Source organism: Tenrec ecaudatus, chromosome 4, assembly GCF_050624435.1.
Source record: "Tenrec ecaudatus isolate mTenEca1 chromosome 4, mTenEca1.hap1, whole genome shotgun sequence".
NCBI lineage: Eukaryota > Metazoa > Chordata > Mammalia > Afrosoricida > Tenrecidae > Tenrec > Tenrec ecaudatus.
The window spans coordinates 134,724,874-134,796,962 of record NC_134533.1 but is presented as its reverse complement, the minus strand read 5'-3'; the positions used below and the strand labels follow the sequence as shown (position 1 = coordinate 134,796,962).

General features: G+C 38.6%; 1 pseudogene; it reads right to left on the bottom strand.

Annotated features, from left to right (window-relative positions):
• Positions 1–46,814: 46,814 nt before the first annotated feature.
• LOC142447116 (small ribosomal subunit protein eS24 pseudogene) lies at positions 46,815–47,336 on the bottom strand (annotated as a pseudogene).
• Between the last annotated feature and the right edge of the window lie 24,753 nt (positions 47,337–72,089).

Genomic DNA, 72,089 nt, shown 5'->3' with positions numbered 1-72,089 from the left:
TCCTTCTCCAGCCTTTGATTCTCAGCCTCTTTTTGTCTGTAGCCTTGAGATGTGTCTCCTGTAGGCAGCAAATTGATGGGTTGTGTTTTCTAAGCCATTCTGCTAGTCTCAGTCTTTTAATGCCTGAGTTCAGGCCATTGATATTCAGGGTTATTATCTCCATGTGCTGACTCTGTGATGCCATTTTATACTTTTCGTGTTGGGAGTTTTCCTACTTTCCTTTCTCATTAGTGTGTGTGTATCATTCTTGACTTCTTTCAATCCTTAAGCCATTGCTATCTTGGGGTCTGTTTTCTCTTTGTTGTGCTCTGGGTGAGGTTGTTCTATGTGCTGGTCTCTTATTTGTGCTTGGTGAGTGTTGTTCTTCTGCCCATACTGAGTGGGCGAGGATCTTTTGTAAGGCTGGGTTTGTTGTAACGAATTTTTTGTTTTTCCTTGTCTGGGAAGACTTTTACTTCCCCATCGATCTTGATCGATAATTTGGCTGGGTAGAGCATTCTTGGATTTGCGTTGTTTTCTTTCAATTTTTGGAATATGTTACTCCACTCTCTCCTTTTTTTCATAGTTTCTGCTGATAGGTCTGAGCATATCCTTATGTGGGAACCTTTATGTGTGATTGCTTGCTTTTCCCTAGCTGCTCTCATGATTTTCTCCTTTTCCTCAAAATTTGAAAGTTTAACTATTATGTGCCGTGGTGACTTCTTCTTGGGGTCCCGTCGTGCTGGTGTTCTTTCAGCCTCCTGGATGGTTGCTTGGTTTTCATTCATTAAGCTAGGGAAGTTTTCCTCCAAGAATTCTCTCGCTATTGTTGCAGATGACTTCTTTGTTGTGTCTTCCTCCGGTAGGCCAATAATTCTAATGTTGTTCCGCTTCATAGCATCAGACATAGCTCTTAGGTTTTCTTCGGCTTCTCTGATGCTCTTATTAGATTTTTGTTCACGTTTATTAAAGTCTGCTTGGCTGTCCTCCACGACACTGATGCGGTTCTCTGATTCCTCCAATCGATTCTCAAGGAACATGATTCTGCTATTGTTTTTCGTTACCTGCTCCTCAAGCTCCTGTATTTTCCTTTGGTATGTGTCTTTTGTCTCCTCTATCATTTCATCCTTTTTCTGTAGTGTTTCCCTCATATTCTGCATCGCTCCAAGCAGCATTCTGAGAGCTTCTTTGTATGGCATCTCAATGTCTGCTTCTTCTATGTATGTTGTTATGTTCAGGACATCTTCTTCCTTTGCCTTTTGTTTCTCCTGTTTTTTCGTTGAGGTCGTTGGGGGTGATGGCTGTTTGCGTTGAGTTGTTTTTGAGGGACCAGGTGCCATTTTCTAGTCTCTCTCTGGAAGACTTATAGGAATTCTTCTTCGATCTGCCTACAGTTGATTTTGCTATGGGATTAACCTACCACTTTATCTTCCTGTGGCTTCCCTATCAGGGGAGTGCCCCAGATGGCAGATCGACTGCCTGCACCAGTGTTGCAGAGGCTGGGCTGAAGTTCCCGCTATTGATTTGAACATTGATAAGTGTTGGCTGAGCTGCCTTATGTCTCCAGGTACACAGGCAGGAACTCCCTGGTGAGAAGTCTGAGGAGTATCCCCTGGAGAGCAAGCAGGCCTTACCCTAGCCTTGGGCTATCTATGCATGGTGGAGCTCACCTAGCTGGGTGTGACCCAGGTGCAAATGCCCTAGGGCAATGGGAGTGCCCGTAAGTCCGCAATGGAGTGTGAGAGAGCAAGGCACTAACAAGGGGTGTGAGAAAAATCAAAAAGTGAGACTAGACTGTGCAGGGGTACAGGGAAGCAAGGGAAGCAAAATAAACTATGTAGCTGAGTCCCACTCCCTGCCTGTGGATCTACAAGGGCTTACTCCCTGCCCCGAGCCCCAGCGGTAGTTCACAGCTGAGCCCCAAGAAGGGTCGCAAGAAAACTGCTGAGCCTCCCCCAGAGAAATGGGGGGGACAGAGAGCAGAGATGTTAATGGACGCCGCCGTGTAGCTGAAGCTTGATCCCTGCCTATAGAGCTGTGGGGGTTTGGGTTTATTCCCTGCTCAGTCCACGCGGCGCGGCTGCGGCTGCGGCTGTGCCTTGAAAAAGCCCCTGCGCAGCCCTCCAAGGCTGCTTGGGAATATAAAGCAGAGACGCAAACAGAAGCAACAATGTAGATAAGCAACAATGTAGATGAACCCCGATCCCTGCCGGTGGAGCCGCAAGAGTCCTGTTCCCGCCCTGAGGCAGATAGGGAAAAAACTGTGGCTGTGCTGAGACCAAGCCCTGCTACAGGCTCCAAATGGTCCGGGCTTGGGCAGATCCGGCAACTGGACTAGGGTCGAGCCCCAGCCGGCTTCCACTGAGGTAAGCCAAAAGCCCCCAGCCCCTCAAAACTCCGTGGATCTGTGCCTACTTATCTTTATGATGCACCTCCTGCGATCCAGTGGCGTTGAATTTCACACTGAGCAACTCTCCTGGGCTGCATTCTGCGGAGTCCCTCTGGTGTGTGTCACTCTGTCGCCATCTTCCCGGAAGTCCTCTTTTGTGTTTTTAATCCGCCTTTCCACCTCACAGATTTTATGTGTGGATGTGAGAAAATGCTAATGCTGACAAAGAATTATGTTGTGTGAAACTATCACTGATAAAATAGGTAAATAAATGACATTCTGGATTCTATACTTGAAGCCAAAATTATTAGCAATATAAAGAAGAAACTGCTTATATTTATAAATGTCATCAATTACTCATTGACATCGTGTCAATTCTGACTCATAGCAACCCTATAGGACAGGGCAGAAGAACCATCCCTGTGAGTTCCCTTAGGAGTTTCTCCTGGGGAGTGACTGGTGGATTTAAACTGCTGAACTTGTGGTTAGCCACCCAACATGTAACCCACTACACCACCATTACTGCTTGTCATTACTATGGAAGATTTGATATGAGGTAATTCTTATTTGTTATGAGGAGCTTTGGTGGCATAGTGGTTCCATGTTGGTCTGCTAATCACTTCGAAGGTCAGCACTTTGAAACTACCAGGCATTCCATGGGAGAAAAATAAGGCTTTCCACTTTGGAAAAGAATTATAGCCTCAAAACCCAGTTCTATCTGTTCTATAGGGTTGCTATGAGTCAGAATTGACTTGATGGCAATGAAAGTTAATGAGGGAGTTAGATGATGTGGGATCTCAAAATTCTTAAATACAGAAAATGGATTATTCATTAAGTAGAACCAGATTAGTGTAGCGTGACCCAGAAGGACCAGGTCAGGAGTAGGAGTGCTACCCACACAAGGCTAAGGGGTGCATGTATGCCAGCAGATCCTCCCCAGCAACCATGGCAGGCACTATGGGTTGACAATAGCTTTCTTTTCCTGCCGATGCCCTGCTTGCTTTAATAATCCACCTCAGCTCCATACTCAATACAGCAGTTTTCAATCTATGCATATATATGATAATCGGGCCCATGAGAAGTAATATTTTCCTTTTTGAGACTAATTGTTTCACCAGTTATTTAGAGGGAAGAATTGAAAATGTGTGATGTATATGGTGTTTGAATGTGTACTGCTTTTAAGCAAACTATGTATTATTCTCATCCACTGGACACATTCAGTTACTGGAAATCAATCTCTATTTTATTAAAGCCTGTGTTAAAGACCCTCTTCATGAATTATTAGATGTGATGTCTGAATCAAGAGGAGCCCTAGAGTTGGGTAAAAACCTTTTTCACCAAGTGATAGACACTATTTGCTAAACTCTTTTAGTATTCTGTCTTATTGAAACTTATTTCTTGTCCACTGTACAGAATGGTGGAATTGTGCTTTCATTATTTTGCATTTATATATATTTTTTGTTTCAGAATGATTTATTTTGTAACTTCTTATGCTGTAACTATGTTTTAGATCATCCCTTAAATTCCCCATATATGTGTTTGGCATGTATGTGTGTATCTAAAATTAGCCTCTAGTACTACAAGGGCAGTCAGTCATGATATGGGTGATTCTAGAGAAAAGGGATTCAGGCAGGAAGTAATTTGAGACTGGCTATGGGCATCCTACCTCTTTAGTAGTTGAGTTAGCATGATTAAATGGGATGGGATCTGGAGATGTGAGTGGAACCAGGAATGAGGGCCAGGTGGTCTCACATCTTAGGAAAACTATTCTCAATCATGATGGGACACAGGGATGGGTTACACAAGCCCTGATGCTGTTGTAACCTCCATCCTGAGATTTTTACTAAATTTGTCTTGGGTAAATCTCTAACAAAGATATACTTTACAATATTACTGGACACTTAATATGCATCTATATAAGAAAACCATTTTCTTAAAGGTAAAAAATTTAGATGAAGGGGTAGGTAGGTAATTGATGCCAATCAGATATTGTTTCCAAAATAGGCTCATGGTTTGTCAACAAGGAACATATGAATCTTCTTTGAACTAAAGTGAGCAAAAGCTTCAGAGTCAACTTACTTCAAACAGCCCTGATCAGATGACCTTGATTTTTCTACTGTGGCCAGGTCCCCAGAGCCACTCCAATTGCTTATAATGGCCCAGATTTATTTTCTAGCCAGCGGTCATTCTTGGGCTATCTTTCGGTATGGTATTTTGAAGTGCATTGAAATTCCCAGAGTTTGCATTGTTGGTGATATAGTCTCACCTTCAATGATTGTCAGGTGTTTTTCATAATTCTATTTATCTCTTTTAAACTTACAAGAAATTCTGAAATGAAACAACTTATGTATGGCAATTGTATTCAAAGAAACATACAGAGATATAATGAGAATGTATGTCTAAGCAACTGAATATAGTAGGGAAAAATCATGAATATAAAACAAAAAAATAAAATGAACATGTTAAAATGTGAATTGATTCATTGAATGCTTTCCTTATATGAGAAATATATATAGCAAAATATCTATATAGTTTGTTTATGTAGATTGATTACTAAATATTTTATTAAATCTTGTTATCTGTGGCTTACCAGAGTAATTCAATTTATTCCTACCCTTGAAAAATTATAAAACAAAACTTTTTCAATGTAATAATTTTGTTAAGGTTTCAAAGTTAAGGTATAGGACTCAAAATAAACATCAATACTACACCTTGTTTGCACATCATATGAAATGTCTGCTATATACAAAAACTGAAGTTCCATACATCATAATGACTGAAAGGAAAAAAGGAATTTGTCAAGAAATGTCAGATTGTTCAATCATGTTTCAATTGATTATTGAATTTGGAGGATTTCTGGATATTGTTGATCTGAGGAAGATGAGTTAAAACTACTCTATAATTTATCATTTCTCCTGAAAAACTAGTAAAAACTAATAAAACATTTGCACCAGCAAAATATACATTTTTATGTGTATGCATAAGAAAATAGATTAATAATTAGATATTCTGATCAAGGACCACTCCTGATAATAAAAGAGTTTACCTTTGATTTCTTGCTGATAAAACTAGATAATTAATTTAATTTTCAGAACATCTTATAATTTCAAAGTGCACAATACATCTTAATTTTTGAAAATCAAAAACATATTTTTGAGACTAATACCAGTAGTAATAAAGGGATTTTTGGTAAGTAGATGGTTTTTAAGTTCAACATTGGTGTTTCCTTTATAGTTTATCACCAAGAGTTAAATTTCATAGCAGTATTCTATTACATAGCAGTATTCTATTTTAACCAGGAAGCTTTTAATACTGTATGATTTGCACATAATTGCCTGTTCATAATATTAGGGGCAGCCTCTGCATAGACAAATATCAAAGTGTATATGAAAATGAAAACAAATTAGTAAGGAACTGATTTTAATTGTTTCTTATAAACAATTTCTTAGACTGGATTGTGTGCCTTTGAGAAATAAATGATTTTAATGTATTTTTTAAAATTTGTTACAGACAACTAAACCTCATGACAAGGCAATTATATCCTATAAAAAGCACACTTCCCATGTCTTAATCAGCAGGGATATTAATGCTACCATTCCTGTCTCAGATAATTGAATTCCAAATGGTGACATCTTTGACTCGTGTTTATATTTGCTCAATTCCTTTCTCTCTCATACCACAAAATTTCTGCAGAGTATGGGTGTCAAGATGGGTTCTCTAGAGAAGCAACACCAGTGATGCTTTATGTGCACGTATATAGAAAGAGATTTACATAAAAAAATTGAACAGTCGTTCAATTAGTATCTGTCGTTCAGATGTAAACTTTTCTTGGTGCTTCTCTTGACTCCTGTAGCTATGGAAGCTGATGACCAGGAAGGAGAGTGACAAAGCGACAGCACTTCAGGCTGGTGGGTGCAACATTCAATGAATCAGAGGCCAGCAGTCTACTAAAAACTCCTGGTTTGAGCAGGCAAACAGAAAATCGACAAACCAAATGCAAGTCCAGGCAAATCTAGTAGAAGGCAAAAGGGTAAGAGTACCCTTACGATGTGCTTTGTACAATTGATGTATGTATATGTGTGGATTGTGAAAAGAGTTGTGTGAGCCCTTAATAAAATGTAAAAAAAGAAAAGAAAAAAAAAGAAAGAAAATGATTAGGGCAAAGAATGTACAGATGTGCTTTATACAATTGATGTATGTATACGCATGGATTGTGAAAAGGGTTGTATGAGCCCCTAATAAAATGTTTTTTAAAAAAATCATAGCTCCAAGGAGGTGTCATCACACTTCAAAATGACGATATGTTACGCTTCATCCTCACCTTCACCCATGAGTGTCCAGTTGACATAAACTGTAAACATCACAGTATATTTTATTTTCGAATGCATGGTTTCTTGCATAAAACTTGCCTGCTGAGAAACCATTAAATTTTAAGTTAAACTCTTATGCTATTAGATAAGAGTAATATTGCTAAGGAAAAATCACATTAAAAAAAAGTTTCAAACCTATGTTTTCAATTTGGAGGTTGGGGGTGTTGAAGTGCTAGAAATGGTGAGCATGGGAGGGAGGGCGTAAATAATTCTAGACCATCAAAACACAATTATATTTCCAACAGTAATTTCCATAACAAAGGTCTTTTAAAAATGGATGTTTGAGTATTTTGTCAAAGTGAAAAATATTAGACAAAATTTAACATAGCTGAAAATAATATATAAAGCATTTCTTGGAAAATTGTCAAGAACATTTTAAATCAGACAAGGACTAATAGCTTTGTACAATCAAAACTGAGTTCCAGTGTTGTCGACAACAACCAGCAGCAAAAGAAGAAAGTACAAAAGCTGGACCTCTACTTAATGCACACCAAGCAAGTGTGGGCCCTACACTGTTCATTCATCAACATTTTTTCTCTGAAGTGTTTTATCCCACTCATGGTAACATTATATTCAAGAGCTGCTAAAGTAGGGCCAATCTTGTTGCTAAAAATTCAGTCTGGTTTTCTCCCATTTGAATTACAGACTCAAGCAAAAGGAAAAGTGCCTGTAGACACTCTACAGTCTAGGAAGATGGCAAGATCTTCCACAATATTGTCTTCATCTTCCGAGCCAGCTCACACAATTTTGCGCGCTCAATATATATAGTAGCATTGTAGTTACAAATAAGAGTAGAAAATTCTTCTACCTGGGACCAGATTTATTAGTAGTATGTCTTATGGAAAGTTATAAGTATATTTATGCGTAATTTTTTCATTTGTTAAATTATGATAATTTGCTATGAATCAGAAACTACTAGTCTGCAACTTGTAAATGGGACTGGGACTGATATTAGTAATAACACTACCACCTCATAATTTTATTGGACAAATTAAAAGTGCTACTAGACCTGAAAATGTAAATTACTGGCAGGGTCTACCATGAAGTTGCCAAAGACTACTCAGCTAGATGACTGATTATTATGTTAATTATAACTATTATTAAACTCATTTAAATTACCATTTCCTACATGTTCCCACTGTGATGGAGTTGATTCCACTCATAACTTTTAAGGAAAATTAGAATAATTTATTATGGTTTTCTAATACTATAAATCTCTATAGGAGTAGATAAACTCTTCTTTCTAGCTTTGTAGTTAATCCCAATGCTTAACCCACTATACTACCAAGGATCTTCAATGTGCCTCAAATATTTGAGATATAGTTTCCTTTTTGTATTTCAACCAGGGCCATTTCCTATGAGACAAATTAAATAATTCATTATATTAGATTTATGGTTTTTTCCCTTTAATTAATTATTTTTTAAAGCAATGAATAATGACACTCTATTTTAGGGTTGTCTGGAGTATGAGGAGAAGAAAACTGGATAAAGAAATTGTAGATATTCCCTATTTTACATGTGGTCATGGGGTTTAGTCAATTAAGTGGTAACCAAGTGAGTCTAGGTTTGCTGCTGTGTAACTGAGATAATATTTGGAAGTACATGTTTTTCTGTCTAAGTCACAGGTATGCAACTGAGGCTCCCAACAAATGACTCTTTCAGGATTTCAATTTTCAATGGTGTGGCCACTGGCACTAACAGACTGGAATAGCTTTAAAAAACATCTTTTTATTGGGAGCACTTATGAATATTATAATAACCCACCATTCAATTAGATCAAACATAATTGTATAATTGCTGGCACCATCATTTTCAAAACATTATCTTTCTCTGGAACTTTTTGGTATCAGTTCCCCTTTATCCCCTCTCTCCTTCACCCTATCCCAGAAACCCTTATTATATTCTTCTTCTTCTTCTTATTATTATTATTATTTTGCCATATCTTACACCATCCAATGTATCTGTTCACCTACAATTCTATTGTTCATTCCACTCAAGTGGGGTTATACAGTCATCATTGCTATCAGTTCTCCTTTCCTCCCTTACCCCCATTACCCCCATTCTCTTTCCATACCCTCAGGGAATCATTACTCCCATTACTATTTCTGAAGTATTTACCTACCTTGAATTCCATGCATCGAATGATCTTAATTGTATAAAAGAACATACACAGGTCTCACAAGATTGATGAGGTAAAATTAAGACCATAACAGTAGGGGGAGGAAATTTTTTAAAAAATAGAAGATAGTTATATGTTTCAACAGTGGTATACTGCACCCTAGATATAGAAACTCTTTTGTGTGGCCCCTCCGTGAAGGACTGTCCAATTGTCTTCCAGGTGGGTTTTTGGTCTCCACATCAATTTCATTGCCTGTTTTTAAAATTCTGTTACCGATTCCAATCGATACCTCATGATCACACAGACTGGTGTGCTTCTTCCATGTGGGCTTTGTTGCTTTCCTGCTAGATGGCTGCTTGTTTAATTTCAAGCCTTTAAAATCCCAGAAGTTATATCTTTTAATAGCCAGGTACCATCAGCTTTCTTCACCACATTTGCTTATGCACCCATTTTGTCTTCAGTGATCATGTCGGGACAGTGAGTATCATACATTGCCACATTATTAGAAAAAAAACATTCTTGTATTGGGGTAAGATTTAACTAAAGGCCTAAAGTCCACTTTCTTTCTTATTGTGTGTGTAGTAAAAGTGTGTGCATATTTTGCTTGAAATTTGTTTCCTTTTATGCATGATCCTATCCAATTATTTTCCATTGGATATTTATTTTTGTTATTTTATAGCTTAGAGCCCAGAATTCAAGGGGAAATGTTTGAAATCTTTTGGAGTTGATTATTACTTATGCTAGAAATGTCAAAATAGAGCGGATGTTTTCTTAGCAAAAAGGAACATACTTTGTTCTAAGAATTTGAAATCCAAGCAATTTGAAAAAAATGTTTAACTTTCCATAGGATTTGCTTTGAAATGTCACTAATAATATTTTACTATGTTTACAATTTTTACAATGTTATAGTATAGTTATTTTACTTATGTTCATTTAAGGGTATTATCTAGATAAATAACTTTAGTTATGTTAATACATTTACTTTTTCGAATTTAAATTTAATGAAATATAACTGACTTCAAAGATAAGATTTTATATATTTTTGTGGAGTTTATAAATTGGGTTAATTTTTAAATATATGAGTTAATTAAATAGATAGATTTTCCATAGTGTGAAAGCTTTTATGTCTTTAAAATTTTAGGAAAATAGTCTTTATATGTAAGTTTTATTCTGGAAACTCTAAAGAAAATATATGAAAATTCATTAACTTATTTTAGTTCTTGGGACTTTCCTATACTATTTAATTTTTGCCTTTAATACCGCAGCCTTGTCCTATTTTTTGTTGGAAACACTTGTCTCTTATTAGCTATGGTCTTCTGTAGGTGTGGGTGTCCCTAGAAGTATTCATCTTAAAGTAGCATAGAGCAATGCTAGTAGAGGACTGTGATGAGATAGAGGACACTAAGCATTTGCCCGGCATCAAGGTCTTCATCTAGCACTGCTGACGACTATGCAGCTACTGAACAAACAAATAAAAATTTAAACTAAACTATAGCTGCAAGAATTGAAAAAGTTAAGAGAGTGGAAGTAAATACAGACTAAAGGCAAAAGGAAAATGTTAAGTGTTAAAAAAATCATGCAGCCAGAAACTGAGATAATAAGGGAAGGGAGTAAGTTAAAATTGAAAGATTAAAGGTAGATTAGAACTGGTAGCAGATAATAATCTAATAACCAGTTTATTAGGAATTCACTCCAGTGTTGTCCAAGTAGACTGATATATAACTTATGTGTGTATTTCACATCAAATTTTATGGTCAAATATTAAAAATCTTGCATTTTAATATCAGGTGAACTTTAAAATGTTAAGCCATTTTGATAATTATTTAATAGCAATTAATTATTTATATTTTAAATTACACACTTTACGAGTTGTCATTTGCCTTGGAGTTGTATCTGACCAATGGTGACTCCATGTGTTTCACAATAGAACAGTGCACCTTAGGATTGACAATGACTAAATTTTTATCATTGAATAAATTTGGAAGACAGCTGCTTGGCCAACCAAGTATAGGAATTCCATATATGTGTACATTCCAAAGAAAGACGACTCGGCAGAATGTGGAAATTCCTAAATCATTGTTACATTTGAGCCCATTTTTGTAGCCACTGTGTCAGTCCATCTCCTTGATGGCTACACAGAGCAAGGTCAAGTGAGTAAGGTGTATGGAGCAAGAGAGTCATGCTGTTTTGGGGGGGGCGGGGGGGTGCCTAAAACTGGCACACTGAGATGACAAACTGACCAGGTGTATTGTCATTGTGGTAGTTACACAAATTCATGTCTACTTGATAAAAGAATGAAGGGGTGGAATGTAGTCTGTCAATCAGGTCACTGCCTAATAATCCCTCCTTATTGTCGTGGCCATCTCATGAAGATTCTGGGAACTCTCTCCCTTGATTCTGCCATCAGAAGAGTCGGGTCTCTCTCTCTTTTTCACTTTCTTGTTGACAAGCCACTTGGAGCCACACTGATGGAGCCAGAGCCCTGAAGAGGCTTCCACTCTTATTGGATCAAGACTTTTCACCTACCAGCCTGTGAATTTCATGCATTCAGCATCATTGCATGTGCTGTGTGAGTCTAAAGAGTATTGAACATATAGTCTAATATTGGAATTATGGACTTGATCTGGACTGGGCTGCGATGTTTTCTCAGCACACAATTGCTCTTTGATATAAAGTTATTTCTAACCCACATACCAGTGTCAACAACACTGGGTTGTTTCCTTAGTCAACCCAGTTTAACACAGTCCTGGTGGCAAAAACAATCTTCCATCTGCCACAAATCAGGCCTTTTTTGTTTTGTCCAGTTACACTATCTTTTCAGAACCTTTAAATAGAAAGCTTGATTAACTGTCTGATATAGTGGAACAAATTTCAAATGCATTATGGGTTGATATTTTCATCCATTTAGGAAGTTGACAGACGTCCAGAGTGAAGTTTGTCATCAATCTACACTTCACCATTTTTGCAATTAGAACACAATGCGAATACTTGAGTTTTTCCCATAGCACTGTCCTTGTAAGCTCTGTTGAACATTATAACTGTTTTTGCGACATTTTTTCCTGAGCAGCAAACAGAATTTCAGTCACATGCTGTCCTTTTAAATTGGTCATCGCAGAAAATGAAGTTCAAGCAAACCTGCCCTTATGAAAACATTCACTTGTGACTAAAGAGGACTTTCCCAGGTGATACCACTGGATGCGCTAACTCAGAGCAAGTTGCTAGATGTTATCCTAGTTGACCAAATGCATACTATGACAGTGCTGCTCCATCCAGCACAATTCCGTTTTTTTTTTTTTTTTGGCCGGAGGGGTAGGGGCACTCTATACAAGGGTAGCTTTATAGTGAAGAGGGATACAACAGCAAATTAGTCCACACAGCCCTACAGAGAGCTCAGGCTACCTAATTGTCATGGGACAGTTGTAATACTGAAGGTCTTTCTAACTCATGCAGACACTGGCTCAAGGCCAAAGAAGCAGACATTGGGAAGCTGAAATGGTGAGGTGTAGCAGAGGTTAATAGCACAGCACGGCTAAGTGGGTCTCGTCAGAGCCACATGATATAGCGATGCAAAATGGTGGGGTGGAGATGTGGTGTGGGCCCATAGGCAGCAGACACAGGTAGACGGTGTCTTGGCATGGAGCAGTAAAGCACAGTGACATAATCACCACAGTTCATGGATTATCTTGGCCAGGTAGAGCAGAGTACTGAAGGGCCCAATAGTAGCGCAGCACACTGTTGAGACAGAGCAGCTAATTTAGGCAGCATGCTAGTCTGATCACCAGGGAGATAGAGAAAGAAGTTGGCCTTTGAGAGCCATTTATCTAAGTTGTCCTCTAATCAAGCTGCAACCTGATTGACAGGCTAATATCTGCCCACATGTTCCATGTTGGCACAAAAAAAACCCAAACCTCCTGTCATAGATATTCATGATGTCACCTCAAAATAACAAATCTATAATTGATCTTACTATCTTCTCCCAGTGTTGGATTTCCCTTTTAATTTCTTTAATCTTTAATTGGCATCCCTATGCTCTAAGTACCTATTTTTAGTGTGTGTTTTCACTTTTATCTGTCTTACTTACTAATAAAGCAGTTTTGATTGAGTTTCTTCTCTGCCCTCAGTGTCCCTGGGTGAGTGCTATAGGCTACCTGTATTTTAGATTTGCCTTTTCAAGGTGTGCAGGATTCTTCATAGACTATATCAGAATTATGTGACTTGGTAACCTCCACTAAGGAAATGGAACACTTTGGATATAAATGAAGCTGAGACACCCTAGTGTGAGAGGACACTGAGGACCCCGCATCATGAAATCTGAAGGGAATGAGCGTTGGTTCCAATTGCTTGCTTTTTGACATTGCCCAATAAGTGACAAGTTAAGGCTACCATGCGCTTGCTATTCTCTTATTGGCTTTGATTTTTGTGAGATATCTTAGTCCTGCAGACATAGTTTTACCTTAGTGAATGAGAGTCATTGAAAATTTTGCCATGTGTCTAAACCTTTTTGATGTTATTCAATTAAGTTTCCCCCCCTATTTTATGTATTTCCTTATTCTCAATATTACAAGTTCTATATAACTGTATAGAACTATTCTCCACACTTGATCTTAGCCAAAAGGCCAGGAAGCGATGTAGAACTATTCTCAATTCTCAAGTTCTACACAACTGACTAGGTTAATGATAATATAATTAGTATTTCCAAATGTCTCCTGAAGGTTACTTAAATTATTTCTCAATAGTTGATAATGCTGCCTATAAGGTGTGCCTGTGATGTATATATGTGTGTGTGTATATACATACATACATATTTTAGGTATACAAATGAAATTTGAGCTTTCACTTAATCATAAACCCTAATCTAAAAATAATTGGTTCTTATGGTGTGCTTCTTTTCAATACTTGCCCTCATAAAGTGATCACTGAAGATATATATGCTATCAAAAATGTGGTGAAGAAAGCAGATGGTACCTGGCTATCAGAAAGAATAAGAGAAGCAGTCATCTAAGTGAGGTGTTAGCTATTTCCACAAAAAAGGAGCACACCAGCCCAGATTATCCAAGAATTGCAAATAATAATATCCAAGATCAGAGAAGGAAATTTCATTGGAGTTTAAATTCTAAGCACCCATATTTAGAAGGCTATAGATGACAATGAAAGTCCCAAATACACTTGCAAAATATCTATACAGATTAAGCTTCCATTGAACTCCCTGAAACCATTGACTAGGGATGTGAATAGTCTTTCCCTCAGAGTGCATTTAAATGTGGTTTTCTGTAGACAGTCAGGTTAAAATATAACATATTATCATTTATCTTCTTCTATGACCCATTTTAAATTTGTTTTCATTTATATTGTCTTCTGCTTTCATTTGGAATGAGGTTTTTCTGTGATTTAATTTGTTGTTTTCTTGCTTTCTGTGTCTTATTGTTTTTGTATTATTTTCTTTATATAAAATCTATTATATGTAATTTATGCAGACATTAACATTAATTAGTTTAATAATTCCTTAGGGCTATGGCAGGGGAAGTTGGGAGAAAATAGGAATTAAATAATGATGGATATAAGAATGAAGAAAAGGTTCTAAAATTGATCATGATAATGATTGCAAAGCTTTAAAATATATTTTAAGTCATTGAATTTTATAGTATGTGAAATATGTGCCAATGAAACTATTAAAATGTTTTTAAAATGTCTTATATATTAAATATATAATATATTGAATATAACTTTATTAAATTATCACAATATATGGACCACATAATCATAATTCATTGCATTTTAATTATAAAAATTCAACTTATTTTTTAATTTTATCGTTTCTGAAATTATAAAACAATTAACAAGCTTATCTGCCAATAAGCAAGACAGTACATTTTAAAATCATTTAAAATTTTTAAATTTAGTTTAGCATGGACAAGAATTGAAGATATTTGGCTTTAATGACATTTCATTACCAGCAACATGAGAAGAGTTATTTATATCTGTATCAGAGATGGTTATATTTAACATCTGGATCTTCATTTTTCTCCTAAAATATTCTCAAAAAGATTGTATCTTTAGGGAGCACTTAAACCAATGATCCAATGATTGCTTATTTTTGGCTACCTAGTATAACTGAAGACAGCAGTATTGCTAAAGCACTTTGAATTGATCACAGACTTTTTAAAACTAGATGAGGATCCTGGTCCAATTTTTCCTCCTGAGGACTAGCACCTATTTCATTAACAACCTTGCAAAAACAAATTAGTTTAACCAAACAGTGTATGAAGAAAATGCTCTAGGGTTATCAGATACACTTCAAAATTATACTATTTTTACTAAAAATGCTAAAGAAATCAGGTTCATAAGGACAGCTGCTGCTATGGTGCTGTGCTTAACCATTTGCAATCAAAATTGATCAGAAAACTCTTAGAGATATGTCACTGCATACATTCTGATATTGATGAGATGATTATAGCATTTAATTGTGTGGATGAGAGTATGCTATTGCTGAGTAGTATTTTAAACATGTGCATTGCATATAATGTCCTTTGTTCAAATGCTAGTCTTAAATTGATATAATTTTAAAAACAATATTTTTTAAATTTAAGACAATGTAATGAATTGTGTCTTTAAAAATGATAGAGATTGTCATATCATACCACTTCATTTGTATTACCCTTATGCATAATATTTCAGCTTTACTTTATTCATATTATTAAAGTTGTATTTTCTATACAAGTTTATCTAGGGATTAAATCAAGAATTTGAAGACTAACACTCAATTACTTTATATGAAATAGGTGTTCTTTAACTTCTTATTTGCCTCAAGAAATTAAGAAGTGAAGAGGCATCTAAACAAGAAAAGTAAAATGGTTTATAAAAGCTGACGTTCTGACATTGACTAGAAAGACTCCATTCATTCACTTACTTAGAAGCCACAGATTATGATGCTCTGTATCCAAACATTAATAAGTAATTTTTTGTGCTAGCACAGTGAATATTCAAAGATAAACTATATAAAATCTCTAAGGGAGAGCACTTGTGCAATAGACACATATACAATTGTAATATACTTGCTACAATATAGCAATAGTGAAATTTATAGGTGTAAAGAGAAGTTCTAGTTGTCTAGATGCAAAAGAAAAGTAAACTATGTAATGTTCTCAATACAATTAAAAGTAATTATTTTTGTTCTATTAAGCAATGTTATTTTGTATAGAGCATTTTATTTGTAAAACTTTTGTGTATGTTATAGATATCCTGAAAGAGAAAATGCTATGATTGTAAACCCTTTATTTTGATTTATTAGCTCTTAGTTTATTTTAATGTCATATCACAGAGTACAGCTAATAAAAGCATGGACATTTGTCTTTAGGCATGTTTGATTTGAGGTGAATACTGCTAAATAATAGCCTATTGAAAAATAATTAGCAAACTGCTTCTTTTCCTAGCACCGTTTTAAATTATGGTTGTCCTAACTAATGGAAACACCCTTATGTTTGAGAATTCCAGTTTAAGATGAGAAGAACCTTTTAATTAGATTTTCAATAGCATCAGCCAAGATCCACTGCTTATCATCCTGCTTGCTTATCTCTATCAACTTAGGTCCAAAGAAAAGAAAGATAAGTAGCAAAATTCATTACCAATCCATTTACTTAAAATGTTACTTTAAATTGAATGTATATTTTTCATGCCTACTACCATTTCCTCAGGGAGTAGAGTACATCAAAGCTTTATCTAGACTGAGAACTTTTTTCTTACCTTTAAATTTATATTAATTTATTGTGCTTTCCTGTGTCATGGAGGAACCTGACCAAGGCAAAGGGAATTAAGGTGGTTTTCAATTTCTAGCACACTTGATATGTAAAGAATATTTAAATGCTCTTATTTAAAAAATAAGACTTAAAAACAAAAATATGCCAGAATAAAATTGTGTGCTTCTTCCAACATCTCAAAAGAAAGGCATATCCCAAACGCGGACTTAACAAAGTCAGAAGAAATTTGTGCATTAGCCAAGACAATATACTATCACGGTAGACACAGAAGAATATATCAGTGTTCTGCTAGAGAACATAGGTCATGAAAATTAAGAAATTATTTAATCACATACATTTGATTACCCAAAAGTAGTTAAAAAAACAAAAGCTTCATACTATGTTCCATAGGGTTGTTGGACTTTTCTTCTTCATACTATGTTCTGTAGGGTTGTTGGACTTTTCTTCTTCATACTATGTTCTGTAGGGTTGTTGGACTTTTCTTCTTCATACTATGTTCCATAGGGTTGTTGGACTTTTCTTCTTCATAATATGTTCTGTAGGGTTGTTGGAAGTAGTTGTAGTCAATTCAGTTCTGATTCATAGCAAGCCTATGTACAATAGAACAAAACATCAACTGGTTCTGTATCATCCTCATAAATGTTGCTTTGATGGGTACCATTCTTGTAGCTACTATTTGAATGAATGGACCTCATTGAGGGTCTTACTCATTTTCACTGATGTTCTACCAAGAAAAATGTCCTTATTCTTTACGTGTCCAAAGTACTTGAGATGAAGTCTCCCTGTCCTTGTTCATAAAGGATCATGTGGACAGTACTTCTTTCAAAATAGATTTGTGTACTCTTTGGATAGTAGATGGTATATTCAATGTTCATCCCTACTACATAATTAAAATGCACCTTTCTTCTTCCAACTTCCTTATTCACAGTTTAGATTTCACATGTATATAGTGACATGAAGACACCCTAATCCTCAAAGTACATTTTTACTTTTGAACACTTTATTTATTTTACATTTCATTGACCTTTTTTTTTAAAAACATTTTATCAGGGACTCATACAACTCTTATCACAATCCATACTTATATCAATTGTGTAAAGCACATTTGTACATTCATTGCCCTCATCATTCTCAAAACATTTGCTCTCCATGTAAGCCCCTGGCATCAGCTCCTCATTTTCCCCCTTCCTCCCTGTTTCCCCCTCCCTCATGAACTCTTGAAAATTTATAAATTATTATTTTGTCATATCTTGCCCTGTCCAGACGTCTCCCTTCACCCACTCTTCTGTTGTCTTCCCCCTGGGAGGAGGTCGCATGTAGATCTTTGTAATGGGTTCCCCCTTTCCAACCCACCCTTCTTTCACCCTCCTGGTATCGCCACTCACACCACTGGTCCTGAAGAGATCATCTGCCCTGGACTCCCTGTGTTTCCAGTTCCTATTTGTACCAGTGTACATCCTCTGGTCTAGCCAGATTTGTAAGGTAGAATTGGGATCATAATAGTGGTGGAGGAGGAAGAGGAAGCATTTAGGAACTAGAGGAAAGTTGTTGCTACATCACACCCAGACTAGCTCATTTCCTCCCTGAGACCCTTCTGTAAGGGGATGTCCAGTGACCTACAAATGGGCTTTAAGTCTCCACTCCACACTCTCCACCTCATTCACTATGATAAGATTTTTTGTTTTGATGATGCCTGATACCTGATCCCTTCGGCACCTCATAATCGCCAGGCTGGTGTGCTTCTTCTATGTGGGCTTTGTTGCTTCTGAACTAGATGGCTGCTTGTTTATCTTCAAGACTTTAAGACCCCAGATGCTATATCTTTTGATAGCCGGACACCATCAGCTTTCTTCACCACATTATTCACCCACTTTGTCTTCAGCTGTTGTGTCGGGAATTGCTCCCAATCTTATCCCGCCACACAGAGGCAAAATACTCAAGGGGTGTAACAGAACAGCAAGGGAATGGAGTGGCGAGGTCCCCAGGGAATACTGAAGGTGGACTTTGGGGCCAGGGCGTGGTACCCCAACAGACTGGACTGGAAAACACTCCTAAAAGCCAACAAACAATCCTTGAACTAATTACAAGCTTTTTTTTCTTGTTACATTTTGTTTTGTCATTGTTTTGTTGTTTATTGTTGCTTGGTTTTGCTCTGTCTTGTTTTTGTGCATGTTATTATCTCTGCAGGTCTGTCTAAATAAAATAGGCTGGATGAACAATCTGGAGGACCGATGGTTCCGCTGGGGGTTGGGTGCATGGGAGAGCGGGAGGTGGGGGGATAGGTAGTGGTGTTAACAAACCCAGTGACAAGGGAACAACAAGTGATCCAAATCCATGGTGAGGAGGGTGTAGGAGGCCTGGTAGGGCATGATCAAGGGTAATGTAACCAAGAGGAATTATTGAAACCCAAATGAAAACTGAGCATGATAGTGAGACAAGAGGAAAGTCCAAGGAAATAGAGGAAAGAGCTAGGAGGCAAAGGGTATTTATAGAGGTCTAAATAAAGGCATGTACATATGAAAATATATTTATATATGAGGATGGGGCAATAACTCTATGGACATATATTTATAGGTTTAGTATTAAGGTAGCAGAAGAACATTGGGCCTCCATTCAAGTACGCCCTCAATGCCAGAATACTTTCTTCTATTAAATTGGCATTCTGTGGTGCTCACCTTCCTGACGTAACCATTGAACACTTTAAAGAGATGTTCCTTTCAGTAAATTTACCAAATGCAATAAGTTGTTTGACACGTTGATAGCTTCCTATGGGTATTGTGAATCCTAGTAAAATGAAATTCTTGAATTCTTGAAAAAATAAATATTTTCTTAATTTTTTTATGATGGTCCAATTGTTAAGTTTCTTGCTTTTTGTTTTAGTTTTGATGATGAGGTGTAATGAAAGTCTGAAGGCTATAGTTTTCCACAATAAGTGCTTCCAGTTCACTCTGCTTTCTGCAAGTATGGTATTATTTGCCTATCACAGGTTGTTAATGAATCTTCCTCCAATCATGTGGCCATTTTCTTCTACATATAGTCTAACATCTTGGATTATTTTCAATACACACATTTTAAAATATATGGTGTAACGAATGACTGCCTCTTGGTCTATATACTGGTTTCTAATTGAAACAATTTTATTGATCTGGAACTCACTTTCTTTGAAATATTGTCCATAATTTGTTATCATCCTTTTAGTCTAATGCTTTTACTTAGGAATAAGACACAGGTAAACACCTTTCTGGTATTCTCTGCTTTCACCAAATCCATCTGACATCAGTAATGTTATCCCTTACTCCATATCCTTTTCTGAATATGGCCTGAATTTCTGGTAGCTCTCTGTTGATGTTGTGCTTCAGCAGTTTTTAAATTATTTTCAACAAAATTCTGCTTGTAAGTGATATTCAAGGTGAAATCTATTATATTATTAGATAATTTCTATATTCTGTAGGATCATTTTTCTTTGAAATGAGCAAAATTGTGGGTCTATTCCAGTGTTAGCCCAGTAAATATCTTCTAAATTTATTGGCATCAATCAATAAATAGTTCAAGCTTTTCATATATTTCTTGAAATAGCTCAATTAGTATTTCATCAATGCCTGAAGCCTTGTTTAAGCCTTCAGTGCAAGTTGGATTTCTTTTTTTAGTACTATCTGTAATTGAATGTTAACCAGTTGGTTCCCCAAATTCTCCAAATACATTGACTCCAAAATTTCTTCTTCTTTTGGCATTTTCTACACTGATCAATGGAGAAGTCCTTGTGGTGATGTGGGTTATGAGTTGAGCTGCTAACTACCAGGTCATTATGTGTAACTGCCACCTGTGCTGTGGGAGAAAGATGGGCTTTCTATTCTTGGAAAGAGTTACACTCTCAGAAACCAACAGTGGCAGCTCTGCTCTGTCCTTCAGAAGGATTATGAGTTGGCATAGTCTGTGTGAATTCTTCTTTTCTCCTTTTGGTACACTGCTCAATCAACCCAACTCACTGCTATCAAGTCAATGCTTATTCAAAGACCTGGGCTCCTCTACTGTTCGATAGAATCTTTTAATATAACAACAGAAGGTTTGAATGTTTTTCTTTAACTGTTTCAGCTTGAGAAATGCTGACATTTTGCTGCCCTTTGGCTTTCTAATTCCAGGTCTTTGTGCATTCCCTTCTAATATCTTACTTTGTCTTCTCCAGGAGCTCTGGTGGTGTGTAATGGCTACCAATTGGGCTGATATATGTAAGATCTGCTGTTCGAACCCACCAGCCAATCAATGGGAAAAAGACAGGGCTTTATATTCCCATTAACAGCTACAATCTCAGAAACTCGCAGGTGCCGTTCTATCCTGTCCTACAGGATTGCGATGAGTCAGTATCAATTTGATAGCAGTGAGTTTGTCTTTTCCAACTGTCTTTTAACATAACACAACTCGGATGATCTTTAATTGTGAGAGTTTAGGGCGCCAAATATATTCTTGAGATAGCTTCTAGTTCCAGGAAGATACATTCAAGATCATACTTTGACTCTCTTTTAACCATTTTTGCTTCAGATACATATGAGCAGTCAATGGTCTGCTCTGCAGTCTGCCTACACTTTAATCTGACAGATAACATCACCCCTCTTCAACATTTCTTTCTGCTGATACAATTGACTTGATTCCTTTTTATTCTGAAATCCACTGTATTCTGAAATCCACGGAGGTTCAGATGAATCATCACCATTTTTGTTGTTTAAAATTATATTTATAATGAATAAGTATTGGAAAATTTTACTATGTGATCCCCAGTATTGTGTCTATTATTGCTAAGGGTAAAGTCTCTAACTACTGATGATCCTCTGCTTCTGTTTTCATTTTTCAATCACCAGTATTTATCAATGCATTATTATTGCATGTTTGATGAATACAAGAAGTTCACAAAATCCTCAAATTAACTTTTTCATTAATGACTGGTGTGTAAATTTGAACAATACTCATAGTAACTATCTTCTTTATAGGTATGTGGCTATTTTCCTATTACTGAAAATGTTTTACTTTAGAAAATATTTTGAATTTTTTTAATGATGAATGCAATTGTCATTTCCAACATAGTACAGCATATGATTGTCTGATTGAAAATGGCCATTCTCAGGTTATTTCAAGCTCAGTAATTCCTAAGACATTGATCTTGAAGCATTCCATTTCATCTTTGACAACTTCTAATTTTCCTAGATTGATATTTTGTACATTATATATTCTAAGTATTAAAAATGTTTGTAGATATTTCCTCTCATTTTCAATCAAATCTCACAAGTAGGTTCTGAAATCTTTGCTCCATACATGTCATTAAAGTCAACTCTACTTTGAGGAGGAAGCTCTTCCCCACTTGTGTTTTGAATGCCTTCCAAACTGAGCAGTTCATTTGGCATTATATCAGACAATGGTTCCTTACTATTCACAATATTTACACTGGTCGTTTCTCTTGGTTTATCCTGGTCCAGAAAGTCTGATAAAAATTTTCCACCATGGATGACCCTATTGGTATTTGTAATAACACTGGCATTGTTTTTAGACACACCACAAAAAAAAACAAAAACTCCAAAAAAAAGAAACTCACTGTCATTGAATTGGTATCGACTCATAGTGATGCTAAAAGACAGAGTAGAGCTGTTCTTGTGATTTTCTGAGATTATAACTCTTTATGGGAGTAGAAAACCCTGTCTTCTCCCCTTCAGTATTGCAGCAACATGCAATTCACTGCAGTATGACAAACGACAGAGTAGTGAACTCTTGGGTAGGTTTAGTTTAAGTAATATATTGCGAAGGAACAGTATTAATGCTTTTAATTAGCAGCTTCTTTCCAAGAAGATCATTTTACCTGTTCACAGATCTTCTACCCACTTTTCATCCCCGTTCTACACATAAACTGAAACCAAACTGCTGTCAAGTTGATTCTGTTTTATAGGGACCCTACAGGGCAGAGCAGAACTTCCCCCTAGGGTTTCCAAGGCAGTACATGTTTACAGAATCTTTCTGCCATATATTTTACCTATGGAGCAGCTGGAGGGTTATACCTACTGGCCTTGGGCTTGGAGTCATGCACTTCACCACGGCACCAGAAGTCACCTAACCCCTCCCATTCTGCTTGATACCATTTTAAAGGTATTCTTATAAATTGGATTTTCAATCCAATCACGTGATGACCAATAGGGAAATGTTTTCATTTAGCTAACAAAGAAATGAATCCATTAAAAAAATAACTTTCTTCATTGCCTGTGACATTCAAAAATTTTTAAATGCAAAGCCACTTAACTTCTTAGAATCATATAAGATTTTGTGGGGAAAAGAATTTCATTACAGTATAATGCAGGGTTAATCCCTTAGAAATGATGCTTATATAACCCAAATTATACCTGATCATCTAAGTAGAAACTAATAATGATTGGATAATAAACAGGGAGGAACCAGGTTTCTAAGGACAGAGACAAGGAAATTAACTCTCTAATTTAGAGAAGTGAGGTTTTTGTCTAGAGAATGACAAAATAACTAATTTAGTATATTGGATCAGTTAGACTGGTTTGTATAACGAAAGCAAAACAAAGAATTGTTGCCCTGGTGCACTTATCCTTTAATCAATTATTGAGGCATTGCATAGATGCAATGTAAATAAGATTCAAGCTGCCTTTGCTTTGTATCTCAGGCAACATTTCCTAGGGAAAGCATGACAAAGATATAATTTTCTCTGTAGCAACTGAGCAATGCCCATCCTTACAATTTCACCTGATGTTTTCATTGTGTTTACCAGTGAAGTTATTCTTCTTAAAAAGTTTAGGAGCTGTTGGTGGCACCCGTGGTTAATCAATCAGCTGCTAGGAAACGCTTGGCTGTTCTTTCCCCCACACAGAAAAGCATTGAAAGACAGCCTTGAAATCTGCCTCCCAAAAGCTTCAGCCTTTAAAATCCTAGAGAGTAAGTCTACTCTGCACACAGTGGGTCACTGTGAGTCAGAATTGACTTGATGGCAACTACCAATACCAGAACACTTGGCATACCTCAAGATGTATCTGTTACTTTTTAAATTGAAATATTTTGCACTAGGGAAATCAATATTTTAGAAAGTCTACTAAATTATGCTTACATAATTAAGTCAGCAAATGTTAACAGGATAGAGAAGAAATAAGTAAGCTTATGGATCTGGAGCTTATCTCAGAAAATCTACATTTCTTTAGATTATATGGCATCCTTGAATCCTACTTTGTCTCTCATCTTGTGTGGTTAAGCTAAACTTTAATGTTCACTGGTTTTAGAAAACTCCATCATTGTTTCCAACATCACCTATCCCTCATCCTTTATCTACTGTCTTTCTGGGATTTCAATTAGGTATATGCTAGGTTTTCTAAGAGATATGTTGGCAATTTAGTAGTCAAATTCTAACCTTCTATAGGAGAGATTTGGGTTTGATTGCTGGTCAATGCACTCCATGCACAATCTGTCAGTGGACACTTGCATATTAATATGACATCAAAATAGATTGTCAGTGGACATTTTAGGTTCAGGCATACTAGAAAGGACTTCTAAAAACTAAACAATAAAAACCCTACAGGTTATAAGGGTCTGATCCACAAATTATCATGAGAATAGTACAAATGATGAATCATTTCATTCTGTTGTACTTTTGTGGAGTTTATGACATATAAAGTCAATCAGTTCTGGGTTCTCCCATTTTTATTTCAGGGACCAGCTTTCTTGGCTTAACTGTCTATTACAACTTATCTATTTTTCAATTTCCAAATCTTTCTGCTTTTCTTTTCTTCTTACTGTCCTTATGGATTTACTTACCTCTTTGTAAGGTCGCTTAAGGTAGAGAAATTAATTGAGTTTTTTCAATATTTATAAGGAATACAGTGTTTATATGAAATTTTAACTTTATTATATATTTAACTTCTAGAAGACCTACTTAATTCTTTTTTGTATGTCTAGTCATTACTACAAAGGTTCGCTCTTTTCTCAGTTCTAACTAATCTAAAAACATTTTATTTGTTTAACTATTACTATTGTGTTGATTTTGCATTAAATACTGGGTTACTTCACTATCTGAAATATTGCAGATCTGCTTATGCTGTTGCTTCTGTTTGTTTTCACCCATGTGTATACATTTTATTTGTGTATTTGTGTATAGATGTCACTTTTGGTTGTGATACCATATTTCTTGGAACTTTTAAAAAAATCTTTTTATTGGGGCTCATAAGGCTCTTATCACAGTCTGTACATACATCAATTGAGCAAAGCACCCTTATACATTCGTTGCACTCGTCATTCTCATAATTCACCTTCCACTTGGGTTCCTGGAATTAGCTCGGTTTCCCTTTTTTTCCCCTCTTTCTCCCTCCCCGCTCCCCCCCTAGTCCCTTGATAGTTTATAAATAATTATTATATCTTATCTTACACACCCTGGCGTCTCCCCTCACCCGCCTCCCCATTGCCCATCTCCCAGAGAGGTGGTTACACATAGATCTCTGAGATAGGTTCTCCCTTTCTACACCCCCTTCCCTCCTGGTGTCGCCACTCCAACCGCTGGTGTTGAGGGGTGCGTCTGTCCTAGATTCCCTGTGCCTCCAGATCCCCACTGCACCGCTGTACATCCTCTGGTATAACCAGGTCCGCAAGGCAAGGTAGAATTGGGGTCATGATGATTGGGAGGGGAGGAAGTGTTCAGGAACTAGAGGAAGATTTTGAGTTTCATTGTTGCTACACTGAACCCTGAGTGGCCCATCTCCTCCACACTACTCCTCTGGAAGGGGTGTCCAGCTGTCTACAGATGGGCATTGGGTCCCCATCATGCACTCCCCCTCTTTCATGGTGATGTGATTCTCACCACCACCCCATCTTTGTTGTTGGAGACCTGGTCTCCTCTGTCCTTCACGGTCACCTATGTTGGTGTGTTGCTTCCGTGTGGGCTCGGTTGCTTCTGGGCTAGATGGCCGCTTGTTTGCTTTCAAGCCTTTAAGTCCCCAGATGCTATATCTCTCAGTAACCGGGCACCATCAGCCTTCTTCACCACACTTGCTTATGCACACTTTCGTCTTCAGCGATTATGTGAGGAACGTGATCACACAATGATTGTTTTTGTTCCTTTGTGTCTGCTACATGGTCCATTCAACACCTTGTATTCACTTGGGCTGTGTGCTTCTTCTCTGTGGGCTTTGTTGCTTCTGAGCTAGATGGCCGCTTATTTGCCTTTAAGCCTTTAAGACCCCAGACGCTACATCTTTTTGATAGCCGGGCACCATCAGCTTTCTTCACCACATTTGCTTACACACAGGTCTGTCTTCAGTGATCATGTCGGGAAGATGGGTATCCTGCAATGACTGTTTAGCAGGGTGAGGTGCTATTGTATTAGGGGATTATGCATGAGGAGGCCCAATGTCCATCTGCTACCCTACTACTGAACCTATAAATATATGCATATAAATCTATTGCCTCCATAATCATAAATATATTTACATATGTACATGTCTGTATTTAGGCTTCTCTGTATGCACTTTGCCTCCTACTCCTTTCCTCTATTTCCTTTCGCTTTCCTCCCGACCCATTACCATGTTTAGCCTTCATTCTGGTTTCAGTAATTCCTCTCAGTTACCTTGCTCTTGGTCACTCCCTACCAGTCCTCCCCTCCCTCCTCTGGTTTTGAACCACTCGCTGTTCCCTTGTCCCTGTGTTGGGCGACACATCCTCCCTTGCCCTACCTCCCACGCTCTCATGTCCCTCCAGGACCGTTGGTCCTGTTGTTTTCTTCTCTCATTATTTGTCCAGCCTATCTTGTCTAGGTGGACCTGCTGACATAGTAATATGTGCATACAAATGCATATGACTTTGACTGCGCCCAAGTGGCGCATAAGAACATGGCTTTGACGGAAGCAACATCGACACGCTGATAAGCAGAAAAGCCACTAACATACAAACTTTACAGGGTAAAAAACAAAACAAATTTAAAAAAGACTAAACAAAAAGATAGCAAATATTAAAAGAAAAATTGCTAGTAGTTCAAGGTCAGTTCGTTGGCCTTTAGGAGTGTTTTCTAGGTGTAGCTTGTGAGGCGCCACGTCCTGGCCCGGAAGACCATCCTTTATACTCCCTCGGGATCCCTTTGCTCTGCTTCCTCCACTGCTCCATTGCACGCCCCCAGTGTTTGCCTCAGTGTGGCGGGGTCAGCTCAGTCGCACATCCCCCATTGTGTCTCAGGTGCTGCCCCGTGTAGGGCCATGTGTTGGTGCAGGATGTTGCATCTCATAGTGTGGCCAGCTGAATGGTGGACCCAGGTGTACTCCACTAAGACCTTTCTCCTTCTTTTGTTTCAGCTTCCTTCTGGATGTGGTGTGGTGGGTCAGTTCCTTTCCCACTACAGACGATCTATTTTAGTTTTCTGTGGTATTCCCTTCGAGTGTGGGGGTCGGCCTTTAAGTAAGATTTCTCTGAGGCAAGAATGAAATTGTGTTCCTTCATAAAAAACTATGCTTCCTTCTTCAGATACTTTAGGATTAAGGGAATATTGAAAATAAATTCTTAGCATATTCTTGAATCCTTAAGTATTATGAGGAAGATCTGTGTAATAGTTTAAAAAACATTTTAAGCGAGATTATTTTTTACCTTTTCTCTATCTAGAATCAAAATTTGAGATGTCAGACGTCCTTCATTCCTGAAAATTTTAGGGGGATGAATTATCTTTGCTTATCCATGCTCTGTGGATGTAGTATTTTGGAAAACCTAGTTTTATGAAAATGAGTAAATAGGCAATCACTATTTGTCTTCTGCCCTTTTCATCTTGGGAGAGTATAAAACATTAATATGATATTACATGGCTTAGATAGAACTCTTTGAAGTAAAAGTCAACTTATATCTTCTATTTATTACCTAGAATCCCATTTTCATATCTATATAATTGTTGTTGTTAAGTCCCATCAACGCAGTTCCAACCCATAGTGAAATTATACACAATAGACCAATACACTGCTCAACTCTACGCCATCCTCAAATTTGTTCCCATGCTTAAGCCCCTTGTTGCAGGTGCTGTGTCAATCCATCTTCTCGAGGATCTTCCTCTTTTTTTGCTGTCCTTCTTGCTTTTGCAAGCATGATGTCCTTCTTTCAAGGACTGGTCTTTCCTGGAAACCTGTCCAAAGTCTGTAAGATGAAATCTCGCCATCCTTGCTTCTTTATAACACTCTGTCTGTCTTTCTTTAAAGACATTTGTCCTTTTGGCACTCGATGGTAATTTTATTCTTTGTCAGCACCTTAATTCAATTGCATAGGTTCTTCTTTGGTCTTCTTTGGTATTCAATGCCTAATTATCACATACATATGAGATTTGGATCAGGTACACCTTAGCCCTCAAAAGTATTGCTTTTCAATATTATAAAGAGGTCTTGTACAGCTGGTTTACCCAATGCAATTCATCTTTTCATGTCTTGATTACTGTTTTCATGAGCACTAATTGTGGATCCAAGCAAGACCAAAACTTTGGCAAATTCAAACTTTTATCATGATGTTACCTATTTGTCCAGTTGTGAGGATTTTTGTCTTCTTTACATTGAATTGTAATTCATGCTGAAGACTACAGTCCTTGGTCTTCATCAGCAAGTCCTCCTCACTTTCAGCAAACAATGTGTGTCATCTGCATATCACAAGTTGTTAATAAGCCCTCCTCCAATCCTGATAACTACATTCTTCTTCATATGATTGATCTTTTTTCATGATTTGCTTAGCATACAGATTTAACAAGTATGGCAATAGGTTACAACCCTGATGCACACCTCTCTTGATTTTAAACCATGCTCTCTCACAACTGCCTTTTGACCCATATATAGGTTTTACATGAGTACCATGAAGTATTTGGGAATTTTTATTCTTCGCAAGGCTACCCATATGATCCACACAATAGAATCCTTTGGCATAGTGAATAAAACACAAGGAAATATCTTTCTGGTATTTCCTGCTCTCAGCCAAGAGCCATTTGACATCAGCAATGATATCCCTTGTTTTATGACCTCTTTTGAATTCAGCTTGGAATGCGCAGCTCCATGTCAATGTACTGATGCAACTGTTGTTGGATTCTGAAAAGTCTTTTGGGTCTATGACTATCTACTTGTGTTCCAAACTCTGCCCTATTAAACTATTCACAATCCTTGCATTTTTATGCCTTATTACACACTTGGACAACTCTGCAAACCTCTACCCATAAATTTGTTTGCATTGTTGAGAAGATACCGCCTCCTCTTTGTGTCATCACTATAGTGTGTACTCTATTGATTCACATATCACATTACATTATCATAATTTACTTAAGGTTTTTCTTATATATTTAAACAATAACATTTTTGGACTATTTTTTCATTTTCTTTATTTCCCCCCTGTAAGTATTTGACATATTGTAACTTTAGGATTCATGAACCAACGAATTTACTAAAACAGTTTGGAGCAGAACTGCCTCCAGATTTTCTTTCATTTTACGTTTTCTGAGTAACCTGAAACAATTTTAATAAGAAGAAATTATTTTTATAAAAATGCTTTCCTTGTCCCAATAAATTTAAATCTCTTTTGAAAACATCTGATCTCACAATAGTATAACCTCTGGGGTGGAAGGGAGCCTAGAGAGTATTTAATACCATATTCCAACCAGACCAAGTTTCAGCAAAATTCCTCTGACATGTGCTTTTCCAGTTTGTGTTTGAATAATTCCAGGAACTGTGAAAATGAGGAAAACATGGAGTCAGTTATTTTTATCATTTTATAATTATGACCAAAGAAAAGGACTCCTTTTATATCAAATCTAAATCTCTCTTCCTATTATTTTACCCTTATCTTAGTAAAACTGCAGGGGAAAACAGGTTATATGTAATATACCTTCCATAAAATAGACTATCAAGACAGCTTCAATCCCCACGCAAATTTCCCTATCCCAGCTTAAAATGTACAATATGTTCTCACGTTCTACCAGGTGACATTCGTGATGTTCTCACAAGGCTTTGCACCATTACCACATCGTTTCCACTCAAAGCATGGAAATCAGGCCTGTAAGATGGTCTAATTCAGGAGGGAGGGGGCAAAAATGAGGAGCTGATGTCAGGGGCTTATATGGACAGCAAATGTTTTAAGAATAATGAGGGCACTGAATCTACAAATGTGCTTTATACAATTGATGTATGTATCTATTGTGATGAGCTGTATGAGCCCCCAGTAACTTGATTAAGAAAAAGATTGTCTAATTTATAAGTGATATTGTTGGATTATCATTTTACTGAATGCAAACCTTTAGGTGAAATAATATTTTGCATATATTTATCCACATTGTTGTTTCCCCTTTAGAAACTAATTAATTTTTAAGTAAAAAAAGAAAAGCAGAACAGAGATGTAAAATAAATGCTTCATAATCCTACTTTCTAGAGTTAACCATAATTTACAATTTGGTAAATAAGATTTCCAAAACATATCTTATATTCATATACATGGGTGTGTGTGTATATATACATATGTGTATTTACATATATGAATTCATTTTATTTAACATATTACAGAATTGGGATAATATTGGATAGTATTGTGCAACTGCTATGTTTACTTAGCATTATGTTTGAATATTATATATCTCAGCATATATCAATAGGAATAATGTGCATTGATTTTTTAACTTCAAAAATACTGTGCTTGTTAAATATCTATTTAATTAATCTATTGATGCTATTATTTTCAATTATTTAATAATCACAAAAAAATCAATAAATTTTATTTTGCTTTTGCAAGATGCCCTATTGGCTTGGGGGGCTACATGTTGGGCTGCTAACCACAAGGTCATTAGTTCAAAAGCACCAGCCACTCCACAGAACAAAGATGAGGCTTTCTATTGTCATAAAAATTTATAGGCTTGATATTCATGGAGGCAGTTCGACTCTGATATCAACTGAATGATAGATAGTGAGTGAGTAGAATTTTGCACAGTACTGTGACAATCACTGTATCCAAGAAGATAAATATGTTTATTTCTGCCATTTGCGCACCCATGACCTAGTGGAATAATGTGAAGAAACAATAATCACAATACAAAATAATGTTCAGACTTTGAAAGAAACAGACACTTTGACAAGCAAGTTCATGTACAGGTTGCTCAGAGAAGGTAATGCTTACATTGCTTTTGAAACATAAGTTGGCGGTCACCACAAGGAATATCTATGTGATTGTGGAGCACATTAAAGTCATGTTTTTATATAAAAGGAGGCCTTGTTTATGCATTGATTTAAATGCTCAGTGGATAACAACACAACTGCATTTGGACCCATCAGTGACTCCATGTGAGAAAGATGTAGCAGTTTGCTTGCATCAAGATTACAGGCTTGGCAATCCTTTAGGACATTTCTATTCTACCCTCTAGGGTCACGATGAGCCAGAATTAACTCAATAGCAGGGATTTCTTTTTTGTTTTTGTTGTACAAAGTCATAGTATATTTGAGGGACTGAGAATAGTTCAATCTGTTATATATACAGGCATCACATAGGGGACGAGACTTGTCAAGAGGGTAAGGGCTAACTGAAGAAGGGCCTGAAGATCCAAGACATAAAACTGGATCTTATTCTGTGAGCAGCAAGGACCAGGTTAGCTGAAGAGAGAGAGATAAGGAGGAATAAAATGCAACCGTGTCAAATGGAATTAAATCTTGTATGAGTGAATTTCTGTAGGTATTGCCATTTGCCTGGTTTGCCTTACTGGGGCAGAGAAGTTAACCTTTGTATCCTGACTACATCAATTTCAGTTTTAACATTTTAGAGTTGCCCAAGTCTAATCTTGATTATGTGAATGTTTCCACTGAGGTCAGATACCATGTTTACACTGCTCACAGTGAATAAGCATAAGGAAAATTAATACTACACATCTCCAATTAACCCTTAAGCAATGACTTTTGCAAGCACTTCAACAATCTTGAACCTTGAACTATGGTGATGCCTGCTCAACACTAACAGTTTTTCCTAGAGAGAATTATCTTCAGAGGTTCATAGCTTAATTACTCAACAACACATCCTTTATTGGCTGCCTTCCCTTATGTATTTCACTCCCCTACTTCCCTACACATGGTATTTTTCCTGCGTTCAATTCCCAAATAAATTCTTTTCCTCGAACCCTTGTTACAAGATCTCTTTCTCAGGAGACTCAAATTAAAACAGTATTTGATCAATTTTGGATGAAATGTCAAAGCTACTATTAAAAAATACAATTACTTATCTATATCCATTAATAAAAGGAAAAATTATTATTCACCAAGCTTGATAAATAAAAGGTGTATGATAAAGTGACTATGTGACCATTAAGATTCAAAAATAGAATTTATTTTCAGCAGAGAAGAGAATTTAAGGAAATCATATTTAGCTGGGTGACACTTGAATCAAATCACTGGAAATCACCTCTTTCATACTTAAAAATAATGTATAACATTGTACATGAGCACAATGAAGTGTTTCTGAATCCACATTAATCTTCAGGATTTCCACAGTTTGTTATGATCCACACAGTCAATACAACACAAGTAAACATCATTCTACTATTCTCTGCTTTCAGCCACGATTCATGTGATATCAGCAATCCTTTCTTCCACTTCCTTTTCTAAATCCAGCCTGATCCCCTGGCAGCTCCCTGCCACTGAACTGATGCAACCGTTGTTGGATGATCATCAGCAACATTTTACTTGCATGTGGTATTAATGATATTGTTCTATAATTTGAGCATTCTGTTTGGTCATCTTTCTTTGTAATGGGTATATATGTGTGTTTTTTCCCCCATCAATTTGCCAAGTATGTGTCTTCCAAATATTCTCGCCTAGATGACTGAGTATTTCCAGTGCTTCATCAGCTTGTTGAAACATGTCAATTATTATACCAATTCTTGGAATCTTGTTTTATGTTACTGCTTTCAGTGAAGCTTGAATTTCTTCCTTCAATACCATTATGCTACCTCCTGAGATGGTAGAATGTCAACTAGTTCTTTTTGGTATAACCTATGTATTCTTCCCATCTTTTGATGCTTCCTGCTCATTCAATATTTCGCCAATGGCATCTTTCAAGATGGCAACTCAAGGCCTGCATTTTTCCTTCAGTTCTTTCAGCTTAAGATACACTGAGAATATTCTTTTTTGGTTTTCTAACTCTTTGTCTTTGCACATTTCATTATAATATTTGACTTTGTTTTTTAGTTTTAGAGCTACATTTTGACACTTTCTATTCCATTTAACTTCCTCATTTCTTCTGTTTGCCTAAGTTACTCTTCAATTATGAGCAAGTTTCAGAGTCTCTTCTGACATCCATTTTGATCTTTTCTTTCTTTCCTATCTTTTGCTTTCTTCATGAATGATGGTCTTCTTGCATTAGTATTCAATCCATCATATCTGTTCTTGAGATATTTTTGAAACTCAGATGGAATAGACACAAGGTTATTTTCTCATTCTCATGCATTTGTTTTAGTTTTTCACCTTCAACCTGAACTTATATATGAACAATTAATGGTCTGTTCCACAACTGGCCCTTAGCCTGATTTGAGCTGCTGATATTGAGTATCTCCATTGTTTCTTCCCTCCAATGTAGTCAATTTAATTTCTGTTTGTTCTGTTTGGAGAAGCCCATATGTATAGTTGTTGTTTGTGTTGTTGAAGAAAGGCATTTGCCACCTTCTTGGAAGTGGGGGATTCTGTCTTCATAGTTTGTTTCTAGTCTGGGAGCTCCATGGAACCTGTTCACTTTAAGTGACCCTCCTAGCATTTGAAATACCAGTGACATAGCTTCCAGAATCGCAGCACCATAGACATCACCACAGCATGGCAGACTGACATAGAACATTAAGGTGGTATTTTGCAACAGATGTTTCCAATGTAATGTGCTACTTGGTTTCCTTACTGTTATCATTATGGGTATTAGTAGTGGGTCCAAGTAAAATGAAATCCTACACAACTTCAGTCCTCTCGGTTCTTTTCATAATGTTGTTTATTTTTCCAGTGGTGAAGGTGTTAGTTCTCCTCATGCTAAAGTATAATCCACAGTGAAAGTGGTAGTATTTGATCTTCATTACTAAGTTCAAGTCCTCTTCATTTTTAGCAAGCAAGGATGCATCATTTGCATATGATAGTTTGTCGCTGAATCTTCCTGTACTTCGAATGGTATGTTCATATTCATGTAGTTCAGTTTCTCTGATTATTTTCTCAACAAACTGATTAAATACATATGATGGAAGGATACAACTCAGTGCATACCATCCCTGATTTGAAACCGTGCAATAGCACTGGTTCAGTTTAAACAACTGACTGTATCTTGGTCTATGGTCCTGCTGCATATGGGTGTAGTTAAGTGTTCCCGAATTACTAATCATCACAATGTTATTCATGTTTTGTTATGATACCCATAGTCAAAATCTTTACATAAATAAAATACAAGTAAGCATCTTCTTGGTAATCTGTAGTTTCAGCCAAAATCTATGTAACATCATCAATGATATCCATAATTTCACATCTTCTGTATAAAGCTTGAATTTCTGAGAGTTCAGTATCAATTTACTACACAAAATATTTTTGAATCATCTTCAGCAAAATTTTATTTGTGCATGAAATAAATTGGTTTTGCATAGTTTATACATTACATTAATTCAACTTTCTTTGGATGGAAGGAAAAAAGAATTTCTTCAAAATTGTACATTGGCAGTTTTAGACTTGTTAAATTTTTATATCCAAGTTGAACTTGTGTGTGAGCAATTGATGTTCTGTTCCCCAATCAGCCCATCAGTTTGTTTTAGGAGACTGCATATTGGTCTTCTCCATGGTCTCTTCCCACACATGTAGTCAATTTGGTTCCTGTGTATTTCATTTGGGGAGTTCTACATGCACACTTGCCATTTATTTTATTGCTGAAACACATTTACAATGACTTAGTCACTGGATTTGCAAAATATTATCATAGATATATGAGGAGGTACTTCTCCCCCAAAGCAAACAAACAAGCGGAAAAAAAACTCTGCAGGGCACAGCTTTCATAGTACGTATTTTTCCCAATTGACAAGCATTGATCAACACACTGAATTAGTGCACCCAGTGGCATTGCCTGGGAAGGTTATCTCTGGACACAGGGAATTTTTTCATAAAAACAGTTTTGCTCAAACCTCATTTTTTTGTGATGTCCAACTTAGGAGAACAGTATATAGCTGTGAAATTTTGTTTCTTGCTAGGGAAAAATGCAACAGAAACTGTTGTGATGTTGAACACAGCTTACAAGGACAGCATTATGTGAAAAACTCAAGTGAACAAGTGATGTTCTCATTCAAAAAAGGTAAAATGTTGATTGATGACAAGCATCATACTGGACATCTATCACCGTCCAAAATGGATGAAAATTTTGACTTGTAGTGAATTTGGAGTTCATTCCATCAGATTAGACTGTTTATCAAGCTTTCTATTTAGAGGTCCTGAAAAGATTGCCTAACAGTGTGCAACAAAAAAGACCTGATATGTGACAGGGAACTGGTTTATCTAGTAGATGGAGGACTGGTTTTTGACAATGTAGAAGATGTGAAGAAAAAACTAGGGAGGTGCTGTCAGTCATCCAAATAGATGAGGTTGAAAAATGTTTCCAAGAATGGAATTGCAGATTAGAAAAATGTATTAAGTGTAGTGGAGTGTAATTTGAAGGTGATGTGATAGGTTGGCTTGTAAAACATTTAAATACGTAGCTTTGAAAAAAAAATCTGACAGTTTTTGGGTATCCCCACATATGAGGTTATCTCTAACACCAACACAATATGTCCTTCTTTATTTTGAAATTTCATACTCCTATCATCAGTAATTATCAAAGCTCCTTGATTCTTATTTGATCCATTTCAGACTCCAAAAGTTGGTTAATGTCTTCAGTATCCTTCAATTTGGTATTAGGTATTCATGTATAAAATTGAATAATAGCTGGGGTGGGGGGTAGGGGAGGTAAGGAAGTGGTGTTAACAAACACAGGGACAAGGGAATAACATGGTACCCCAAATGGTAGAGAGGGGGAATGGCAGGTCTGGTGGGGAATGATCAAGAGTAAGGTTGCTTAGAGAAGAGGTATAGCTGTAGCCCAGGTGGGGCCGGAGCATGGTGGTGGGGTAGGAGGAAAGTCAAGGGAGATGGAGGAAAGAGCTAGGAGTCAAAGGGCATCTATGGAGGTCTAGACAAAGATATGTACATGCAAATATATATAGGAGGAAGGGGAAGTAGATCGATGTGTCTATATTTATAGGTTAAGTATTAAGGTGGCGGAAGGACCTTGGGCCTCTACTCAAACACTCCCTCAATGCATGAATACTTTCTTTTATTAAATACTTTCTTTTATTAAATTACTATCTATGATGCTCACTCTCCCGACACAACGGCTGGAACCAAAGTGGGTGAACAAGTAAATGTGGTGAAGAAAGCTGATGGTGCCCGGCTATAAAAAGAGATAGTGACTGGGGTCTTAAAGGCTTGAAGATAAACAAGTGGCCATCTAGCTCAGAAGCACAAAGTCCACATGGAAGAACACACCAGTCTGTGTGATCGAGTGGTCCCAAAGTGATCAGTTATCAGGCATCAAAGAACAAAAAAAATCATATCATTGACTGCACACCTCCACGATAGGATCACTGAAGACAAATGGGTGCATAAGCAAATGTGGTGAAAAAAGCTGATGGTGCCCGGCTATCAAAAGAGATAGTGTCTGGGGTCTTAAAGGCTTGAAGGTGAACTAACGGCCATCTAGCTCAGAAGCAAAAAAGCTCAGAAGCACACCGGCCAGTGCGATCACGAGGTGCCAAAGGGACCAGGTATAAAGGCATCATGCAAAAAATATATATATATATGTGTGTGTATATGTATATATATGTGTGTGTCTATATACGTATATATATATATGTATGTATGTATATATACCATATTGAATGAAGGGGGAAGTGCAGAGTGGAGACCCAAGGCCCAAGTGTCGGCCAATGGAGATCCCCTCACAGAGGGGACCAGGAGAGAAGATGGGTCAATGAGGGTGCGAGGTAGTACCGATGAAGAACACAGCTTTCCCCCGGGTCCTGGATGCTTCCTCCCCCCAACTACCATGATCCGAATTCTAGCTTGCAGGGCTGGATAGGGCAGAGGTTGTACATTGGTGCATATGCGGGCTGGAGGCACAGGGAATCCATGTGGATTCCTTCAGGATCAGAGGTGTGAGGGGCGATGCTGGGAGAGCAGAGGGCGAGTGGGTTGGAAAGGGGGAATGGATTACAGGGGTCCACGTGTGACCTCCTCACTGGGAGAGGGACGACAGAGAAGGGGGGGGAGGGAGACTCTGGATAGGGCAAGATATGACAAAATAACGATGTATAAATTACCAAGGGCACATTGGAGGGGAGAGCGGGGAGGAAGGGGAAACAAAAAAGAGGACCTGATGCAAAGGGCTTAAGTGGAAAGCAAATGCTTTGAGAATGATTGGGGTGGGGAATGTATGGATGTGCTTTATACAATTAATGTATGTATATGTATGGATTGTGATAAGAGTTGTGTGAGTCCTTAATAAAATGTAAAAAAAGAAAAAAAAAGAATGACGAGGGCAACAAATGTATAAGGGTGCTTTGCTCAATTGATGTATGTACAGATTGTGATAAGAGTTGTATGAGCCCCAATAAAAATATTTATTAATTATAAAAATGAATAATAGCAGTGTCAACTGGTATTCCTTTAGTTTTATGCATATTAGACTTTCCTGAGAACATAGGCCTGCAGACTAGATCATGAAATGTTGGGGTTTTTTTTAAAGATTTTTTAAAACATTTTATTAGGGGCTCATACAACTCTTATCACAGTCCATACATATACATACATCAATTGTATAAAGCACATCTGTACATTCTTTGCCCTAATCATTTTCTTTTCTTTCTTTCTTTTTTTTCCCTTTTCTTTTTTTACATTTTATTAGGGACTCATACAACTCTTATCACAATCCATACATATACATACATCAATTGTATAAAGCACGTCCATACATTCCCCGCCCCAATCATTCTCAAAGCATTTGCTCTCCATTTAAGCCCTTTGCATCAGGTCCTCTTTTTTTTTACCGTCCCTCCCTGCTCCCTCCTCCCTCATGTGCCCTTTGTAATTTATACATCGTTATTTTGTCATATCTTGCTCTATCTGGAGTCTCCCTTTCCCCCCTTCTCTGCCGTCCCTCTCCCAGGGAGGAGGTCACATGTGGATCCCTGTAATCAGTTCCCCCTTTCCAACCCACTCACCCTACACTCTCCCAGCATCACCCCTCACACCCTTGGTCCTGAAGGTATCATCCACCCTGGATTCCCTGTGCCTAAAGCCCTCATATGTACCAGTGTAAAACCTCTGCCCTATCCAGCCCTGCAAGGTAGAATTCGGATCATGGTAGTTGGGGGGAGGAAGCATCCAGGATCTCGGGGAAAGCTGTGCTCTTCATCGGTAGTACCTTGCACCGTGACTGACCCATCTCCTCTCCTAAACCCCTCTATGAGGGGATCTCCATTGGCCGACACTTGGGCCTTGGGTCTCCACTCTGCACTTCCCCCTTCATTCAATGTGGTATATATATATATATATAAATATATATAAATATATATACACACATATTCTTTTTTTTTTTTTTTTTTGCATGATGCCTTATACCTGGTCCCTTTGGCACCTCGTGATCGCACTGGCTGGTGTGCTTCTTCCATGTGGCCTTTTTTGCTTCTGAACTAGATGGCCGCTTGTTTCTCTTCAAGCCTTTAAGATCCCAGACACTATCTCTTTTGATAGCCGGGCACCATCAGCTTTCTTCGCCACATTTGTTTATGCACCCGTTTGTCTTCATCATCCTATCATGGAGGTGTGCAGCCAATGATATGATGATTTTTTGTTCTTTGATGCCTGATAACTGATCCATTTGGGATCACTCGCTCACACAGGCTGGTGTGTTCTTCCATGTGGACTTTGTTGCTTCTGAGCTAGATGGCCGCTTGTTTATCTTCAAGCCTTTAAGACCCCAGTCACTATCTCTTTTGATAGCTGGGCACCATCAGCTTTCTTCACCATATTTACTTGTTCACCCACTTTGGCTTCAGCAGTTGTGTCGGGAGAGTGAGCATCATAGAGTACCAATTTAATAAATGAAAGTATTCACGCATTGAGGGAGTGTTTGAGTAGAGGCCCAAGGTCCTTCCGCCACCTTAATATTAAACCTATAAATGTAGACAATTAGATCTATTTCCCCATCCTCATGTATGTTTGCATGTACACGTCTTTGTCTAGAGCTCCATAAATGCCCCTTGACTCCCAGCTCCTTCCTCCATCTCCCTTGACTTTCCTCCTACCCCACCACCATGCTCCGGCCCCACCTGGGCTACAGCTATACCTCTTCTCTACGCAACCTTACCCTTGATCGTTCCCCATCAGGCCTGTCACTCACCCCTCACTACCATTTTGGGTCCCATGTTGTTCCCTTGTCCCTGTGTTTATTAACACCACTTCCTTACCCTCCTGCCCCTCCCCCACCCGGATCTGTCTTTCCCCCCGGAACTGTCGGTCCTGTTGTTTTTCCTCCAGATAGTTCATCCAGCCTGTCTTATTCAGACAGACCTGTGGAGACACTAACATGCACGAAAACAAGACAGAGGAAAACAAAGCAACAGTATACAACCAGACAATAAAACATAAAAAAGAAACCACTGACAAAGAACAAAACAAAACACTTCACAAAACAAAAGCTTGTAGTTCGTTCAAGGATCGTTTGCTGGCCCTTAGGAGCGTTTTCCAGTCCATTTCTGTTGGGGCACTACGCCTTGGCCCCAAAGTCCACTTTCAGCATTCCCTGGGGACCTTGCCACTCCATTCCCTTGCTGTTCCATTGCACTCCCCCAGTACTTTGCCTTGGTGTGGTGGGATCAGGTCAGGTGCAATTCCCACACTGTGTCTCCGGTGCTGTCCCCTGTATCGCCCTTAGTCACTGAGGGGCATCGTGTCTCATAGTAGGGCCAGCCATGTTGTTCTCTCTGTGGACTGGCTGCTCTACTCAGGGACATCATCCTCACGGCCTCGTGGGCCAGGCTGTGTTCCACTGTCTCCTCCTGCCCCTTCATCTGCTCCCGTGTGCTCTGATCAGATATGTCCATCTCCCGGAGCTGCAGAATCAATGTCATCCTTTGAAACAAATTCTTTTCAGGGGAGGGGCAGGAATCAACTTAATTTTTGGTGCTGGGCCCTACTCCATGCCGGGATATTGCATTCACACCTTGCAGCACTGGGTTGAAGTCTGGTCCCACTTTCCCTGTGGAGATATAAACAATACCCTCCCCTTGGGTGGGTTAGTGCCCCATGCCCCCACTTCCCTTTTATTCCTTATATTCATCCTTTTATTTTCCTTTCCCCACCTCCTCCACTGTTGTCTACCATGTGCATCCCTGGTTTTGATCTTGTCTCTGCCATACTACACAGTCTTCACCCCAGAAATGTTTATATACAGTAGCTTATTCCCCTATGCCACTTTTGCATTAAAAAAAATTTAAAAAAAATTTTTTTAATTAAAATTTTTTTTTAATACTTACCTCAGTGGGCTCATGTTGTACTTGTCCTTTTGTGCCTGACTTACTTCGCTTACCATGATTTCCTCCAGTTCTTCCCATGCTGCTATGTGCCTCATACGTTCATCACTGCTTTTTAGTGATGTGTAGTACTCCATTGTATGTATATACCACAGTTTTTTAATCCAATCGTCAGTTGATGGAAATTTGGGTTGCTTCCAACTCCTTGCAATTGTGAACTGTGCCGCAATGAACATTGGAGCACAGATGTCTGGTCTTGGTTTGTTCCTTGCCTCTTCTGGGTATATGCCCAGTAGGGGAATTGATGGGTCATATGGTAACTCTATTACCATCTGTTTTAGGTATCGCCAGATTGATTTCCATAGTGGCTGTACATATTTACAGGCCCACCAGCAGTGGATGAGAGTTCCTGTCTCCCCACAGCCCCTCCAACACTTGTTGCTTTCTGATTTTTTGAATTGGGCTACCTTTGAGGGTGTCAGGTGGTACCTCATTGTTGTTTTAATTTGCATTTCTCTTATGGCTAAAGATCGGGAACATTTTCTCATATGTTTGTTGGCCATTCGGATTTCTGTCCCTGTAAAATATCTGTTCAAGTCCTTTGCCCATCTTTCAAGTGGGCTATTGGTTTTTTTCTTTTTGGAAGCTATCAGAGTATTGTAGATTTTAGTAATAAGGCCTTTGTCTGATGTGTCATTGCTAAAGATGTTTTCCCAGTCTGTGGAATCTCTTATTACTCTCTTGGTGAATTCTTTAGATGTACACATGAGTTTTATCTTCAGTATATCCCATTTGTCGATTTGTGCCTCCTCTTTGTTTGTGTCCTGCCCTATTTCTGATAGCCTGTGTATTCCCTGCGCCAAAGTTTTCAAGTTGGTCCCAATTCCCTCATTGATGGCCCTAATAGTTTGGGGTTTAACTTCAAGGTCTGTGATGCACCTTGAGTTTATTCTTGTGCATGGAGTGAGATAAGGGTCTTGCTTCATTTTTCTGCATGTGGATATCCATTTTTTCCAGCACCACTTGTTAAAGAGGGCATTGGCTTCCCATTTGATATATTTGGGGCCCTTATCAAAGATCAGCTGTGTGTATGCTGATGCTTTTATTTCTGGGTTTTCAGTTCTCTTCCATTGGTCTGAGTATCTGTCATTGTACCAATACCATGCAGTTTTGAGAACTGTGGCTGCATAGTATGTGCAAAGTCAGGTAAAGCAAGCCCTCCCACGGTGTCCTTCTTCTTGAGGAGTTCTCTGCTAATTCTGGGTTTCTTCCCTCTCCATATGAAGTTGGTAATCAGTTTTTCCATTTCTTTGAAGAAAGATGATGCTAATTGTATCGGGATGGCATTAAACTTGTATAGTGCTTTTGGCAGAACTGACATCTTAACTATATTAAGTCTCCCAATCCAAGAGCATGGAATATTCTTCCATTTGTTGAGGTCACTCTTGGATTCTTGTAATAGTGTTCAATAGTTTTCCCTATATAGATCTTTTGTTTTTTTTAGTCAGGTGTATCCCTAGATATTTCAATTTGTGTTTGGCTATTGTGAAGGGTACCACCTTTTTGATCTCTTCTCCTGTGGTCTTATCTGATGTGTATAACAGTCCGATGGACTTCTGTTTGTTGATCTTGTATCCTGCCACTCTGCCAAACTCCTCTATTGCTTCCAGGACTCCCCTTGTGGAACTTTTGGGATTTTCCATATATAGAATCATATCATCTGCAAATAACGTTAGTTTCACCTCTTCCTTCCCCAGACGTATACCTTTGATGTCACTTCTTTGCCTTATGCTGTTAGCTAAAACCTCCAGCACGATATTGAATAGGAGTGGGGACTAGGGGCATCCTTGTCTGGTCCCCTTTTTCAGTGGGATTGTGTTAGTCTTTTCTCCATTGACTACCACTTTGGCTGTTGGTTTTTCATATATAGCTTGTATTGTGTTGAGGAACTTTCCTTCCATTGCTATCTTCGCTAGTGTCTTAAACAGGAATTGGTGTTGGATGTTGTCGAATGCTTTTTCTGCGTCTATAGATGTAATCATGTGATTCTTATACTTTTTCATGTCAATGTGATGAATAATACTAATGGCCTTTCGTATGTTGAACCATCCCTGCATTCCTGGTATGAATCCCACTTGGTCATGGTGAATTATTTGTTTTATATACTTTTGTATTCTGTTGGCTAGTATTTTGTTAAGGATTTTTGCATCAATGTTCATTAGGGATATAGGTCTGTAGTTCTCGATTCTTGTGGGATCCTTGCCCGGTTTGGGTATCAGAGTTATACTAGCTTTATAGAAGGAGTTTGGGAGTTTGCCATCTTTTTCTATGTTCTGGAAAAGTTTGTGTAGGATTGGTATTCGTTCTTCACTGAATGCTTGGTAGAATTCTCCAGTGTAGCCATCTGGTCCAGGGGATTTTTTTGTTGGTAATCCCTTGATAACCTTTTCTATTTCTTCTATTGCTATGGGTCTGTTAAGATTCTTGATGTCTGCCGAGGATAGTCTAGGGAGGGATTGTTTTTCCAGGAATTTGTCCATGTCTTCCAAATTGTTGAATTCATTGGAGTACAATCCTTCATAGTATTGTGTAACTATCCTTTTGATTTCATTAGGGTCTGTTGTAATGACCCCTCTTCCATCCCTTATTCTTGCTATTGATATTTGTTCCCTCCTTTCTTTGGTTAGGTTTGCCAGTGGTCTATCGGTCCTGTTTATCCTTTCAAAGAACCAACTTTTAGCGATATTAATTTTTTCCATAGTTTTTTATTTTCCCTCTCCTGAATTTCAGCCCTGATTTTTATAATTTCTTTTCTTTTGCTATTAGTAGGGTTGTCCTGCTGACTCAGATCTAGTTTTTGTAAATTTTGTGTCAGCGTATCCATCATGAGTCTCTCTTCCTTTCTCAGGTGTGCTTGTATTGCTATGAACCTTCCTCTGATGACTGCCTTTGCTGTGTCCCATAAGTTTTGGTACGTCGTGTGCTCATTTTCGTTGGGTTCGAGAAAATTCCTGATTTCATCTGTGATCTGCAACAGTATGCACTCCTTTTGCAGTAGAGAGTTATTCATTCTCCAATTATTTGCTCTTGTCTTCTTTTTGTTGGTTTCCAGTCTTATGGGACAGTGGTCAGAGAGAGAGGTCTGTATTATTTCAATGTGCTTAAATTATGTAGATTTGCCTTATGCCCCAGCATGTGGTCTATCTTCGAATATGTGCCATGGGGACTTGAAAAGAATGTGGAATTTTTTATTTGGATGAAAAGCTCTGTAAGTATCTATTAGGTCAAATTGTCTAATTGTGGAGATTAGCTCCCTAGTCTGCTTGTTGAGTTTCTTTCCCTGTGATCTATCTTTCTCAGTGAGTGGTGTGTTGAAGTCGCCCACTATAATTGTCGAGTCTGTGATTTCTTTCTTAATCTTTTGGAGTGTTTGGTTGATGTATTGAGCTGGTCTCTCATTCGGGGAATATATGTTTACAATGCTTAGTGGTTCATTGTCTATGATTCCCTTGAGCATTATATAGTGCCCCTCCTTATCTCTTTTTATGGTTTGCACTTTGAGGTCAATTTTATCCGAGATAAGGATTGCAACCCCTGCTTTTTTTGTATTGTTGTTTGCTTGGTAGGTCCTTCTCCAGCCTTTGATTCTCAGCCTCTTTTTGTCTGTAGCCTTGAGATGTGTCTCCTGTAGGCAGCAAATTGATGGGTTGTGTTTTCTAAGCCATTCTGCTAGTCTCAGTCTTTTAATGCCTGAGTTCAGGCCATTGATATCCAGGGTTATTATCTCCATGTCCGGACTCTGTGATGCCATTTTATACCTTTCGTGTTGGGAGTTTTCCTACTTTCTTTTGTCATTAGTATGTGTTTTGTGTGTGTTTCATTCTTGACTTCTTTCCATCCTTAAGCCATTGCTATCTTGGGGTCTGCTTTCTCTTTGTTGTGGTCTGGGTGAAGTTGTTCTATGTGTTGGTCTCTTATTTGTGCTTGGTGAGTGTTGTTCTTCTGCCCATACTGAGTCGGCGAGGATCTTTTGTAAGGCTGGGTTTGTTGTAATGTATTTTTTGAGTTTTTCCTTGTCTGGGAAGTCTTTTACTTCTCCATCGATCTTGATAGATAATTTGGCTGGGTAGAGTATTCTTGGATTTGTGTTGTTTTCCTTCAACTTTTGGAATATGTTACTCCACTCTCTCCCTTTTTTCATAGTTTCTGCTGATAGGTCTGAACATATCCTTATGTGGTGACCTTTATATGTGATTGCTTTTTTTGCCCAAGCTGCTCTCATGATTTTCTCCTTTTCCTCAAAGTTGTATAGTTTAACTATTATGTGCCTTGGTGATTTCTTCTTGGGGTCCCGTCGTGCTGGTGTTCTTTCAGCCTCCTGGATGGTTGTTTGGTTTTCATTCATTAGGCCGGGGAAGTTTTCCTCCAAGAATTCTCTCACTACTGTTGCAGATGACTTCTTTGTTGTGTCTTCCTCCGGTAGGCCAATAATTCTAATGTTGTTCCTCTTCATAGCATCAGACATAGTGTTAGGTTTCTCTCTCTGGCCTAAATCTCAGCCTCGGTCCTTGGCTCCGCGCGTGAAAGATTTCATGCCGAAGCCGGGCTCGTGATCCAAGTGAATTTAATGAAAGTTCAAAGAAGCATCAGGTTTTACGCGGTACCCATAGGATTCCTCTGACCATGCGGCCTGGCAGAGATTGCCCCAGGTCCCGCAAGGATCTCTCTCCTCCCACGAAGACGACCAGACCACCCAAGCAAGACAAGCCAAAAGACCAAGAGACCCTCTCCCTTCAGGTCCCTGCCTTTTAAGTGTTCCCGGGGGAGGTGTGGTGAACAACCCCAGGTCGATCCCATTGTCTGAATTGCAATCACCCGGCCCAGGTGGGCTGCTCCAGGTATAACGCCCATCCAAGCCCACCAGCGGGAAAATGCAGCTTTTGTCTTTTGCTGGCTCTCCTGGGCATGTGTAATGGACTTCCCAATTCCCTAGGCTAAGCTACCTAACATTAGCTCTTAGGTGTTCTTCGGCTTCTCTGATACTCTTATTAGATTTTTGTTCACGTTTATTAAAGTCTGCTTGGTTGTCGTACAAGACACTGATGTGGTTCTCTGATTCCTCCAGTCGATTCTCAAGGAACATGATTTTGCTATTGTTTTTCCTTATTTCCTCCCTAAGCTCCTGCATTTCCCTTTGGTTTATGGCTTTTATCTCCTCTATCGTTTCATCCTTTTTCTTTATTGTTTCCTTCATATCCTGCATGACTCCAAGAAGCATTCTGAGAGTTTCTTTGTATGGCTTCTCAATGTCTGCTTCTTCTATGTATGTTGCTATGTTCAGCACATCTTCTGCCTTAGTCTTTTGTTTCTCCTGTTTTTTCGTTGAGGTCGTTGGGGCTGATGGCTGTTTGCGTTGAATTGTTTTTGAGGGACCAGGTGCCATTTTCTAGTCTCTCTCTGGAAGACTTATAGGAATGCTTCTTCGAACTGCCTACAGCTGATTTTGCTAGGTTATTAACCTACCACTTTATCTTCCTGTGGCTTCCCTATCAGGGGAGTGCCCCAGATGGCAGGCCGGCTGCCTGCCCCAGTGTTGCAGGGGCTGGGCTGAAGTTCCTGCTCTTGGTTTGAATATTGATACGTGTTGCCTGAGCTGCCTTACGTCCCCAGGTACACAGGCAGGAACTCCCTGGTGAGGAGTCAGAGGAGTATCCCCTGGAGAGCAAGCAGGCCTTTCCCTAGCCTTGGGCTATCTATGCAGGGTGGAGCTCACCTAGCTGGGTGTGGCCCAGGCACAAATGCCCTAGGGCAATGGGAGTGTCCAGTAAGTCTGCAATGGAGTGTGAGAGAGCAGTTCAGGAACAAGAAGGGGAGCAAAATTAAACAGTGAGACCGGACTGTGCCGGGGTATAGGGAAGTGAGGGAAGGAAAAGCAACTATGCAGCTGAGTCCCACTCCCTGCCTGTGGACCTGCAAGGGCCCACTCCCTGCCCCAAGCCCCAGCGGCAATCCGCAGCTGAGCCCCAAGAAGAGTCACAAGAAAGCTGCTGAGCAGCCCTCAGTGAAGTGGGGGTACAGAGAGCAGAGATGTTAACCGGCACCTCAGTGTAGCTGATGCTTGAGCCCTGCCTATGGAGCTGTGGGGGTTTGGGTGCAGTCCCTGCTCACCCCACACAGCGCGGCAAGCTGTGGCTGTGCCCCGAAAAAGCCCTTGCGCAGCCCTCCACGGCTGCATGGGAATATAGAGCAGAGACGCAAACAGAAGCAACAATGCATCTGAACACCAATCCCTGCCGGTGGAGCCTCAAGGGCCCTGGCCCTGCCCTGAGGCAGGCAGGGGAAAACTGTGGCTGCACCGAGGCCAAGCCCTGCTACAGGCTCCAAATGGTCCCGGCTTGGGCAGACACAGCGGCTAGGCTAGGGTCGAGCCCCAGCCGGCTTCCACTGAGGTAAGCCAAAAGCCCCTCAAATCCCCGTGGATCTGAGCCTACTTATCTTTATGATGCGCCTCCTGAGATCCAGTGGCGTTGAATTTCCCTCTGAGCAACTCTCCTGGGCTGGATTCTGCGGAGTCCCTCTGGTATGTGTTACTCCGTCGCCATCTTCCCGGAAGTCCCCCTTTTTTAAAAAGATTTTATAGTTTATTAATTCTCTGGTGAAAAATCTACATAACCAGTGCAGATCAAGTCACTGTAGATGCTTTATTCTTTCTGTTATCCAATCTCCAGCTCACTTTTTGCCAGCACCCACGCTGGCCTTTGCAGTTCCCCTGACTCTCTTCATTCTGCTCTTGTGCTCCTAGCGTTGCTTCTTGGAGGTCTTTTTCTTCTCATACAGACCATGTCTTGCAAGTCTGTGTTTAGGTTCATTTTTCTTTGCATAATCCAAAGAATCGTAAATCATGCCGAAGCCAGTAGTCTTGCCACCACCAAAATGGGTTCTAAATCCAAATACGAAAATAACATCTGGTGTGGTCTTGTATATTTTGGCTAGTTTTTCACGAATTTCTTTCTTAGGCACTGTTGCTTTTCCAGGGTGAAGGACATCAATGACCATTTGTTTTCGCTGAAGTAGTCGGTTGGTCATGAACTTCCTGGTCCCGATGGTTACCGTGTCATTCATGATGGCACAAAACGCTCAGACAGCCAGGGACGAAAATGCGAAATGTTGTTTTTTTAAAATAATGACACCATCCTCTTCAATTTCTCCTATTTATCATTCCTGGCATAGCAGATCTCAAGCTGGTCTGACTAAAAATATACAATACCAATTCATTTTGTCAAACATCAATCTTTATTTTGACAACTGCCAATTTTTCAGAGTCACACTTTATTCCTTATATGTTCTGATTATTAATGGATGTTTACAATTGGTTCTTATTTTGAGTCATACTATATCTGGAAATGAAGATTCCAATAGTTAACTATATCAATAAAGTCAAGTATACTCCAAGGAGGCATCTCTTCTCTAGCTGTATTTTAAGTTATTCCTAACCTGAGGGTTTCATATCCCAAGACTATAATTGGCAGTATAAGCCATTGGTATTCATAAGATTTTCCTTGGCCAAATTTTTTAAGAAGTTAATCACTAGATATTTCTTCCTAGTCCTTCCTAGTCTGTAAACTCTGTTAAAACATCCACCTTGCTGTTAATTAAAATACTGGTGGTAGAATTCCAGTATTACACATAAAAGCAACCACAGCATGACAGACTAGTATTGCACTGGAGTGCATTGTTGTTTATTGTTAGGTGCTAATGAGTCAGTTAAACTCACTGTGACTCTATGTACAACAGAATCAAACACTGCCATATCCTGTACCATCTTCCTAATTACTGTTTTGTTGGAACCCATTGTTTCAGACATGATGTCGAATGATCACAGTGAGGAGTTTCCTATTTTTTTCTGGCCGTTTACCTTACCAAGTATGATATCCTTTTCAAGGGACAGGTCAAACTTAATAGAAACAAAGTCTCCCCATCCTCATTTGATAGGAGAACTTGTTCCAAAAGAGATTTCTTTGTTCTTCTGGTAATACACATTACTTTTAATATTCTTCACTAATACCTAATTTAAAGGTATCATTTGTGGGGGGCAGGTCAGATGCTCACAGGCATCCTCCCTGAGGGGGATCAGTTGCCAGACTGTAGTAGGCCCCACTCCCTGCTGTTAAAGACAATGAACGCCTGCAGTCATCTATTTGGTTCCAGTAAGTGGGGGTTACACCCTACTGATAATGGTTCCTTTGGAGATCTAGAGAATAGGTCAAAGTTAAGCCACCATCCTAAACCTAGGATCTGTCCATCTTGTCACATGTATAACCCCAATCCCTCCTCTTCCTATTGCGTGTATATTCCTAGACCACCCCCTCTCATTACTCACCTCAGCCCCACTCGATGGTCCACGTGGAGGGAGAGAGAAAGATCTTTAATGCTAGCCCAGGCTTTTTATATTCTCTGGGGACATACAACCCCCCTAATTACAGGTGAGGATATATGTCACTGGAAGGAGATACCGCAAACCCCTTAGAGTGCTGTCTTTGCCCTTCCACACTATCTATCTATCTATCTATCTATCTATCTATCTATCTATCTATCTATCTATCTATCTATCTATCTATATATCTATATATATATATGGTTGGGGAGATAGATCTATGTGCCTATATTTATAGGTTTAGTATTAAGGTGGCAGAAGGACACTGGGCCTCCACTCAAATACTCCCTAAATGTAAGAATACTTTCTTCTATTAAATTGGCATTCTATGATGCTAACCGTCTCAATACAACTGCTGAAGACAAAGTGGGTGAAGAAGCAAATGTGGTGAAGAAAGCTGATGGTGCCCAGCTATCAAAAGATATAGCATCTGGGGTCTTAAAGGCTTGGAGGTAAACAGGCGGCCATCTAGCTCAGAAGCAACAAGGCCCACATGGAAGAACACACCAAATTGTGTGATCACGTGGTTCTGAAGGGATTAGTTAACAGACATCAAAGGACAAAAAATCATATCATTGGGTGCACACCTCCAGGATACGGTCGCTGAAGACAAATGGGTACATAAACAAATGTGGCAAAAAAAAAGCTGATGGTGCCCAGTTATCAAGAGAGATAGCGTCTGGGGTCTTAAAGGCTTGAAGGTAAACAAGTGGCCATCTAGCTCAGAAGCAACAAAGCCCACATGGAAGAAACACACCAGCCTGTGCGATCACGGGGTGTTGAAGGGATCAGGTATAAGGCATCATCACAACAAAAAAAATCTTACCAGGGTGAATGAACGGGGAAGTGCAGAGTGGAGATCCAAAGCCCATTTGTCAGCCACTGGAGATCCCCTTGCAGAGGGGTCTAGTGAAGGAGATGAGTCTGTCAGGGTGCGATGTAGCACCGATGAAGTATACAGCTTTCCTGCAGTTCCTAAATGCTTCCTTCCCTCACCTCATCTATCATGATCTGAATTCTACCTTGCAAGTCTGGATAGAGCAGAGGATGTACACCGGTGCAGATGGGAGCTGGAGGCACAGGAAATCCAGGGCGGATGATACCTTCAGGACCAGGGGTTTAAGTGGCGATACTGGGAGGGTAGAGGGAGAGGGGGTTGGAAAGAGGGAACCAATTACAACGACCTACAGGTGACCTCCTCCCTGGGGGATGGAAACAGAAAAGGGGGTGAAGAGAGACGTTGGACAGGGCAAGATATGACAAAATAATGATTTATAAATTTTTGAGGACACATGAGGGAGGGGGTAGTGGGGACGAAGGGGGAAAAAGAGGACCTGATGCAAACGGTTTAAGTGAAAAGCAAATGCTTTGAAAATAATGAGGGCAAAGAATGTACAAATGTGCTTTACACAATTGATAATATGTATGGATTGTGATGAGAGTTGTATGAGCCCCTAATAAAATGTTTTAAAAAAAAGAAATATGTTATTTGATTTCTTGACAGATTCTAGAAGCAATGATTGTGGATTCAAGTAAAATTTCAGTATTTCTCTCTTGATCATCATGTTTTTCACTAGTTCAGCTGTGAGGATTTTTGTTTTCTTTTCACTGAGTTGTATTCAAGGCTGTAGTCTTTGATCGTTATCAGTAAAAGGTTTAAGTTATCTTATCTTCAACAAACAAGATTTTGCTACTAATATACGAATGTAGAATGTATTTCATATCGTTAATGAGTCTTCCTTTTTGTGAATGAAAAAATTTATTGTTGAATTTTGAGAGTCATATAGGCATTTGCTATATGTAGCTGTTACTTCTGGCTTTTCAGCAAAATGTAATCTAGAAATGAGTAATATCTACTATAATGACCAAAGGAAATTATAAAATGAGATGTTTTAGGTTATTATATTGTTAAACAGATTTAATACAAAAATAATAACTAGCTAGCTGTATAGGAAGATATAGAGAGTGGGATGTTGATGTTTATATGTAAAAGTGGAGATTCCACCTTCCCAACATAATCGCTGAAGACAAAGCAGGTACATAAGCAAATGCAGTGAAGAAAGCTGATGGTTTCCATCTATCAAAAGATATAGCATCTGAGGTCTTAAAGCCTGAAGGTAAACAAGTGACCATCTAGCACAGAAGCAACAAAGCCCACATGGAAGAAGCACACCAGCCTATGTGATCACAAGGTGTCGAAGGGATCAGGTAACAGGCATTAAAGTACAAAAAATAATTGTGAATGAGGGGCATTGCACAGTGGGGACTCAAAACCCATCTGTAGGCACTGGACATCCCTTACAGAAGGGTCACAGGAAGGAAATGAGCCTGTCAGGGTGCAGTGTACCATCGATGAAACATACAACTTTCCTCTAGTTCTTTAATGCTTCCTCCCCCCTCTATTATGATCCCAACTCTACCTTACAAATATGGCTAGACCAAAGGATGTACACTGGTACAGATAGGAACTAGAAACACAGGGAATCCAGCACAGATGAACCCTTCAGGACCAGTGGTGAAAGTGGCAATACCAGGAGGGTGGAGGGAAAGTAAGGTAGAAAGTGGGAACCGATGATAAGAATCTACATATAACACTCTCACTGGGGGATGGGCAACAGAAAGGTGGGTGAAGGGAGACATTGGACAGTGTAAGATATGACAAAAGAATAATTTTTATAAATTATCAAGAGTTAATGAGGGTGGGGGAGAGGGTAGGGAGGGGAAAAATGGGGAGCTAATACTAAGGGCTCAAGTAGATAGCAAATGTTTTGAGAATGATGAGGACAATAAATGTACAAATGTGCTTGACACAATGGATGTATGGATGGATTGTATTAAGGGTTGTATGAGTTCGCAATAAAATGATTGAAAAAAAGTGGAGATTCTGAAAATAATTCACAATAGTACCTTTCCAAAATTGTAAAATTCTTAGCTTAGAGAATTTAAGAGAATGCATCTACCTGATGCAATTTTTTGCTTATTTCATCATTTTGTTCCTATTGATCATTTTCTATATAACTCATAAGTTTCTTACAGCACACTAATCTTTCACCAGAGCTGTCATCTCAGTGTATCAGAATCTTAATTTTTTTTCTCCCACCTCCACTTAAGAAGTGGATCCAGGTGGTCACCTACCAAGCATTTCAGCCTGCTCACATGCTCCCTTTTACAGTCAGTCCTTGAGAAGAGAATTTCTTCTTCATGTTTCCAGATTTTCCCAGCCTCAAGCACAAACCACTAGTTCAAAATTCAAAATTCCAAAGAGTCCCCCACCCTGCCCTTTTTATACTCTCTTCAATCTGTCAATAGGCCCCTATGCATGTCTCTTCACCTTCAAATGTCCTGAGCACTGAAGACACTGTGTGGGGCTTATCTTTTCAGAGCCTTTTTTGCAGGCATGTCTGCAATTCATTTAAAATCCAATTTTATTGGCTGACACAGTTAGCTTTGCTCCCCTTGCTGCTCTGTTGCACTCCCTTCATGTTATGCCCTGGTGTGAGTGGGTCAGACAGGGCACAATTTCTGCACTGTCAACAGGATTGTCCTCAGTAGCACTCTGTGTCAGTGGGTTGTGGTGCATTGGCTGTTCTAACCAGGATGCTCTCCACCAGGATCCTTATTAATAATCCATGGACATTCCCATGATAGGCATATGTACATTCAAAAAGTGCAGTTTACAAATTCCCCTAATATTTAAAAGTCTTCTAGAAGTTACTTAAAATCTCAGAAATGACAGATTTTTCTTTTTTTTAATCTCAGTCGTAGAGTAGCATTGGCCATCTGATATTTCTTCTTTTCTTCCAATATTTTGTAATGCTTGTAAGTTCTCATCACTAATCCATTATCTCATCAGTCAACAATTATCTATGCAGAACACACTAATGCTACTTTTTTTTCTGTCCTAAATGTTCAGAAAGCATAAACTTAATTATCTGGGCATATTTGGAGAAAATATAAAAGCAAAATGTCATATGATTTCATATGATCTGTGGTAGTTATATAATCATTTAATTTGAGGATTAAGAGTTTAGGAGTGGAGTCTAGACTGTCATTAAGATCATAGCCAATGAAGTCTCTCTGCGGGAATGGTATTTTACTGAAGATTCTGGGAACTCCTGTATTTCCTTTTTGGAGGCAGGAGACACTCTCTCTCTCGATTCACTTCCTGCAAGACTTCCCTGAGGAGAAGCTACATGGCTCTACCCTGATATAATCAGAGCTCTGGGGGCTGGAGAAGCCATGTGGAGATTCCTGCCAGAGCTGAGATGCTTACAGTGCCACTGGATCCACAAGATCAACCACCCACTAACCTGTGATCTTCCTGCATTTGGCATCATTGCTCTGTCTTGTGAGTCTGAAGAGGACTTTATAGATTGGTATCAGACATATGGGCTAATATCGGACTTACGGACTTGATCTGGACTGCGCTGCGATGTTTTCCCAATACTCAATTGCTCTTATATATAATCTTCTTTCTTATACATATATGAGTGTTTATGAATTCATTTCTCTAGTCTACCCAGACTAACACATTATAGTACATTGGGAATTGGGTACTAGAGAAACAAACTGTGAATATGGAGAGTGGATGTTTGTTTGCGTTCTCCCTCATGGTAGTGTTTCTTCTTTGGCTAGCCAGAAGTCAGATAGATCCATGCAGATAACTGGGTTTTTTTTTTTTTTGAAATAACATGGGAAATTAAAGTTTTGATCACTTTGTTTGGCTTCCATCTTTGCTTATTTCTCTTTGAAATGGCAAAACTGAATGTTGCTAATGAATATTTTGAGCTCCAGGGTAGAAATCACCATTTCAATTGCTCAGAAAATGGCTGACACAAAGTCAGAATGGATGACAGAAAGATTGGCTCTGGCTTGATACTCTCAAGAGGCCTAATCCCATATTTTTGCACAAATAGAACAGATAAGGATTTAGATGGGCTAAATAAGGATTGAACTTGACTGCTTTAAGAATTGACTTTAGTATCTGATTCTACTTTGTTTATACTGATTTCTTCTGCTTATTACTGTTGATATAATAATTGACAGAAATGTTTATTGGGAAGTATGAAAATAGAAAGCTTGTAAACCCACTTGTTTTCAGCCATTAAAATTTGATCTTTAAATGGGTTAATATATGTCAGCAAGGAAGTCTCTTAGAAGATAGGCCCCACCCAGTGCTTTGGGGTGCTCAGGATATTTGCATTCCAAGAGACCTGCCTAGGGGCAAGATGGACAGATTGGAGGAGAAAAGGAACTCTTTGGATTTGGGACTCTGGAATGAGTGGTTTGTGCTAGTAGCTGGAAAAAATCTGGAACCATGAAGAAATTTCCTCTGTAGGACTGAACATTAAAGGGAGCCCGTGGGCAGCCTGAAATGCTTGCTAGGTCACCACCTGTATCCATTTGTTGAGTGGAAATTGGAGAAAACCAGCAATAGAGAGATGGGTTGAATCTGGTCGCTAACACCCGAGGATCTGGTTTACAGGAAATAGAGGAGAAGAGAGAGGATTGACTGGTCTGCAGTTCATGACCTACCATAAGGGGCTAGCCTTGTTGAGAATTTATGACAAGCCTTTGGTCTAAAGGCAAGGCAACCAATGGGCACCCTGGTGAAGCTAAGTGAGGCAGCCCACATTGAGTTGACAAGAACCTGACCAGATGAAAAGATATTTGAGCCTGTGAATTGGTGCATATTGCTGCAGGCTTTATGGACAGACTTTCATGATTTGGCTCTGTTTATGGATGCAGATTTCACAAGGTTCCCACTGAAATGAAGATTCTTCACATCAAAGAATATAATTGTCTCCTTAGAGCACTGGGTTGATTTAAATGGGTAGTATAGAAATTGGATACCCAAAATAGGTGGGGGAATATATTCATAGGATTATAGGATTAAGGTTTAGGTGTTACTTAACTGCAATTGTAACGTGTAAGGTAGTCAAGAGGCGCCAGAGACCAAATCACTCGAATTAGAGCAAACATGATTTATTGAGGAGAAAAACCCAGCCTGGGCAAAGTCCCACGGTCCACAGTGTCTGGGCTGGGGGAGTTGCACCCCAGGCTATAGGGGTGGTGCATATATGGCCAGAGATCATGTGCCTGGGCTGTTTTGAGTCCATACAAGGTAAAGTTGTCAGAGATTGGGAGATACAGACATGTCCGGGTTTCTGGAGTGTAAGGTGTCTTCTTAGTCTCGGGTGTATTTGTGCAGGGTGCAGAGCGGTGAGCCAAGAACAAAGTGGGAACTGAGCCAAATGGGCCATGAGCAAAATGGGCCATGAGTAAAAGAAAGAAAAAAACTTGCAAAGCTGCTGACAGGTTACACAGCCAATTCTGGTCAGCTCCGCAAGTGTGTGTGGGAGATTCAAGGCTACTTGCTGCTGGAAGCAGGCCTGGCATTGATCCAATCATATATAAGGCATAGAATATTTTTGTTTTTTCACTTACAGAATGTTATTTTAAAATGAGGGTGGCACATATTTAATGGTACGCATTTTAGTTTTTTCCTGTTAGGGACAGATGTGATTTTATTATTATTTTTTGAAAATTATAAATGACTAAAGAGTTGTGTGAACGTGTCAAATTGTCAAGGGGTGGTCTGTGGTAGTTATGTAATTGTTTGTCAATTTGAGATTAAAGAGTATAGAAGTGAAGTCTAGCCTGTCAATCAGATTGTAGCCAATGAAGCCTGTGTGTGGGCATGGCCTTCTCCTGAGGACTCTGGGAACTCTGTATTTCCTCTTTGGAAGTGGAGACACTCTTTCTCTCTCGACTTACTCCCTACAAGACATCATTGAGGGGAAGCCACATGGACCTACCCTGAAGTAGCCAGAGCCCAGGGGGCTGGAGAAGCCATGTGGAGAGCCCTGCCAGCGATGAGATGCTTACAATGCCACTGGCTCCACAAGATCTCCTACAAACTGGCTTTTGATCTTCATGCATGTGGCATCATTGCATGTATTTTGTGAGTCTGAAGAGGACTTTAAAGATTGGTGTCAGACATATGGGCTAATATCAAACTTATGGACTTGATCTGGACTAGGTTGTGATGTTTTCTCAATACTCAATTTCTCTTGCATATAAACGTCTTTTGTATACACGTTTGTGTGTTTATGAATTTGATTCTCTAGTCTACACAGACTAACACTAAGTTGGTAATATCCAAATTTTATTTAAACTTCTATGAATTCACTTATTTACAAAGTTGAATGAGAAAAATAAGAAAAACCAGAACAAGCCAAAATACATTTTGCTTATAACCAGTGATATAATTTAAAATATCAAAATGGCAGGAGAAGATGAGTGAGTACACTTTGGCAAAGTATGTGAGCATGGTGTTCTATTGTGAAGCATTAGGTCACTGAAAATAATGAGAAAAGGCCAAAAATACTGGATAGCCAATCATGTTTAACACACAGCTTTACCATAAGTGAAGACTGATATAATTATGTGTACTAGGTGGGAGCAAACTTAGATGTAGAGTAATAACTCTTACGCTATTACGTATAAAGAGTGCATGTGATGGTATGATATTAAACTGTAAGATGAGTCAACCATAGTTCCTTTGGACACAATAATTATTAAAAAAATAACTCATATTGCATTACCTAGAAGTAATAGAGCTAATGAATCAAATTCCACCTGATTTATATCTTTTCTTCTATCTAGATCTCTTCAGTATATCTCCTAAGTTCTTCCCCACAATCTTCCCCACAAATTCTTATAATTCATATTTCATGATAGGGATTTATTTATCCATATTTAAATTTTAATTATCCATAATTAAAATTATCCATATTTAATATTTAACAGCCATCTTTAACAAAACTTTTCATTTTCTGATTTGTTGACATTAAAACTGATTATTGCTCTTTTCAATCTGTGTTTTTATTTATTTATATTTTTCTTTTCTTGATAGTTTCAATATGTTGGCTTTCTGTTTGATTCTTTAAAAAAATAATACTTATAAGCTCACCTAAAACGATATATGTAAGCTGTCCTGGTGGTATATGTAGTGCATTATGATTTGGGTTTCTAACTCCAAAGTCAATAGCTCAAAAACATCAGCCACTCTGAGGCCAAATGCTGAGGCTTTCTGCTCCCATGAATACTTACAACCTTGGAAACTCACAGGGATATTTCTATTTAAATCTATCACGTCACTGAGAATCAGAATTGAATTGACTAAAAGACAGTGTGAATGCTAGATATCTAGGCAATGACTCTCATTTTATCCTTTCTACGTTATTTTTGCACACACTATTAGAGAATGTTTCAAAGGTGTTCAGGACAGCATTCCAAGATCTACTAATACCATAGGTTTATCAACAACACCATAGAAAAATTCAGAACTAAATTCAGAAGATCTAAATTTTAATTTTTCTTTCATTTCTTTTTCTCATGTTCACGTTACGATTTAGTTCTATCATCTATAAAAGTGACATAATACATAACTGATTATCCTACTTCAACTAGATATAAAGCACTTTGAAACTTGTGATCTGAAATGAAAATAATTGAAAAAAAAGCAGCGTAGCAAAAATTCATGAGTTTCTCATATATAAACATAGGTAAATTAGTTAAATAACATATTTTCCGTTTTTTATAAGGTATGCATTTATTACTTTTATTTGGGGGATTAAAAAACGGATGTACTTAAAGGTTAAGTGGTTTATGCATGATCACAAAGGAATTAAGAGTTAAAGCAGGGGTTAAACTCATTGTTTACTTCTAGAAATTATGTTAATGATTGTAGTATATTGCTACTGATATTTTGAATGTTAATGAGATTGGGCAACAACCTACCAAGCCAAGCTCACTGCCATTTAGTCAATCTTAGCTCATAGTGACATTGTGGAACAGAGTAGTTATTTCTTTTTGTTTCTGCTGCTGTAAATTTTTATCAGATTGTAGTGCCCCAAGGAACAGGTGATGGATTCATACTGCCTATCTTTCAGTTAGCAACCCAATGTGTAACGCATTACAACATCAGGTCTCCTTTTGGGTGCAAAGTCAGACTAAAAAATTAAAATGAAAACAAAACAAACAAACAAAAACACCCCTCCCCCAATGTTCAGGTTTTGTAGTAGAGAATGGCATATAGTGGTTAATGCGCTACTAGAGTCCAATTTGCCTTTACCTCATCATCATGTCTGACTTCATATATGCCTCTATTGTCATTCATTCTTTTTCACCTTTTATTTTCTTCTCATATCCAACAAGGAAAAATAGAATATCTTCATATTTGAAACATGGGAAATGTATGAAGGGATTATCCAAGCAGAAAATGGAAAATTGACTTCAGCACAGGATGAAGAGACAGTCCTGAGACTGGGAGGAAATTGGGAGTTCTGAGACAGGGGTATGTGACGAGGTGCAGGCATAGGAGCTGTTTTTCAGAGCCAAGGGACTATGATCTGTTGTGGAAGTGGCGATATTGAAGAAACCCAGCTGCACTGAGAGAAACCACAAGTCAGAAGAGAATAAATTCCCTGCCTACTCTCTCCACTCCAACCCTCTAAATTCTTTTTCCCCCAAAACCATTTTGTTAGGACATAATTCAGACATCATACCATTTATAGTTCAGTCATATCAAGTCCCATTGTAAAATTGCTACCACAATCATTTTCAAAACATCTTCTTCCTTCTTGTACTCCTTGGTATCAGCTCCCCATTACCCTTTACCTCCTCTGCTGTACCCCAGGAACCATGATTCTAGTGATTGTCTCTGTAGGTTAACCCATACTGGGTTTCACATACAAAAAAACAGGAAAATATACAACAGAGTCAAGAACACTGCCAACAATAGCAAGATATAACAGATATAATCCACAATTTAAAAACAACCCCCCCCCAAAAAAAACAGAAGCTATTAAGAACCAGATCAAGCTCAAAGTGTATTAAAAGGGAGATTAAATATCAAGGTTTAACCATTCAAGTTGGATTTATCATTTTACTCTACTATTATTATTTTACTCTACTATTATTATTGTGTCTTGGACCCTGGTGGTTATGCAGTGATCTGTAAGCCATGTGGTTGGTAGTTTGAAATCACCAGCAGGACAAAGTCTGAGTTTTCTACTCCTGTAAACAATTTTAGTCTCCCAAGCCCATAGGGGGCTTACTATGAAGCAGTATTGACTTGATTGCAGCTGTTGTTATAATTCTCTCTATAATACTTTCTGACTAAGAAAGTTGTTCCCATCCCTCAATGATGCTCAGAGAAAAATCAGTGGAGACTTTTCCTGTAGGTCCTGAAAATAAATGTATTTTGAGCATCCACTGTCATCCATACCCTCCTGCAAACCAGAATTTCACAATTTAAACTCTGATAATATTCCCTTCTTTGGACTTGGATTATGTCACCTATAATCCTTGTATCACAGGTCTTGGTGTTTGTGTTATTCTGAGAATTTTAGAGAAATAAATCCACAGAAACTCATATAAGAGAGAAAACATCCCAACCCAGTGCTGCCCAACCGCACAAGTCCAACATTAACCCATATGTCCAACACCAATCTAAAAAGTCCTCCTTCATCTCACAAAACACATGCAATGATGCTGACTACTGGAGGAAAACTGAGTCAGTGAATGTGTAAACATCTCAGCACTGGCAGGGGTCTACACAGGGCTGCTCCAGCACCCAGGGCTGCATCAGGGTATGTCTATGTTATGCAGCTTCTCCTCTGGAATGTGCTGAAGGAAGTGAGCCTTGCCATCTGAAGCAGAGAACTGACTAAGGCAGCTACACCCTGGTCTGACCACCACACAGCAAAAGACCCAAGAACTCAAAAGGCAAGGCTCACTGAGCCATTTATTTCTCTGCCCTTCAATTATCCCCACATGTGTTTATCGGCCAGGTTAGCACAGTAAACTAATTACCTCAGACACTCTTCTTTCTGATAGCCAGGAACCATATAATTTCTTCACCACACTTTGCTGTAGCAGCTATACTATCCATGTTTCCTTCAGGAAGGCATATATCAAGCAGGGGCCTCTCGTAAGAATTGGTTGTTGTTAGATTGGAGCTAGTATTGAGTGCGTGCCCAAAATCCAGTCCTAAACCTGCTTCCTATCTGCCTCTGGTTCTCCTTGGAGAACTAGACAGTTTTGCTATTTTATTGTAGAGAATCTTATCTATCATCTACCTGGAACATAACATCTTTCTGATTATAATGTCATTGATTTAGCCATGATGATGTATATAAATCACAATTGAGAAAGGGAGATTGGACAAGTATAGGCTAACAACAAATTGCAATATATGGATTCCAGACTTGCACAAATTAAGTCCATACATCATAAAACACTATTTACACAAACAATAGGAATTGTTGGCCAGGGAAAACTTAACTCACCAACATAACATAATATTTACTTACAATGTCAGACACAGGTCTTCCATAATAATCCAATATCTTAAAGCGAGTATGACATTGGAATAGTAAGTAAACGGTACTCTGCCTACTGACAATTCAGTGCTCCTGGTCTAGTTGTCCTCTACTTCTTCATACACTATGTAGTTTGAGCTTTTCAGGCTTCAATCTTCATGATACCTCATGTTTGAGGGACAGCCCAGGGCACATTAGACCAAGTTTCTGTACACTTGCTGGGGACTCATACTGGGGCACTGAATCCTGGATATTCAAGAAGCACAACATACTCCAAAAAACAAACTACATGATGTGATGTGGAAACACCATGAGGAGAAATGGGCTGTATTTACAACCCCATACCCCCCCCCCCACAAAGTTTTCTTTTTCTTAAAAAAAAATCGTTTTATTGGGAGCTCTTACAGTTCTTTTCAGAATCCATACATCCATTCATGTGTCAAACATATTTGTACATATGTTGCCACCATCATTTTGACAACATTTTCTTTCTACTTGAGCCCTTGGTCTCAGCTCACTTCCCCCGTGAGGTAGTTAATTCATTGTGCCAGCCTGGTCGATAAACACATGTGGGATTAATTGAAGGGCAGGCAGAGAGATGAATGGCTTGACGAGCCTCTATTTCTTGTCCTTTGCTCTTTGATCATGGGACCAGTGTGCGGCTGCCTTGCTTGTTCTGTGCCTCAATTTACAAGCTACCCTACCTGTGGGACAGCTAACCTGTAGACTGTGTGGTTGTAATTTGAGGTCCCTATAAGACCATACAATTGGAATTTACATCTCTTGAGCTGGGCACTGATGGTTGGTGACCTGGCTGACTATTGGTGACCTGCCTTGCCGTTTGCTGCCAGTTCCAGGATAGCCTGGATCTCTCTACAGAGCCTGGCGGCCCTCAAGACTTGAAGGACTGCCAGTGTCTTACAACTCTCTCATGGGAGTGAGTTGCACAGAGCCATTTGTACTGCTTTATAATTTAACTGTTCATTTCTTGTATTATATATCTATCTGTATATAATTTAACAGTCCTTTTCTTGTGTTATATAGCTATCTTTATAAATACATGTATAAAATTATTAGCAATCTGGTTTTGTTTCTCTAGAGAATCCTGTCTAACACACACCCCTTCTCCACCCTTGATAATTTATCATTTATTTTTCATGTCTTACAATGACTGACTTCTCCCTTCACCCACTTTTCTGTTGCCTGTCCCCCTTAGAAGGGGTTATATGGAGATCATTGTGATCAGTTCCTCTTCCCCTCCTGGTATCACTACTCCCATTATTGGTCCTGAGGGGTTTATCTGTCCTGGATTCCCTGTGCTTCCGGCTCTGGTCTTTACCAGTGTACATACTGTGGTCTAGTCAGACTTGTAAGGTAGAATCAGGGTCATGATAGTGGGGGCTGGGAGGAACATTAAAGAACTGGAGGAAAGTTTTATGTTTCATCAGTGCTATACTTCACACCAACTGGCTCTTCTCTTCCTTGTTACCATTCTATAAGGAGATGTCCAATTGTCTATAGATGGGCTTTGGGTGTCCATGCTGCATTCTCCTTCATTCACATTGATATGATTTTTTTGTTCTGGGTCTTTGATGCCTGATAACTGATCCCATTGACATCTCATGTGGGCTTTGTTGTTTCTCAGCTAGATGGCTGCTTGTTTATCTTCAAACCTTTAAGACCCCAGATGCTATATCTTTTGATAGCCATGAACCATCAGCTTTCTTCACCACATTTGCTTATGCACACATTTTGTCTTCAGTGATCTTGTAGGGAAAGTGAGTATCACAGAATGCTGGGTTGTTAGAACAAAGTGTTCTTGCATTGAGGGAGTACTTGAGTAGAGGTCCAATGTGCATCTGCTACCTTATTACTTAACATATAAATGTATATATGGAAATGTATAGATGGAAAGGATTAGGAGGCAAAGAACACTTATAGAGTTCTAAATACAGGCATGTACATATGTAAATATCTTTCCAAATTTTATTGGCCAAACAAGCTGGAAGCCAGCTGTCTTACGAGCACAGAAAAGCCAGTCTCCATGCATCTTGTCTTCCCTCACCCTCACCCTCACATGGATTTGTAGACTAGAGCAGGGTTAATAAAAATGTTATTCTACGCCCAAACTGGCCAGTGATGGTGCATTTCCTTCCTGTCCTCTATGTTTCATAAATTGAAAATCCATTTAAAATATATTGTTTTCACCAAGACAATACATTTAATGGTTTTAGGTCCTTACGATTTTTTAATGACACAGCATTTTCTATCTTTTATTGGCAAAAAACAAAACAAAACAAAAAACAACAACTGGGCTGTAAACTGTGAAGAACCTGGTGATTTTTTTTTGATTCCTTATAGTTTCAGGAATGGTCTGTGGCATATAAGAAATGGTCAGTAAAAATGTTTAATTGATGATAAAGCAGTTCCATTAAGAGTTGGTCATTCACAGGTAAGGAGTTGGGTGAGTAGTCTCACTCTTTGGGGGAACAAGCATAGAGTATATTTTTTTAAATTCTATAGCTTCTAGTCGCTGTGCCTAGCAGAATCTCTCTTCTCGCTTTGTCTGCATCTATTTTTTGTTTGTTTGCTTGGAAGTAGCATGTGTGTTACAAAAGAATTTGTCAATTTCAATTTTACTTTTCCTCCTTTTTAAACCACTCATACCAGTGTTTATGTCTGATGCATAAGGGACCTAGAGGATTTTTTAAGTCAGTAACCCTTCTCTTTCTTTTAAATTTTCATTTTCTTCATTTTTATTATTATTATTTTCCCCCTTTCATTTGTGGAATATAGCACATACAAAGAAAAACTTACCAAATATCGTTGCACAGTCTATCCCATCTACACAATGACAGTTTTCCAATAATTCCCACTCCCCACCCCCAGTCCCCCCAGTTTATGGTTATTTTTCTATTGTTTTTCCTTTTTCCATCCACCCAAATCTTACCTCTCTGTCCCTTTTCTCTTCTCCTCTGGCCCTGGCCTTGTCTTAATCTTCCAATCTTTTCTTGTGAGACCATTTTTTCCCTTGTAATACTGATATCACAAAATAATGATCTTTATGAGATTGACTAACTTTGCTGAGCAAAATGTACTCCAATTTTGTCCCTATCATGAGGTCTTTGGCAGTCTCATCCTTGCTTTAATGGATATAATATTCCATTGCATTATGTACCAGAATGTGTTTAACCCTTGTTCCACAGATGAGGTTTTGATTGCATGCGCATATGAGCACATATATATGAGCATATTTATGTTCTAACATTAATTACTGTGATAAACATCGATGTGCATATAACTGTTCATATTTTGTTCTTTACTTCTTTAGGCTATATATGAAGCAGAAAGATTGCAGGATAATAAGATATCTGTATTTGTATTTTGTTTAAGAAGTACCGTACAATTTCCCATTGAGGATGCACCTATCTGCAATCAAACCAACAATGTACAATCTTTCCAATCTTTCTATTTTGTTTGGCTCTATTTATGGCTACTGACAAATTCCTAATTTCATCTGTCACTTTCTATTATTAAACTGTCTTATAAAATGTAGTCCAATTAAACTCTATCTTTAAAATGCATTAACCCAGAGAAAGTGTAAACTATTACTATATACGTCTATTTGTATATTTATATTTAATAAGTATACACACACAAGGGATTCAAAAAGTTAATGGAACAATGGAATTCAAAGACAATTGGGTTTCCCACAAACTTTTTGAAGCTGTCTTGTCTGTACAGATCCCATTATGAAGTTTTGTTAGAACACATCATGGGTGGTTGCTAGAACCTACTTGCCAAACTACTCTGGCTCCTGGCCCAGGTAAGTTGACGGGGAAACCTTCTTACTCTAAGACAATCTAGCCTAGAGGCTACAACGCCTTGTAATGAGAAGACATCCTCTTCTCTTTTACTCCCCACTTGCTTTATTGTCCTTTCTTCCTGGAGGCAAAGTGGAAAACAATGGAGGAGAATATATGAGGGAATTTTTTAAAGTTCCTGAAGAAATGGTTTCTTTCCATAAAACATTTGAAGCTTTTTCAGAGGCAGTATTTTCTTTTCAACATCTCCAGGTAACTACCCTTCTTTTTTTTCCATTTGGTTTTTACAACAAACTACTCTGACTGTTACGGACTGTTATTTGGTTCTATGGCAATGGCCAATATCCAAATGACAGCTTTTACTGGGTGGATTGCAGTTTCTTCCAAAAACCCTGAATCTGCCTCTCCTTGGGTGGCTTCTGAGGCAGAAGATCTGGGTTTAAATCATGCCTTTTCTGTGTACTTCCCTCTTTATTCCTTGCTGTTCAGTCCATAGTTTGTAGAATCTTCTTGTGCAGTGGTCATTCCTCTGTACTATTTAATAGCAGTGTTATTTACATTTATCAATTCTTGATTTGATCCTCAGGAATCTAAATTATTTTACCCAATAACATGTTTGGAAGGCAGGCTAATCTCTTCCATTCTCCAGCTGCTGAGAACTTATTCTCTCAAGTATAGTATCATGGGCAATTGGAGACAATTTGTTAGTTTTCATGCTATGCAATTAATGAGCAATGGAGAATAACTACGATCTGTATTTTTGGTGGGAGAGGAGATGGCCTGGCTTCCAATTTTGTAGATCAGGTGTGTTGGAACTCTAGTCTAAATTTACTTTTCCTCCCATATATCATTTGTGCAAAAAGGAACAGACTGGGTGGTGCTGAACAACAACAACAACGTCATTCTGTCCAAATTGGTGTTGCTTATCAGAACATCTCTCTAATGTACTTATATATTTTGATAAATCCATAATTTGACATCATAGAGAGTGTTCCATTCAACCATATGTACATAAACACATCTTTTATATTTGAGGATTGTCTTGCCAAACAATGATTAGTGTGAGTCAATGTTCAACCTGGATTTAATTTACTTTAATCATAATTACTACAGATAAAGGAGAAAATACTGTTAAATGGTTCTATCAAAAATGACACCAAAGTATGACTCTATAGTGACAGAGCAGTTAAAAATGAACAATGAGATTTATTTATGGTTGTGCTTCTAAATTTGAAGCATAAACTCTACAACAGTCAGGAGAGGAAAGAGGCTGTGCATGTCTTAAAATATTATTTCTAACCCACACACAATCTTTTATTTATATTTTGGTAGTGTGAAAGACAGCTCTTCCTCAACCAATTAAAAGCAACATGTATGCCAGCCCACAGGAGAGCTGAGCCCAGTGCCCTGCATCACTTTGGCAAGGACTTTTTGAACTAAAGCTAGGACTGTAACTAAATACATTGTGAGGAAATATTGGTTGCTTGGTTCTTTCTGAAATCTGTCCCTATCCTCAATTCCATGACACCCAAGTTCCTTTCTGAAGGGCTTTGCCTTTCCACACTTATAAATCCCACCAAACATATGTCAAAAGACCACCCAGTACTGAATTTGATGTAGAAGCATTACTGGAAAATAAATTGAATGCCTGATCTACACATAGCTATGTGCTAATGTGCCCTGGAGAGGTACGTCACTGATGTTTGAAGATCAGGGAGTTCAGAAAAATCACCAAAAACATTGAATAATGAGTGGCACTAAGTTCAAAGGAGTGAAAATATTTAGACATTAAAAGTTTCTTTTCTTTTTGTAAAAAAATCATTTTACTGGGGGCTCGTACAACTCTTATCACAATCCATCCATCCATCCATTGTGTCAAGGACATTTGTACATATGTTGCCATCCTCGTCTTCAACGCATTTTCTTTGTACTTGAGCCCTTGGTCTCAGCTCCTCATTTTCGCCCCTCCCTCCCCACTTACTCACCCCCTCAAGAAACCTTGATAATTTATATATATTTTTTATGTCTTGAAATTATAGGTAGGTCACTCTGATTGGTTCCCCCTTTCTCTCCCCACCTTCCCCATTCCCCTCCTGGTATGGGTACTCTCATTATTGGTCATGAGGAGTTTATCGGTCCTGTGTCCCCTGTGTTTCCAGCTCTTAACAGTACCCATGTATATGCTCTGGTCTAGTCAGATTTGTAAGGTAGAATTAGGGGCATGATAGAAGGGGTGTGGGGAGAGGAAGCATTAAAGAACCAGAGGAAAGCTGTAGGTTTTATCGGTGCTATACTGTACCCTGACTGGCTTGTCTTCTCCCCACAGCCCTTCTTTAAGGGGATGTCCAATTGCTTACAGATTGCCTTTGGGCCTCTACTCTGCACTCCCACTCACCTCCCTCATTCACATTATGATTTTTTGCTCTGGGTCTTTGATGCCTGATATCTGATGCCATAGACACCTCATGATCACACAGGGTGGTGGGCTTTGTTACCTCTCATCTAGATGGTCGCTTGTTTATCTTCAAGCCTTTAAGACCCCAGATGCTATATCTTTTGATAACCAGGCACCATCAGCTTTCTTCAACATATTTGCTTATGCACCCACTTTGCCTTCATTGATCATGTCGGGAAGGTGAGCATCTCAGAGTATTGATTATTAGAACAAAGTGTTCTTGGGTCAAGGGAGTACTTGAGTGGAGATCCAATGTCCAATAGCTTCCTTAATACTAAACCGATAAATAAATGTACATAGATCTATTTCCATATATGTACATAGCTATATGTACATATATAGATAGGTAGATCTATTTAGTAATATATAAATATATTTACATAAATTTTATTTTCTAATTGAACATTTAGTTTGATCTTGGAAAGCATAATTGAATTTCAAGACCAGATTATTTGTATATTTAAGAATTGAATATTTTTATTTTCCAAACTTTAAAAAAAATTCTCTGTGGTTAATTTGTTTAAGACATCTTAGCTAATTCAAACAAGAACTGCTATTTTAAGATGCATAAAACTTAGAAAAATTTGGACAATCCCCAAATATTAAAAGGGAATCACAGGGGTTTGTGAGGATATTGTACTTATTTTCTATTGGTTTTAAAGAAAATAAAATGATATGTATGTATACATATTAAATTCCTTTAAAATTATTTGGTGTATATATGTCTATAAGTAGACATACATACATGATTTTTATGTATATATACAAAATAGTATTAAAGGAATTGAACATTTTCAATGACCCTTTTGAATCCTGTATTGTATATTTATATATGTGCATGTATCATAAACATTTTACAAATATTTAAAATCTTTTAAAAATATCATTTTATTGGGGGCTCTTACAATTGTTATCGCAATCCATACATACATCCATTGTGTCAAGAACATATCTACATTTGTTGCCATCATCATTCTCAAAACATTTGCCTTCTACTTGAGCCCTTAATATCGGCTGCTCATTTTCCCCCTCCCTCCCCACTCTCCCCTTACTCATGAAACCCTCATAATTCATAAATTATTATTATTTTGTCATATGTTACACTGTCTGATGTCTCCCCCGCCTTCTTCTCTGCTGTCCACACCCCAGAGAGGAGTCTATATATAGATTCTTGTCATCAGTTCCCCTTTTCTATCCCACATTCCATCCACCCTCCAGGCTTCACCACTCTCACCATCGGTCCTGAAGGAGTCATCTGTCCTGGATTCCCTGTGTTTCCAGTTGCTATCTGTACTGGTCTAGCCAGATTTGTAAGGTATAATTGGGATCATGATATTAGCGGGGGAGGAAGCATTTAAGAACTAGAGGAAAGTTATATGTTTCATCATTGTTACCCTGAACCCTGTCTGGGTCATCTCCCCACAACCCTTAAGTATGGGAGTGTCCAGTTACCTACTAATGGGCTTTGAGTCTCCACTCTGCACTCACCACATTTACAATGATATGATTTTTTTGTTCTTTGATGCTTGATACCTGATTCTTCGACAGCTTATGGTCACACAGGCTGGTGTGCTTCTTCCATGTGGGCTTTGGTGCTTCTCAGCTAGATGGCTGCTTGTTTATCTTCAAGCCTTTAAGACCCCAGACGCTATAGCTTTTGATAGCCGGGCACCCTCAGCTTTCTTCGCCACATTTGCTTATGCACACATTTGTCTTCAGTGATCTTATTGGTGGGCACCCACTGATGTGAATTTTTAGTGCTTTGATGTCTCATAATTGGTTCCTTGTATACCTCGTGGTCAGACAGGCTGGTTTGCTACTTCCATGTGGGCTTTGGTGCTTCTCAGCTAGATGGCCTCTTGTTTATCTTCAAGCTTTTAAGACCCAAGACACTATATATTTTGATAGCCGGGCACCATCAGCTTTCTTCACATTTGCTTATGCACACATTTGTCTTCAGTGATCATATCAGGAAGGTGGGTACCCACTGATATGATTTTTAGTCCTTTGATGTCTGATAATTGGTACATTCTTCACCTCGTGGTCAGACAGGTTGGTGTGCTTCTTCCATGTGGGCTTTGATGCTTTTCAGCTAGATGACCACTTGTTTACCTTCAAGCCTTTAAGACCCCAGACTCTATATCTTTTGATAGCCGGGCACCATCAGCTTTCTTCACCACATTTGCTTATGCACACATTTTTCTTCAGCAATCGTGTCGGGAAGGTGTGCATCCTGGAAAGCCAATTTCATAGAACAGCGTGTTCTTGCATTGAGTAAGTGTTTGAGTGGAGGCCCAATGTCCATCTACTGCCTTAACACTAAACCTATAAATATATGCACATAGATCTGTTTCTCCACACTCTTATATAGATATTTTTGCATATGTACTTTCCAGCCTTTAGACCTCTATAAATACCCTTTGTCACCTAGTTCTTTCCTCTATTTCCTTTTACTTTCCTCTTGTCCCTCTATCATGCTCAGCCTTCATTTGGGTTTCAATAATTTCTCTCAGTTACATTGCCCTTGCTGAACCCCTACCAGGCCTCTCATACACTCCATGCCACTGATTTTGGATCACGTCTGCTCCCCTGTCCCTGGGTTGGTCAGCACTACCTCCTTAGCCTGCCTCCCCCTTTCCCTTGTCCCCTCAGAACCATTGGTCCTGTTGTTTTCTCCTCCAGACTATTCATTTAGTCTATCTTATATAGATAGATCTGTAGAGTTAATAATATGCACCAAAAATCAAGTCATAGCAAGATAGGTGATGAGTGAGAATACGGTGATGACAATAAAAAAGGAAACCAATCACACATAGAAGAATAAATTAATTAAAAGAAAAAAATTAAAAAGGAAGAAAAACCTGTAAATAGATCAAGGTCTTATTTTTTATCTCTAAGCGTGTCCTTCAGTAAGGTCTGATGGTGTACCAGGCTTTAACCCCAGAGTCTGTCCTTTGTATTCCCTCAAGGTCTCCCTGCTCTGCTCCCACAGTTGCTCTGCCGCACAGTTTAGTGGTTTGCTTCAGGGTCACGGGGTCAGTCTGGGCCAGTCCTGACACTGAGTCTCCAGGGTTGTCCCCCTTAGGGCCATGGGCCATCAAGGGACTACATGTCTCATAGTAGGATCAGCCATGTTGTCCACTCTGTACATTGGCTGTTCAGAGTGGGGATATTGTCCTCCAGGCCTGGTGTGTCAGGATGTGCTCCAATCTCTTTTCCTCCCAACTTCATTTGTTCCCATTTGCTCTGATCAGACATGCCCCCTCCCCTAGCTGCAGCTTCAGTGCCGCACTCTAAAGTAAGTTCTTCTGAGGAGAGAGGCAGTTGTCCACATAGCTGGTATGGGGGACACGCCCCCAGGCCCCTCCACTGGCTCCTCACTACTTGCCAGCATATTGCATTCATCTGGCACTGGTTTTATATCTGGTCCCTCTTTCCCTGTGGAGACACAAACAATACCCTCCCCTTGGGTGGGTCAGTGTCTTATTCCCCCATCACACGTCTTTTATTTTTCTTTCCCTTTTCCTCCTTCCACCCCCTTTTTAGTTGGCTACACTATGTACCCCTGGATTTGGTCTGGCCCCTGCCATACTACCTGCACCTCACCCCTGGAGCATTTGTATACGGTAGCTTTTTCCCTGTGCCCCTTTTGCATTTAACTTTCTGTTCTTTCATATATATATATATATATATATATAATTTATAATATAGAAATTATATAGAAGTATATAATATATTAATATATAATCCATAAATTATATATAATTTATTATATATAATAAACATATATAAACTTAACTCAGCAGACTCATTTTATACTTGTCCTTTTGTGCTTGGCTTACTTCACTTAGCATAATTTCCTCCAGTTCTTCCCATGCAGCGACATGCTTCATGTGTTCATCACCGCTTTTAGCGATATATATATGTATGTACCACAGATTTTTAATCCATTCATCTGCTGATGCAAATTTGGGTTGTTTCCAATTTCTTATGATTGTGAACTGTGCCGCGATGAACACTGGAGCACAGATGTCTGGCTGTGATTTGTTTCTTGCCTCTTCTGCGTATGTGCCCAGTAGGGGGACTGCTGGGTCAAATGGTAGATCAATTTCCATCTGTTTTAGAAATCGCCAAATCGATTTCCATAGTGGCTGTACATGCCTACAGGTCCAGCAGCAGTGGATGAGAGTTCCTATCTCACCACAGCCCCTCCAACACTTGTTGCTTTCTGATTTTTTTTTTGAATTGGGCTATCTTTGAGGGTGTTCGGTGTTATCTCATAGTTGTTTTGATTTGCATTTCTCTTATGGCTAATTATCAGGAAAAATTTCTCATATGTTTATTGGCCATACAGATTTCAGACTCCAAAACTTCTGTTCAGGTCCTTTGCCCACCTTCTCAGTGGGCAATTAGTCTTTCTCTTATTGTAATATTACAAAGTATTGTAGATTTTAGTAATAAGGCATTTGTCTGATGAGTCATTGCTAAAGATGTTCTCCCAGTCGGTGGACTCTTATTACTCTTTTGGTGAATTCTTTCGATGTACACAGGTGTCTTATCTTCAGTATATCCCACTTGTCTATTTGTGACTGTTCTGTATTTGTATCCTTCCCTATTTCTGATAGCCTATGGATACCCTGAGCCAAGGTTCTCTGGTTTGTCCTAATTCCCTCATTAATGGCCCTAATTGTTCGGGGTTTTATCTCAAGGTCTGTGATTCACCTGAAGTTTATTCTTGTGCATGGAGCGAGGTAAGGGTCTTGGTTCATTTTTCTGCAGGTAGATATCCATTTTTCCAGCACCATTTATTGAAGATGGCATCTGCTTCCCATTTAATATTTTAGGGCCCTTATCAAAGATCAGTTGCTTGTATGCTGATTTTTTTTAATTTCAGGGTCTCCAGCTCTTTTTCTTTAGTCTGAATATCTGTCATTATGGCAATACCACACTATTTTGACTACTGTGGCCAAATAGTACGTGATAAAATCAGGTAGGGCAAGCCCTCCCACTTTGTCCTTCTTCTTGAGGAGTTCTCCACTAATTCTGGGCCTCTTCCCCATCCATGTGAAGTTGATAATCTGTTTTTCCAATTCTTTGAAGAAGGATGGTTGTATTAGTATTGGGATAGCATTGAATTTATATAGTGCCTGAAGTAGAACTCACATCTTTACTATATTTAGTCTGCCAATCCACGAGCATGGGATATTCTTCCAATTGTTGAGCTCACTCTTGATTTCTTGAAGTAGTGTTTTATAATTTTCCTTACAAAGTTTTCATTTTTTTAGTCAGGTATATCCTCCGGTATTTCAATTTGTGATTGGCTATTTTTAATCGTCTCTTCTGTGATCTTCTCTGATGTGTAGAGACTTCTGTTTGTTGATTTGTATCCTACCACTCTGCCATATTCCTCTATTGCTTCCAACACTCTGCTTGTGCAGTTTAAGGGATCCTCGATATATAGTATTATATCATCTGTGAATAATGATAATTTCACCTTTTCCTTCCCCAGCTGAATACCTTTAATATATTTCCTTTGTCTTATGTTGTTAGCTAGGACCTCCAGTATGATGTTAAATAGGAGTGAGGAAAAGGGGAATCCTTGTTTTTCAGTGAAATTGTTTTCACCTTTTCTCCATTAATTACCATGTTAGCTATTGGTTTTTCATTTATGGCTTTAAAAATATCTAGGAATTTTTCTTCTATTCCTATCTTCTTGAGTGTCTTAAACAGGAATGTGTGTTGGATGTTGTAGAATGCTTTTTTTTTTGAAACTATTGATATAATCATGTGG